At 53.9% G+C, this 62715-nt stretch overlaps 22 protein-coding genes across 22 annotated transcripts in view; 8 read left to right on the forward strand and 14 right to left on the reverse strand.

The window, feature by feature from the left end:
- Window positions 1-188: 188 nt before the first annotated feature.
- BO66DRAFT_474162 (uncharacterized protein) lies at window positions 189-946 on the reverse strand (the record flags this gene model as incomplete). Its single annotated transcript, XM_025653119.1, has 2 exons — window positions 189-233; window positions 308-946. The coding sequence occupies 2 exons, from the start codon at window positions 944-946 to the stop codon at window positions 189-191; spliced, it is 684 nt and encodes a 227-aa protein (XP_025500248.1).
- Window positions 947-1328: 382 nt separating this feature from the next.
- Window positions 1329-3761, reverse strand: BO66DRAFT_381207 (succinate dehydrogenase [ubiquinone] flavoprotein subunit). The gene is made up of 6 exons (XM_025645944.1): window positions 3709-3761; window positions 3549-3603; window positions 3413-3486; window positions 3195-3358; window positions 1753-3141; window positions 1329-1701 (listed from the first exon to the last, which is right to left on the reverse strand). The coding sequence occupies exons 1-6, from the start codon at window positions 3748-3750 to the stop codon at window positions 1482-1484; spliced, it is 1944 nt and encodes a 647-aa protein (XP_025500249.1). The 5' UTR covers window positions 3751-3761; the 3' UTR covers window positions 1329-1481.
- Window positions 3762-4345: 584 nt separating this feature from the next.
- rpt1 (proteasome regulatory particle base subunit RPT1) lies at window positions 4346-6045 on the reverse strand. Its single transcript, XM_025653120.1, has 4 exons — window positions 5792-6045; window positions 5615-5729; window positions 5334-5563; window positions 4346-5281 (listed from the first exon to the last, which is right to left on the reverse strand). The coding sequence occupies exons 1-4, from the start codon at window positions 5884-5886 to the stop codon at window positions 4402-4404; spliced, it is 1320 nt and encodes a 439-aa protein (XP_025500250.1). The 5' UTR covers window positions 5887-6045; the 3' UTR covers window positions 4346-4401.
- A 142-nt stretch (window positions 6046-6187) lies between these two features.
- Window positions 6188-8278, forward strand: BO66DRAFT_381211 (chaperonin-containing T-complex subunit CCT4). The gene is made up of 7 exons (XM_025645945.1): window positions 6188-6315; window positions 6371-6422; window positions 6475-6497; window positions 6552-6581; window positions 6633-6662; window positions 6716-7288; window positions 7343-8278. The coding sequence occupies exons 1-7, from the start codon at window positions 6268-6270 to the stop codon at window positions 8195-8197; spliced, it is 1611 nt and encodes a 536-aa protein (XP_025500251.1). The 5' UTR covers window positions 6188-6267; the 3' UTR covers window positions 8198-8278.
- Window positions 8279-8441: 163 nt separating this feature from the next.
- On the reverse strand, window positions 8442-10052 carry BO66DRAFT_381213 (toxin biosynthesis protein; the record flags this gene model as incomplete). The annotated part of the gene is made up of 4 exons (XM_025645946.1): window positions 8442-9432; window positions 9503-9611; window positions 9668-9806; window positions 9864-10052. The coding sequence occupies 4 exons, from the start codon at window positions 10050-10052 to the stop codon at window positions 8535-8537; spliced, it is 1335 nt and encodes a 444-aa protein (XP_025500252.1). The 3' UTR covers window positions 8442-8534.
- Window positions 10053-11124: 1072 nt separating this feature from the next.
- On the forward strand, window positions 11125-12921 carry BO66DRAFT_331527 (cytochrome P450; the record flags this gene model as incomplete). Its single annotated transcript, XM_025644092.1, has 5 exons — window positions 11125-11269; window positions 11319-11770; window positions 11837-12080; window positions 12185-12595; window positions 12659-12921. Coding segments are annotated over 5 exons (1515 nt in total), but the record flags the coding sequence as incomplete, so codon positions are not given.
- Window positions 12922-13431: 510 nt separating this feature from the next.
- BO66DRAFT_180501 (uncharacterized protein) lies at window positions 13432-15258 on the reverse strand. Its single transcript, XM_025642370.1, has 2 exons — window positions 14896-15258; window positions 13432-14743 (listed from the first exon to the last, which is right to left on the reverse strand). Exons 1-2 carry the CDS (start codon window positions 15050-15052, stop codon window positions 13500-13502), a joined length of 1401 nt encoding a protein of 466 aa, XP_025500254.1. The 5' UTR covers window positions 15053-15258; the 3' UTR covers window positions 13432-13499.
- Window positions 15259-16362: 1104 nt separating this feature from the next.
- On the reverse strand, window positions 16363-18304 carry BO66DRAFT_180514 (putative nucleolin protein Nsr1). Its single transcript, XM_025642371.1, has 4 exons — window positions 18218-18304; window positions 17466-18132; window positions 17124-17410; window positions 16363-17068 (listed from the first exon to the last, which is right to left on the reverse strand). Exons 2-4 carry the CDS (start codon window positions 18123-18125, stop codon window positions 16426-16428), a joined length of 1590 nt encoding a protein of 529 aa, XP_025500255.1. The 5' UTR covers window positions 18126-18132; window positions 18218-18304; the 3' UTR covers window positions 16363-16425.
- Window positions 18305-19152: 848 nt separating this feature from the next.
- BO66DRAFT_422790 (dolichyl-P-Glc:Man(9)GlcNAc(2)-PP-dolichol alpha-1,3-glucosyltransferase ALG6) lies at window positions 19153-21283 on the forward strand. The gene is made up of 3 exons (XM_025650073.1): window positions 19153-19525; window positions 19580-19742; window positions 19794-21283. Exons 1-3 carry the CDS (start codon window positions 19294-19296, stop codon window positions 21163-21165), a joined length of 1767 nt encoding a protein of 588 aa, XP_025500256.1. The 5' UTR covers window positions 19153-19293; the 3' UTR covers window positions 21166-21283.
- Window positions 21284-21387: 104 nt separating this feature from the next.
- On the reverse strand, window positions 21388-22377 carry BO66DRAFT_394568 (copper metallochaperone COX17). The gene is made up of 3 exons (XM_025648017.1): window positions 22172-22377; window positions 21981-22045; window positions 21388-21871 (listed from the first exon to the last, which is right to left on the reverse strand). The coding sequence occupies exons 1-3, from the start codon at window positions 22197-22199 to the stop codon at window positions 21731-21733; spliced, it is 234 nt and encodes a 77-aa protein (XP_025500257.1). The 5' UTR covers window positions 22200-22377; the 3' UTR covers window positions 21388-21730.
- A 212-nt stretch (window positions 22378-22589) lies between these two features.
- Window positions 22590-24531, forward strand: BO66DRAFT_394569 (GTPase-activating protein RNA1). The gene has a single exon (XM_025648018.1). It carries the CDS (start codon window positions 22807-22809, stop codon window positions 24055-24057), a length of 1251 nt encoding a protein of 416 aa, XP_025500258.1. The 5' UTR covers window positions 22590-22806; the 3' UTR covers window positions 24058-24531.
- A 655-nt stretch (window positions 24532-25186) lies between these two features.
- On the forward strand, window positions 25187-26864 carry BO66DRAFT_431247 (SNG1 family protein). Its single transcript, XM_025650571.1, has one exon. It carries the CDS (start codon window positions 25329-25331, stop codon window positions 26799-26801), a length of 1473 nt encoding a protein of 490 aa, XP_025500259.1. The 5' UTR covers window positions 25187-25328; the 3' UTR covers window positions 26802-26864.
- A 1349-nt stretch (window positions 26865-28213) lies between these two features.
- On the reverse strand, window positions 28214-31611 carry BO66DRAFT_394570 (plasma-membrane proton-e). Its single transcript, XM_025648019.1, has 3 exons — window positions 31141-31611; window positions 30847-31070; window positions 28214-30781 (listed from the first exon to the last, which is right to left on the reverse strand). Exons 1-3 carry the CDS (start codon window positions 31535-31537, stop codon window positions 28430-28432), a joined length of 2973 nt encoding a protein of 990 aa, XP_025500260.1. The 5' UTR covers window positions 31538-31611; the 3' UTR covers window positions 28214-28429.
- Window positions 31612-47519: 15908 nt separating this feature from the next.
- BO66DRAFT_381242 (MBL fold metallo-hydrolase) lies at window positions 47520-49232 on the reverse strand. Its single transcript, XM_025645947.1, has 4 exons — window positions 48902-49232; window positions 48685-48832; window positions 48269-48634; window positions 47520-48219 (listed from the first exon to the last, which is right to left on the reverse strand). Exons 1-4 carry the CDS (start codon window positions 49127-49129, stop codon window positions 47927-47929), a joined length of 1035 nt encoding a protein of 344 aa, XP_025500261.1. The 5' UTR covers window positions 49130-49232; the 3' UTR covers window positions 47520-47926.
- Window positions 49233-49931: 699 nt separating this feature from the next.
- Window positions 49932-51574, forward strand: BO66DRAFT_180971 (putative pectin methylesterase). The gene is made up of 2 exons (XM_025642372.1): window positions 49932-50864; window positions 50920-51574. The coding sequence occupies exons 1-2, from the start codon at window positions 50232-50234 to the stop codon at window positions 51475-51477; spliced, it is 1191 nt and encodes a 396-aa protein (XP_025500262.1). The 5' UTR covers window positions 49932-50231; the 3' UTR covers window positions 51478-51574.
- Window positions 51575-51680: 106 nt separating this feature from the next.
- On the reverse strand, window positions 51681-52034 carry BO66DRAFT_306676 (uncharacterized protein; the record flags this gene model as incomplete). The annotated part of the gene is made up of 1 exon (XM_025643248.1): window positions 51681-52034. A coding segment is annotated over one exon (354 nt), but the record flags the coding sequence as incomplete, so codon positions are not given.
- Window positions 52035-52165: 131 nt separating this feature from the next.
- Window positions 52166-53994, reverse strand: BO66DRAFT_394575 (transcription elongation factor DST1). Its single transcript, XM_025648020.1, has one exon. It carries the CDS (start codon window positions 53568-53570, stop codon window positions 52665-52667), a length of 906 nt encoding a protein of 301 aa, XP_025500264.1. The 5' UTR covers window positions 53571-53994; the 3' UTR covers window positions 52166-52664.
- Window positions 53995-54492: 498 nt separating this feature from the next.
- On the reverse strand, window positions 54493-55443 carry BO66DRAFT_331488 (alpha/beta hydrolase; the record flags this gene model as incomplete). Its single annotated transcript, XM_025644090.1, has 1 exon — window positions 54493-55443. One exon carries the CDS (start codon window positions 55441-55443, stop codon window positions 54493-54495), a length of 951 nt encoding a protein of 316 aa, XP_025500265.1.
- A 228-nt stretch (window positions 55444-55671) lies between these two features.
- BO66DRAFT_442015 (putative endosome-associated ubiquitin isopeptidase (AmsH)) lies at window positions 55672-57395 on the reverse strand (the record flags this gene model as incomplete). The annotated part of the gene is made up of 2 exons (XM_025651383.1): window positions 55672-57177; window positions 57246-57395. The coding sequence occupies 2 exons, from the start codon at window positions 57393-57395 to the stop codon at window positions 55672-55674; spliced, it is 1656 nt and encodes a 551-aa protein (XP_025500266.1).
- Window positions 57396-57836: 441 nt separating this feature from the next.
- BO66DRAFT_331419 (uncharacterized protein) lies at window positions 57837-59828 on the forward strand (the record flags this gene model as incomplete). Its single annotated transcript, XM_025644088.1, has 2 exons — window positions 57837-57996; window positions 58060-59828. 2 exons carry the CDS (start codon window positions 57837-57839, stop codon window positions 59826-59828), a joined length of 1929 nt encoding a protein of 642 aa, XP_025500267.1.
- Window positions 59829-59997: 169 nt separating this feature from the next.
- On the forward strand, window positions 59998-60895 carry BO66DRAFT_181006 (uncharacterized protein). The gene has a single exon (XM_025642373.1). It carries the CDS (start codon window positions 60167-60169, stop codon window positions 60662-60664), a length of 498 nt encoding a protein of 165 aa, XP_025500268.1. The 5' UTR covers window positions 59998-60166; the 3' UTR covers window positions 60665-60895.
- Window positions 60896-62715, reverse strand: part of BO66DRAFT_181007 (protein kinase domain-containing protein) — a 1824-nt gene continuing 4 nt past the window's right edge. Inside the window, exon 1 of the mRNA XM_025642374.1 lies at window positions 60896-62715. This exon is cut by the window's right edge and continues 4 nt beyond it. Coding sequence (XP_025500269.1) covers window positions 61126-62364 — 1239 coding nt within the window. The 5' untranslated portion in view covers window positions 62365-62715 and the 3' untranslated portion in view covers window positions 60896-61125.

Below are 62715 nucleotides of genomic sequence, written 5' to 3' on the forward strand. Positions count from 1 at the left end.
GGAAGGGGAAGGTAGGATGGGGGCTTTTTGGCGGGGTGGGGTGGTATAAGGGTTTATTTGTGGTGGTGGTGGTGGTGGAGGAGCTGGGGTTGGATTTTGGGATCGGGATCGGGTTGGGGTTGGGGCCTTTAGGGTTGTTGGTAGTGCTGGTGGTGCTGATGCTACTGATGCTACTGCTGCTGGCACTGTTATCGTAATCCGAGGCGGCTGCGCTTGCGCCTGTAGGTGCGAGTCTGTGCTGCGTTAGCTACTTCATCATCATCCGAGCCCTAACTCATTATAAGCAGGGGCGAGGCGACGGGACTACCTTACCGTTCGTCTCGACCATCTCCGTCCCACCCTCCTCCTCACCGAACAACCGGTCCTCCTTCGACGGCGACCCAGACCCCAAAGTCCCAGGGTGGCGCCAGTGCAGGAGCCGGAACTGGCCCCGCCGGCGTTTTCGGGCCCGGTAGATCGAGTACAGCACCAGGGCGGCGAGGATGAGGAGGGCGAGGATGCCGCCCACGACGCCGGCGATGAGGGCTTGGTTGATTCTGTTGGGTTGGTGGTGTGTGGGTGTGGTTGTTGTTGTGGGTGTGGTTGTTGGGTGGATGGTGGTTTGGTCTGGGGTTGGGGTTGTTGTATTGGCAGTGGTAGTCGCGGGGTGCGTGGCCGCTGGGATTGTGGTGGTCGATATGGTCGAGCTGGATGTCGATGTTGAGGTGGTCTTGGTCTTGACTTCGACAGCAGTGCTCTTCGAGGTTGAGGATGTCTTGCTGGTTGTGGTATCACTGCGACCACTGCTGCTACTGCTGCTACTGCTGCCACTACTATCATCTGCACAAACCCCCACAGTGCATGGATCGACCGAGCAACATCCACTATACCCCCCCTTCGCACAGACATACCACTGGGTATTCTCCGGACAGGAATCACTCGCAGCTCGGACGGCGAGGGCGGCCATGGCGATGATTCCCTGTACTGCGCTATACTTCGTCTCAAAGAGCGGCTGGCGAACACAAGAACAAGAAAGAACAAGCGAGTGAATCGCAGTCCGGCTGGCAGTTGAACGAGTGTTAGCCCAAGAGCAGCAAAGAGTAGAATCACCGGACAGCAAAGAATGAGCGAGGTTGAATCTCCAGGGAAGTCAGCATGAAAAGAGGTCTACCATCTCCTAAAAAGTGGCAGTGTGCAGCCGTCTTTCTTTGTTTCATGGGATGACTGGTAGGACGGCACCAGCCAAACACCCCGAATCAAATCGCGGGTTGACGGTGGTTGAGGTTACTCGGCAGGAATAACACAAAGAAAACTCCATTGTATGGCAAAGTCAACGGCTATAAAAGACAACACACGTGAGTACACCAAACTCATCGCCTGGAAAAACCCTTGGATATACACATATAAACACACGGAAATAGACACGGTCGAATTTTCGCCTCGCTCTTTTCGTTCACTACCCTCTTCTCACCACCCCCTAACCCCCCTGGCCTCAGATACGCTTAGTACACACGCTTGAAGGGAGGCACAGGCTTGCACTCGTTCTCGTCCAGGGTCTTGTGCTCAACGGCACGGTAACCCAGCTGGACGTCACCGTGGGGCTTCTTCTGCCAGGTGAGAGTGTGCTTCATCCAGTTCTCGTCGTCACGATCGGGGTAGTCCTCACGGGCGTGGGCACCACGGGACTCCTTGCGGTTAGCAGCAGCAATGGCGGTTTGAGTACTATTCCAGAGTTAGCCATGATCATACCAAACAAATCCCAGAAATACGTACGCGCAGGTCAACAGGTTACGGAGCTCAAGAGTCTCAACAAGGTCGGAGTTCCAGATCATGCTGCGATCCTTGGTGCCAACCTGGTCGTACAGCTTGTCGACAGCATTGATCTTCTCAACACCCTCATCCAAACTCTCCTGGGTACGGAAAACGCTGACATCAGTCTGCATAGTCTTCTGCATAGCGTTGCGGATCTCGAAAGTAGACTTGGGACCGTCGGCGTTGCGGGCAAAGTCGAGGTCCTTGATGGACTCGGCACCGGCATCGGAGGCCAGCTCACGGTGGGCCTTGCCAGGGGTGGCGATGTCGCGGACACGGTGGGAGACGGCACGACCGAAGACGACCAGGTCGAGAAGAGAGTTGGCACCCAGACGGTTGGCACCGTGGACGGACACACAGGCGGCCTCACCGCAAGCATACAGACCAGGGACAACCTTGTCCTGGCCGTTCTCGTCAACGGTCAGAACCTCACCGGTGTACTTGGTGGGAATACCACCCATGTTGTAGTGGACGGTGGGCAGGACGGGGATGGGCTGCTTGGTGACATCGACACCGGCGAAGATAGAGGCGGTCTCGGAGATACCGGGCAGACGCTCGTGAAGGAGCTCGGCGGGCAAGTGGCTGAGCTGGAGGTAGATGTGGTCCTTCTCGGGACCGACACCACGGCCCTCACGGATCTCGAGGGTCATGGAACGAGAGACGACGTCACGGGAGGCCAGATCCTTGGCAGTGGGAGCGTAACGCTCCATGAAACGCTCACCCTCGGAGTTGAGCAGGTAACCACCCTCACCACGGGAACCCTCAGTGATCAGACATCCGGCACCGTAGATACCAGTGGGGTGGAACTGGACGAACTCCAGATCCTGGTTGGGGAGACCGGCACGGGCAACCATGGCCATACCGTCACCGGTACAGGTGTGGGCAGAAGTGCAGCTGAAGTAGGCACGTCCGTAACCACCGGTGGCCAGGACGGTGTGGTGAGCCTTGAAGCGGTGGAGGGTACCGTCCTCCTGGTTGTAGGCGATGATACCACGGCACTCACCATCCTCCATCAGAAGGTCGAGGGCGAAGTATTCAATGAAGTAGTTGGTGTTGTGGCGGAGAGACTGTCCGTAGAGAGTGTGGAGAAGGGCGTGGCCGGTACGGTCAGCGGCGGCACAGCAACGGTAGGCCTGGCCACCCTTGCCGAACTCCTTGGACTGACCACCGAAAGCACGCTGGTAGATACGACCATCCTCGGTACGGGAGAAGGGGCAACCGTAGCCCTCCAACTCACGAACACTAGCAGGAGCCTCTCTGGTCATGTAGTGAATGGCATCCTGGTCACCAAGCCAGTCGGAACCCTTGACGGTGTCGTACATGTGCCACCTCCAGTCATCCTCGTGCATGCTACAGGCCGAAGGTTAGCCGGGTTGCGAACCTGAGAAACCTCCATAACATACTTTCCAAGAGCAGCGTTGATACCACCCTGAGCGGCGACAGTGTGACTTCTCGTAGGGAAGAGCTTGGAGACACAGGCAGTGTTGAAGCCAGCTTCGGCAAGACCGAAAGCGGCACGGAGACCAGCGCCACCGGCACCGACGACGACAGCATCGTACTCGTGGTCCTGCAACAACGATTAGAACCACAATCCTCACGTATAACCATAGATTATCCTTACAATGACAGGGTACTTGTCGGAGATGTAGCCATTGGCCTCCTTGGCGCGCAGGGGTCCGCTGCCAAAGATCCGGGCTAGCGGAGATGAGAAGTTAGCGAGAGGCGGAAAGGGATGGCGATGCGACTCCAATGCGTACCAGCAGGGCGGGAGGAGGAGAAGAGACGTCTCTGATCCCTCAAGGCGCGGGAAATCTGCGCAAAGATATGTGTCAGTAAAATCCTGGAGAGAGGGTGGCGTCCTAACGCGCGCTCCAAATCTGGAGTCGAGTCGGACAGACATCGGGATAGGGAACAGACCTTAGATGCGGGAGCCAGGCTCCGCCAGCTCAAGGAGCTCATGATGACGGATTAGAAGAAAAGAGACACTTCTCTGGCAAATCCGGGAAAGGAGGGGAGATGGGGAAGGGATCCAACAGCACAAGTACTGGGGGAGAGAAAGTCGGGGTTCAAGGCTGGTGGTTTGCATGCGAGCTGCACTTTTGGATCGTCGGTTCTGCTGGAAGAGCGAGGAAGGCCCGGCTGACATAAGCATTTTGCACTTGCCGACGGGGAGGACCGGGGCCGAACAAGCCAATCAACATCTGTGGAGTGGTAATCACCTCGGGCAGTCAGTCTGCGTTCATTGGCCGAAATCTGCTGGGCACGTGGTCCGGCCCTCTTCTCACCCGGCAAAGCGCGAGACTTTCCGGAGCAAGACGGCCGATTCCTGCCAGTTGACAGCCTGATTCCCTACTGTACTTTCGGCATGAGCCTGAGGCAGTGAGCTGGAGCATGAGCCGAGCCTGGCTCCAGGCTTGAGTTTCTCCTCACTGCAATGAGACCGGAAACTAATCAAGCCTAGCAATTTACCTAGCTTGTAACCCTTGCTGATTGCCGCCGCTCCGGCAGGATCACCCAGAACTTGACATTGACATCATACAACAGACTACCGAGTAAATGATCATACACATCCATTGCGTTTGTAATGTAATCCAAATACCTAAGAGTCGTCTAATTATACTGCATGTACGTCGCCGTCGAGTTGAACTTCAGGTTGCCCTTGATCACCTTGTCCACCGCAGCCAAGAAGTCCTTCTCAGTTGCCACCTTCCGACGCGCCCGAATGGCGAACATGCCCGCCTCTGTTGCGACACTCCGAAGCTCAGCACCCGTGGCGTTCGGGCATAGACGAGAGATCAACTCCCACCGGATGTCACGCTCGACCGACATGCTCTTGGCGTGAATGCGCAGAATGTTGGCGCGGCCCTCAACATCCGGAAGGGAGAACTCGATCTTACGATCGATACGTCCCGGACGCATCAGAGCAGGATCCAGAGTTGACGGCCGGTTGGTCGCGAACATGACCTTGATGTTACCACGGGCATCGAATCCGTCCAGTTGTGTAATCAGTTCCAGCATAGTACGCTGAACCTCGTTATCACCACCAGCTCCGTCGTCGAAACGAGCACCACCGACCGCGTCGATTTCATCGAAGAAGATAATGCATGCTTTCTTAGTCCGCGCCATCTCAAACAGCTCTCGAACCATCCGTGCACCCTCACCAACGTACTTCTGTACCAACTCACTACCGATGACACGGATGAATGTCGCGTCCGTCCGGTTGGCCACGGCTCGAGCGCAAAGCGTCTTACCCGTACCGGGAGGTCCGTAGAGCAGAGCACCCTTAGGAGGGTCGATACCGAGGTTGACAAAGCGCTCCGGCGAAAGTAGGGGCATTTCGACGACTTCCCGCAGCTTCTCAATCTGTTCTTTGCATCCACCAACATCACCGTACGTCACATCGGGCTTGTCTTCGACTGTCATCATCGTCACACTCGGGTCGATCTTAGGGGGAAGAGGCAGCATAATCTGGTACTTGTTGCGGTCGACACTGTATCACGGTTAGATCTGAACGGGGCGGCAAAAAGACCACGGCAACATACCCAACTCTCATGCCCTCCTCAATATCTGTCGGACTCACGCGCTCTCCCAAGTTGACGACGAATTTAGCGATCTGTTTAACGTTGATGACGTATTTACTCTTGTCTGAATCCTTCTCATCCTGAATGATCTTCGTGCACCGAGCTACCTGCAATGGCTGCTCCTCCGCCATACGTTGTCGGTCTGCAGCAACATCCCAGAGATGTGGAGGCGCAAGGCCGGTATCGGATTCCTATGCAGGTCAGCAAGGACAACTCCAGTGAAAGGCCGAACCAAATTATACCTTAACACCAATCTTCTCGTTCACACTTGCTTGTCTCTCCTTGATCTGTTTCTCGAGCTTCTTCAATGCGTTGGCGTAGGGAGCAGCGCCGTAGGTCTTTAGTACTTGGATATCCCTAGTTCCAGTTAGCCATCGAGACGGGAAAGTCGGCAAAGTTGTAGCATCCGGTCCACCTACTCATCTGTGAGAGGAGTGATCTTCTTCTCCGGCTCTTCGTCATCGGCGAAGTTCTTCTGGTACTTCTCCCAGTTCTGGCCCGTAGCGCTAGGCATGCTGATGATGTGAGCCGGTGGCGAGGCGACAGGACAGCGTGGAGGGGTGTGAGCGGTTAAATCGGAGGTCTAATTTTGCGTACAGGAGCACAGGATAGTAGCGGATGTTGACGGAGTTGAAAAAAGGGATGTAATGAGGAGGATGGAGCTTGAACGGGGGATGGTAAGAGTGATGTGGTGGTCGAGCTCAGCTTGAATGCGGTTCGAGCTGTTGACGCTAGTGGCCCGCCAAGCCCAGCAGCAACACCGCCCAAAACCGCAACACCGCAGAATTTCCCAGTGCCGCCTCCAGGTTCTGGAACTCCCTCGCCTCGCTCCACCCTCCTCTTACTTGACTCTATCTCTTTTCTCTACGGTGCTTATATCGTAGTTATCTTCATCATGGCGACGACAGCCTCCCAGGGTGCCCCTGGCAACACGACTTTCAAGGTGCGTCTTCTTGCGGAGAGAAATACCTGTGGACCGTTCTCTAATCGCCGAACAGGACAAGGAGAAGCCTATGGCCGTTCGCACAGCCAACATTTTGGCTGCTAGAGGTATGCATCTCTGGTCGGTACCACCTGAACGCAATTGCTGACGGAAGAATAGCTGTCTCCGATGCCATCAGAACTGTACGCTTTGTCTTGACCGGAATTTAACAGATGAGGGGCTAACACGATATGCAGTCTCTGGGTCCCAGGGGTATGGATAAGATGGTAAGAAGGATGGAATTAATTCACAACGACCAAAAGCTAATGTAGCTTCAGATCCAAACGCCCAAAGGAAACACCATTATCGTACGAAGACTACCTCGAATACTCCCAGATCACCCCCACTAACCCCTCCTTAGACCAACGACGGAAACACAATGCTGAGGGACATGAGCGTCATGCACCCCGCCGCCAGAATGCTGGTCGACCTCAGTGCCGCTCAGGATGTCGAAGCCGGTGATGGAACTACATCGGTTGTTGTCATTGCAGGAAGCTTGCTCGGTGCTGCGGAGCGCCTGCTGGCTAAGGGTATCCATCCCACCGTCATCTCGGAGTCCTTCCAAAGAGCCGCCGCCGCCGCCGTCGAGATCCTCCACAACATGTCCCGGCCCATCAACCTCACAGACCGCTCAACTCTCCTCCAGGCGGCTTCCACCTCTCTCTCCTCCAAGATTGTGTCTCAGCACTCCGGCCTCCTCGGCCCCATGGCCGTCGATTCCGTTCTGAAGGTCGTCGACCCCAAGACGGCAGAGAACGTCGATCTCCGGAACATTCGCATAGTGAAAAAGGTTGGCGGAACAATTGAGGACAGTGAGATGGTTGACGGTCTGGTCCTGAACCAGCAAGTCATCAAGAGCAGCGGTGGTCCCACCAGAATTGAGAAGGCCCGGATAGGTCTTATTCAGTTCCAGCTCAGCCCCCCCAAGCCTGACGTACGTGACCCCTTACACCTGCCCTAATGGGGAGTGCTGACAGCTATCTCGCAGATGGAGAACCAGATTGTCGTGAACGACTACCGCCAGATGGACAAGATCCTCAAGGAAGAGCGCCAATACCTTCTCAACATGGTTAAGAAGATCCAGAAGACGAAGTGCAATGTTCTTTTGATCCAGAAGTCAATCCTCCGTGACGCCGTCAACGACCTCTCCCTTCACTTCCTTTCCCGCCTCAAAATTTTGGCCATCAAGGATATCGAGCGTGATGAGGTTGAGTTCTTGTGCAAGACTTTGGGTTGCAAGCCCGTCGCCAACGTTGACTCTTTCACTGAGGACAAGCTCGGTACTGCTGATCTTGTCGAGGAGGTTCAGCAGTCTGGTGCTCGGTACGTGAAGATTACTGGCATCAAGGCCCCTGCTACCGCCGCCAACCAGACCGTCTCCATCGTGGCTCGTGGCGCCAACAACCTCATCCTGGATGAGGCGGAGCGCTCTCTGCACGATGCCCTCTGTGTCATCCGCTGTCTGGTGAAGAAGCGTGCTCTCATTGCCGGTGGTGGTGCCCCTGAGATCGAAGTGGCCCACTCTCTGGCCATGCGTGCCCGTGAGCTCACTGGCACCGAGGCTATCTGCTGGAAGGCTTTCGCCGAAGCCATGGAGGTTATCCCCACCACCCTGGCCGAGAATGCCGGTCTGAACTCGATCAAGGTGGTCACCGACCTGCGTCATCGCCACGCTCAAGGCCAGCACAATGCCGGAGTCAGCATTCGCAGCGGTGGTGTCAAGGACGATATCACCGAGGAGAACATTCTTCAGCCCCTCTTGGTAAGCACCAGCGCAATTGAGCTGGCTGCCGAGACGGTGAAGATGATCATGCGTATTGATGACATTGCCTTGTCGCGGTAAACGAGGACAGGCAGTAGTAGAAATGGAAATAATATAGGTCCAAAGTGGTGTATTATGACGAGTAATCCAACAAAAATCTACGATGTTCATATTTTCAAATTTGCATGCTTCGAAACTGACGATGCCATGTTATGTATGTCGGCGTAGCCGGTAATGCGGCCACTCAAGCCAGTCACATGTAGATAACTAGCTATCGACAAACAACAACCACCAGAAATCTAAGGAATCGCTCCATATTGCCCATATTGCCCATATTGCCCATCTTGCCCATCTTAAGCTTCATCAAATCGCTACAATATACGTGGAGGTGCTGCCATGTGACCCGGCCAGGTAGTAATCACAACTTGGACCGTGTCTCGATGATTCGGTTGGCCGCCGAACCGATCATCTCCTTCCACTCGTTGGAATACATTGACTTCTCTCTTGCAGGCAATTCGTCCCACCCCTGTGCGATGCGCTGCTCATCCTCCTTCCACCGCCGTATCTCCTGCTGAATCCACGGCCCAAGAGCATCTGCCGTAGCCGTCACTTTCTCCAAAGGCAGAGTATGTGCCGCCTTCGGAACTAAGTGATGCCTCACTCGACCATACTCCATGCCACCACTCCCTCCGAACCCAGTCCCCACCTTCTTGGCAATCCGCTCATGAATCCCCAGCTTGCACAGTGGACTCTCAGCTCCACTCAAGAAAAGGACCGATGGTCGTAGGTGCGGTACCAACCTCCCCGCCAGTACCGGCTCCGGCCGGTAGGAGTTCTGCTCCGGCACCAGCGCCCCCAGCACGTCGGGGAAGAGTAGCGGGTCGTGCGGCGGACTAGGCTCTTCGTGCTCATGTTTCTGATTCAATTCATCGGGCAAGCCCAGCTCTCTGTACCGACGAGGGTTGGCCCGCGTGTACATCAGCGCCTCTTGGTACTTGGTCGTTGCCAAGGTCACGGCCGGCCCTGCATCTGACGACGACGATGATGATTGTGCTGCATCTTCCTGTGGGTATACAGCTGACGGAAGTTCGCGGTATGCGAACCGAGCCCAGCGATCCAGCACCCGCGGGTCCCAGGATCGAAGGGCCTTGCGTGACTTGTCTACGGCGACGGCACGGGAAGGCCAGACATCTCGCTTGTTGATGGTCAGACGGAGGAGAAGAGGGCCGCTCCCTTGAAGCGTGCGCTCGACGAAATATGGCTCGACGAGCATGAGGGATGAGAACAGTCGGGGATGGATCAGTGATAGAAATATCCTGAAGACAGTCAGTGACTTCACTCGCTCACTGGCTCGCGCTCATCGACGAGGGAGTGAGGGTAACCGACATTTGAGCTGCACCCACACTGTGCCCGAGACCCATGATGGGTCGGGGCATCTGGTCGCGAAACTGGTTGATCATCAAGAGAAGATCGCGGCTGTGATCAAGCCATGATGCTGTTGCTGTTAGCTTTGAATCTTCCAGAAGGGGGGCGTCGTGAGCTGGGGCTTACGGTCATTGCCCAAGTGATTCTCATTGAGGATACCGCTGGCACCCTGGTTGGCGCTATCAGCGATCCAGATCGCGCGAATTCGGAATCCCTCTTTCTTGCTTCTGGCGTGGAGATCTTCCCAGAGCGGCTCGTATAGTTCCTGGGCGATGATGAGTGCGAGGCTTGAGGCTGGCTGGCTATGGCTCTTTCCACCTACCTTTGCGAACGCCGTGCCATGTGCAGCAACGATGGTGACATCGCCCGGCTCGGGATGGGGGTTATCGATGGGCGTATACTTCTTCACGCAAAGCTTCAGAGGGGCATCCTGCGTGGTCGTGGCCCTGGGATACCCTCGGATGTATTGACTATCGATAACATGTTCCGTCACGGCATAGGGGAACGCCATCTTGAGATGCTGGACTACTAAGTCACAGGGAGAACTCCAATATCGTGCGTTTATAGCGAGACTCTATCACCTGGGAATCTTGCTTCCTACAGACTTTTGTTGTGGAAAGTGCAGGCGCATTGCGTGGCATAGCCTACAACACGGCTCATGACCGGTCCACCGTGGCGATTATCAGCATCGAGAGTGGAAGAAATGATCTCACAAAAAGACACACATCAGGAGCAAACAATTGCTTAAAGCAGTAATTGCGTCGCGCCGATCATCTCGTGGATCCAATTGATCTCATTGCCAGAGATCTGTCCCCGCCGATCATCTTGGCGATCGAGTCAGTTTCCACCGCACTTGATTTGATACACTACACCCATCTTGCAGCACTGACAAGCTGGCAACAATTCGATGAGAGGGAATTCTCTTCCGAGAAAGAGGTGGTAAGTGCAGGATAATTGCATATAAGCAGTGACTATTACTCATTCACAATAGCTTTTTTGGCTGCCATCGAGAGATGTGACGCAAAGGAAACACTTGCTACCCCGTCACGGACAATGGCCGCTGGTGATCCATCGACTCTACAGCGCATGACGAAGGGTCTTTTCGATCCGACTTTGAACAAATGAGGGGTGTATATACCTTATCATCAAATAGAGAAAGAACCGGATCTTGTGCGTGGGGCTCTTCGGCGGATCTCGAACCTCCCTTCCACGCAGATCATTGCAGCGATGGAAGACAAGGGACTTCCACATTGACTCGATAAATCTGGCCGAACCCACATACACGGGTCACCAAACGCCATGACAACTGCATCATGTCCTGCACCGTCATTGGGTCAGTGCGAGGGGATAAATCAGTTCTCTTCTCGTGGAGTGCCGCTGTTGTAGAATAATAGTTTGTCCGCACCGCCATCGACCCCAGGATTGAACAAACCAGGACATCCATCAGCCAAGAGAACAAGAGAGACAGATTCAGGATGGGCTTACCTCTATTTGCAGCTGCGACTGTGACATGTCTTGTCTACGTGCGTCACTTTCAAGCCCGCCGCAGCTCAACAAACACAAGCTAACCAGCTCAGGGTTGTGCTTTGGCATTATATCGGCTCTTCCTCCATCCTCTATCCAGATACCCCGGTCCCCGACTAGCTATCTTGACCGACTGGTATGTGATTTATTATGCCTGGCGAGGCGACCTACACAAACAAGTACAACAATGGCATGCAAGATATGGTGAGCCTGTTTGCCTGACGTGTCTGGCCAAAAGCTGACTTTTTCACAGGGAAGGTCGTCCGCTATGGACCGTCAACCCTCAGCTTCAACTCGGCCACGGCTATGACTGAGATCTATGGCGTCCGGGCCAACGTTCGCAAGACAGACGGATATGCTGCGCTGGGCCTCAGTCGTCGCTGTCCGAATAGCTTAGTTGCCCTAGACAAGGGGTTGCACGGCTTCAAGCGACGGATCATGGCCCAGGTATTTTCCGAGCAGAACCTGAAGCAGATGGAGGAGCGCATCCTGGACAACGTCACGGACTTTGTTTCGCTGCTGGGTTCGGATTCCGAGGCCTCGCGGGGATGGGGTCCGCCCAAGGATGTCGCGCAGGCGTGCACCTGGATGACCTTCGACATCATTGCTGACCTCTGCTACGGGGAGGATCTCAACCTGCTGCAGGTGGAAGACATGCGATGGTTTCCCTCTGTATTCCGCAAGATCAGCCAACGAGGCATGATGGTGAGTAGCAGCAACGACAAACAAGCAACGAAGAAGCAATACTAATCGCCCTTCGCAAAAAAAAAGAGCCTCATCCAGCCCAGATTCATCCAACTAAAGCTCGACCACTTCCTCCTCGCCTCTCAGTACAAAGCCATCCTCCGTGCGGGCAGCTGGATCCGCGAACGCGGCGAAGCCCGCGCCAAACTGGGCAACAAGAACATCGAGAAGGACATCTTCAGCACGATGATGAACGCCACGGACCCGAAGACCGGCCGGAACTTCACTCAGAAAGACCTCTGGGTTGAATCCATGCTGTTACTGGTAGCAGGTACAGCAACACCCTCCTCCCAAAGCCCTAAATCCTCATCATCCCCCCCCCCCCGAAACCCCCCATAACCCCAGAAACCAACCCAATCTGACCCGAACCCAAAGGCTCCGACACGACCGCCAACGCCCTCAGCGCAACAATCCACTACCTCCTCCACCACCCCACCAGTCTAAAACATCTGACCACGGAACTCCGCTCGACCTTCCCCACCGAGACCAGCATCCGCTTCGACTCCGCCTCCCCGACCACCAGCCCGTACCTGCACGCCTGCGTCAACGAGGCCATGCGCCTCGCCCCGTCCGTGCCCAACGCGCCCCCGCGCGCCGTCTGCCCCGGCGGCATCTACATCGACGGCGACTTCATCCCCGCCGGCACCGTCGTCGGCGCCCCGATCTACACCCTCCACCGCAACGAGGCCTACTTCGACCGTCCGGATGATTTCCGGCCGGAGCGGTGGTTGGATCCCTCCTACAGCAGCAGCAACAACAACAACAACAAGTCCCCGGGGGTTTCTGGTCCTTCAACCGCGGAGCAACACCAGCAGCAGGGAACATCCGCCGCGACGACCACCAAACAAGCCCAGGCTTATCAGGCCTTCTGCCCCTTCAGCTACGGGGCCCGCTCCTGCGTCGGCTGGCGTCTGGCCTACACGGAACTCCATCTCGCCGTGGCGCGGTTGCTCTGGCGGTATGATGTTCGGTTAGCGGCGGCTGCTGCGCCGGCTTCGACTTCCTCGCCGATTCACGGTAAGACGGATTCCGAGTATGAGATGATGGGGTGGGTGGTGGCGGCCGTGGAAGGGCCGGTGGCGCAGTTTCGGAGGCGGGAGGATCTCTTTTGACCGGAGTCGATACATAGACTAGAGTGTATATCATGGTTTTTATCGGTTTTTCAACCAGCTTGGGTGTTCGGAGGGTCGATTTGGAGTTCTGTGTCCGTGTTCTTATATATTTTCAATCGTCTTTCTGGCTGTATAGTTGTCAAGAACGGTGAAGCTTTAGCGTGGCTGGATATGGAATTAGTCTTTCTTACTCTTATCGATGGCCGGATGGCTGGGTTATCTTCTTCCATCCAGCATCTTTTCGTCCTTCCTCTTTTATCTTTGTTTAATAGTTCATTCATATGATAAGTCATGTTATTATCCAAGAGAGGGAATTTGCGGGGGGTATAAACAGTAGAAAGATATCCGATAACACCCAAACTCCTCAAGTCATCACAACATCCACACCTGAATATCAACTTGGGGCAACTTTTTCTCTCGTACCCGTACATTCCGACATATAGACCGTGATGAGATGAGAACCAAACCCAAGGGAGACAGAAAAAGAAAAGTGTGCATTCCGCCGTGTATTAACCAAATATTACCACAGCCCGTCGTCGTGAAGCATATATTCAGATTTGCCAATATGCACGTGGAGATTATGCAATGATGCCTGAGGCGGAGGTTCCTGTTCCCCAGCGGAGTCGTTTCAGACTGCCCCGCACTGCTTCTTGACCGCAGCCGGTGGCTACTCTACCTCCTGATCCGTCGCCCATTGCTCCAATTCCAGTGGTAGCTTCCAGTCGGCCAACTTCGCGGCCCAGTACGTAACCCGCTGAGAAGCTGATGGCGGAGAACAGCACGACAACTCCCGCGCTGATCACCCACGTCATGACCGTCGGGCTAGCTGTGGGAACGGTTTCCACGGTGCTACCTCGCCGAGTCTTCTTGGCTGAATGACTTCGCTCCTTGGATGGACTTGACCGTCTTTTGGCTCGTGGGGGTGCTTGCGGAACGCTCCGCGGAGAGTATGGCGGAGGGGATAGTCCTGAGCGAGGGGACCGGGCTGCTGCTGCTGCGGTGGGATTCGCCCCTGCCATTTCTTCCTCGCAAATATCCCCCATCGCAACCGATTCCGATACCAGGCGGAAAGATGACGGCGCCGGCGCTCGCGAGGGACCTGGCTGGACTGGCTGCGCATCTGACTTGGGGAGGCCTCGAGCTGCCGCAGCGCAGGAAAGTAATGTGGAAAGACTGGCCCGGAGCGCAGCATCGTGATCGGCGTGGTGGGATGGAGAGATCATGTTGTATGGACTGTGCTGGTAGGATGACCTGCGCACAGAGCGGATGCTGGCTTGTGAGTTCCGCCGGGCCCTGATGGCCGTCCGTCGACTGGAATTCGACACCTCACTGGGTTCCGCCTGGTGCCGCCTTTCCATAGGCCTGGTCCATGACGGGTCCTGGGATGCCGGCGGATGAGAAAAGACATTTGGTTGAGGAACAAATGGAGATGAGCTGATGCGCATGCCTAGCGCGGTGGAGTTATCGTCGTCATCTTCGTCTGTAGGGACATCGGACGGCAGCGGGGATGGGCCTGTGGATACCAGAAATGGGTGCGGTCTCTCGGGTGGACGAGTCATATCTTCAGAGCTGCTGAGCACTTGATCGGATTCACTCTCGCTTTCCTCATATTCATCTTGACTGCTACTGTGTTCGCGGGATGAGTAGTCTACTTGAGCTGTGGTGATGGCTGCAAGTTGTTGTAGCCGTCGTCGTCGACTTCGATGATACCGACCGGGATCTTGCTGCTGGACACGGAGACCGGTTGTGATGATATCGTCGTTGGTGCCTGCGGAGGAGAGGGATGAGGATGACGGCTGAGACGAGACCTCGATCCAGGAATCTATATAGTAACGAAGTGAGTACATGATAATGATAATACTGAATATACATCTAAGTGGCGCAAACTGAAGTTGAACATAGGGATATCAAGGTCTTTGCCGAGCATGCAGGGGCAGAGTAGATATCTGGGGAGGCCGTGAGGCGATGACGTACCTTCTGATCTCGTGGGGTCGCGGGCAGCGGGAGAACGTGACTGATGAGGAAGTAGATGATCGCGCGCCGACTGATGAAGGTCTCGCGTCAGTCGACCGGTTAATCGAGGGTCTTCATGTTGCACCTGACCCAGCAAGTCATAGTGATTTGGTTGCATGATGGAAGATGTAATAGGGAGAAAAGGAGGGGCAGTAGCGAGGAACCAGACAAGGTCCAGACCGGCTGCCAGAGGCAAGTTGAATGAGGATATATGGAGGAAGAAAAAAGAAAAGGAGGAAGGAGGGTAGATGTGAGAAATAAGGAAAGGGAAAAGGAAGAGAGAGAAAGAGTGAGAGGTTGAGAAGAAGAAATAAGGAGATGATGATTTAACAGGAGAGAAGAGGAGAAAGAGGAGAGGGATGATGGGATGGGATGGAGGGATGGATTATTGACTGGAAGCGAGATCCACGGGTGATCCTCAGGCCACAGGGACGGCAGGCGGACCGACCAGTGATGGACAGCGATGAGAGGGAGCGGTCAGTCCCAAAGCGCGGGGTTAATGCAGTACCGTATGAGTAAGTAGTGGATGGATGGAATGGATGGATGGAGGGAGGGAGGGAGGGAGTGATGGAGCGGGTGGAGTGGTCGATATAGAGTTGATCTTATCAAATGTGGGACTAGACACTCCAACGATCACCCGTGACATAGGTTGCAAGGAATCAAAAAGACAAGAAATAAGAATGACGGGAAGAAACACACGACTTGCACAAGTCTGTGAAGGAAGAGGAACGAGGAGAGGTATTGCAAACAAGAATGGGAAGGGAAAGGAAGGGAAGGAGAGTGAGTAAAGAGAAGGAGGGAGGGAGGAGGAGGAGGAGGAGGAGGAGGAGGAAAACAGCCAAACAGTCAAGTCAACCCATTCAATCAACGTCGCAAACAGTCAGTCAGCATCAGCACTACAACTGGAAGTACTGGAATATGGAGAATGTAGAATGGAGCCTGGAGGGGAGGGGAGGGGAACACGAGGCAGGCCGCAGACTGTGATTGATCATCCGACCGCGCACCGTGACTGGCCCACTTTGATAGGCCCATCATTGCAGCAGATCTGCCTGATCCACGATGCAGCCCAGCCAGCCAGAAGAGTTGGCAGCAACCAGTTTGCAGTGGACAGTTCAAGGTCGCGCGACGGAGACAAAGCCGACCTCGGAGGGGTTCCCTCCCTGCCGCCTACCAGCTCTCTATCAGACAAAGACCTCCTTCATGCGCAACCACGGTACAACCCGGCAAAGTGGACTTCGTAGCAAACAAACAACAGCTGGAAGATTTGAGCAATGGAGCAACAAGGATTCATTTTGGTCATGGCCATTCATTAAATTGTTCTATCCTAGATATCACACAAACTATGTTACCGAGGGGGTTATCCTGAAAAACTAAGGAAATGCAGCAAGAACTTTTAAAACATCCTCCGTGAAAAGCAAAAGGGAAAAAAAAAAAAAAAGAGCCCAGACAATACCCGGTCAAGGCTTGACAAAGATACACCTACGCAAGCACTTAGAAGGTAACCTTAGTTCCCTTGTACTCGGGGATAGAGCCCTTGCCCTTGTTGAAGCCACCGGCACCACCGCCGCGACCGCCGAAGCCGCCACGGCCACCGCGACCACCACCACGGCCACCGCCGCCACGGCCACCGAAGCCACCACCGCCGCCGCGGCCACCGAAACCGCCACGACCACCACCACGGCCACCGCCGTTGTTGTTCTGACGGGGAGTGCTGAAGTCCAGACGGACGGGACGACCCTCAAGCTCGGCTCCGTTGAGCTCGTTGTAGGCCGCGCGAGCCTCGTCAACGGAAGAGAACTGAACGTAACCGAAGCCCTTGGGCCGGCCAGACTCGGCGTCGGTGGGCAGACGGATGCCGACAATGGTACCCGAAGCGCCGAAGAGCTCACCAACGGAGTCCTCGCTGGCACTGAAGGGAAGGTTACCGATGAACAGGGTGTCGCTCTCGGGGCTGGCCTGGTCGCCGAAGTTGCGGGCACGGTTCTCGGCACGGTCGCGGGGAGCACCCTGGTTGTTGGCGGGACGGCCGGTGGCATAGTCGAGGTTGATGGTACGGCCATCGATCTCAGCGCCCTTCTTGGCCTCGTAGGCCTTAGCAGCATCAGCAGCGTTGGTGAACTCAACGTAACCGAAACTAGGATACATGGTTAGCGACGACCCAAATACCAGAGGTGGAATGGAATGCTTACCCGCGAGAGCGGCCAGTCTCACGCTCAGTCATGATGCGGCAGCCAGAGAGCTCACCGAAGCCCTCGAACTCGCGCTGGAGCCACTCCTCATCGACGTTCCAGGACAGGTTGCCGACGAAGAGGTTGGCAGAGGCACCCTCAGCGGGCTCCTCGACCTTGGTCTTCTTGGGGGTAGCGGCGCTCTCGTCCTCGGCCTTGCGCTTCTTGGACTCCTTGGGAGACTCGTCGCTCTCCTCAGACTCAGAGTCGGAGGAGTCGGAGTCGGAAGAGTCAGAGTCGGAAGATTCCTACGTAATATTAGCATGAGATGATTGTCAAGATCGATTGGTGGGTGATGCGAACCTTCTCAGCCTTCTTCTCGTCCTCAGACTCGGAGTCAGAGTCGCTGTCGCTGTCGCTGGACTCCTTGGTGGCCTTCTTGGGGGCCTCGTCCTCAGAGGAGGAAGAGTCAGAGTCGGACTCGGACTCGGACTCAACCTTCTTCTCAGCCTTCTTAGGGGCCTCCTTCTCGGACTCGGACTCAGAGTCAGAATCCTCAGACTCGGAAGACTCAGAGTCGCTGGACTCCTCCTTCTGGGCAACCTTCTTGGTCTCCTTCTTGGCAGGCTTCTCATCCTCGCTCTCGCTCTCACTCTCGCTGCTGGAGGCATCCTTCATGTCCTCATCGCTGTCAGAGTCAGAGTCGGACTCGGACTCGACCTTCTTAGCAACCTTCTTGGTCTCCTTCTTAGCGGGCTTCTCATCCTCACTCTCGCTGCTAGAGCTAGAGTCGGAGTCCATCTCCTCATCGCTGTCGGACTCGGAGTCGGAGGACTCAGAGGGAGTAGGCTCCTTCTTCTTCTTGGAAGACTTCTTCTCCTTGGTCACAACAGCCTTGGCAATCTGCTTGCTCTTGGACTTGGGGGACTGAGCAGCCTTGCTCACACCGGCATCCTTGACCTTGCTCAAGGCCTTGTCAACGGGCTTCTCACCCTTCTTGGAAACGGACTTGGTCTTAGACATTTTGAATCTGGGGATAGAAAGAATGGTTGGTTAGTGAGAAGAGGTGAGGAAGGCGGATGGGTCGATATATGAGAACCCAGGTGGAGACATACCAGATAAAATTGATCACAAAGAAACTTCTTGTGCGGCAAAAATTTTCTTGAGTCCCACAAATCACCCGATTTGATATAAGAACAGCCCACTGATTGCTTTCGCAAATACCCACAGGTAACCCACAACTGACAGTGTTCAAGCCCACACGAGTAAGACAGGAGAAACGCTACTGTCTATGATATGAAACCCACGGAAGTATCCAACAGATCCCACAGAATAGAACGTAGTATGTTACAACCCACAGCCCTCAAGGTAAAAAGCCCACAGGATGTCTGTTACGGTGTACCTAGTAAGATACAGCTGAGTCAGTCAAGAAGTAGATGGAGGAGAGTCAAACGGTTGTTTGAGTCTCAAAAGAGGAATGAAGAAGATGATAAAAGGGATGAAGAGAAGTGAGAGGATGAAGAGTGAAGGGGGGAGGAGAAGAAAAAGAAGAAAATTTCTACTGCTGGGAGCTCCGATAAGGCGGCCGGGGGGATAAAAAAAAATTCGACTAGTCGCAAAACTGGAGACAGGCAGAAAAAATCAACAGGGGCTACCGCCTGCGCTCCTGGTCTTAGTCGAGGTACTCGGCCCCACCAGCCACACCGCATGCATCGCTGACTAAGCGCGCCTTGCTCCGGTGCCTGTTGGCCTCGGCCCTCGACAGACACAGACAACAAAGGGATACAAGATAATTGGTGATTTGGGGATCCCTTGCAATAGTACGAAAAGAGCTCAATTAGTCTGCTCAGCTTCATGGAACTTGACAGCCTCTGGTAGTTTGAATTAAGAAAATGCCACTTTCCTACTGTCTCTGTAAAATTGCCAAGGTAGCGAGCTACAGTACCTACTGAGTACGGAGGTAATTCCTAGATCCGCCCACCGCCCTCATGGAAGCAACAGAGTGTCATTCCCCGGAGCTGGTCCACTCCCGTCTGTACCACGTACCATCCCGACTACTGCAGTTCTACCTACTCCTGACCTTGCTCTTCCCTCTCTGCGTGCACCGTTATTGCACTTGCACTCCAACACAGACGGATCGCATCGGATCAATGGTCTACTTCTAGACTCACTCTCATCTAAGATTGCGGCAATGGCTCCTCCATCCTCTTATCGCCCGCGGAAGAAGAGAAAGTTCCCCTCGTCATACACGGGCTCCAACAACTCTCTCATTGCCGAGTCAGGCGGCAAGTCGTCTCCCGCCTTTCCTCTGGTTTCATTCCTGTGGTCCGCTCGGGCAGGTGTTTCTCAATGGCTTGTTCTCCCTCTTGTTCTGATGGCTGTCGGCCTATTCCGTTGGGCAGTTAGTCTATGGGGGTATTCTGGTACGTCGCATGAGCGTCTCAAACACATCAATCCCCAAGACTAATGGCGACAAGGCTTCCAGGTACCCCCGATGCACGGTGACTTCGAGGCGCAGCGACACTGGATGGAAATTACCACTCATTTGCCCATGGCAAAGTGGTACTTGTATGATCTACAATACTGGGGACTGGACTATCCTCCTCTGACGGCATATCACAGCTGGCTGCTGGGGAAAATGTAAGTGGCTGGAGGGTCAAAATCACCTTCTCTGTGACTAACTTTATATAGTGGAACTGCCATTGACCCGACCTGGTTCGCTCTTGATAAGTCTCGCGGGCTTGAAGATCCTCTGTTGAAGGTCTTCATGCGCGGTACGGTAGTGGCTTCCGAGTATCTTGTCTTCATCCCGGCCGTGGTCAACTTCCTGCGCCGCTACACTCGGATGCAAAATGTGCCTGTCTGGTCTGCTTCGATTGCGCTTGTCGCAATTCTACTTCAACCCGCGACTATTCTCATCGACCATGGTCATTTCCAGTACAACACGGTGATGCTGGGGCTCGTCGTTGCGAGCTTGGATGCCATCCTGGCGGGACGCATGCTCTGGGCTTGCATCTTCTTCGTGGGCGCCCTCGGCTTCAAGCAGATGGCCCTGTATTATGCCCCCGTCTTGTTCGCCTTCCTCTTGGGCGTGTGCATTTTCCCGAAAATCCGAATCCTCCGCCTTCTTTGCATTGCGCTTGTGACACTCGTGGCATTCGCGGTTCTCTTCGGCCCCTTGATGATCGGCGCGATCGGTGAAAAGGCACGAGAGATCCTGGCTTCGGCTCCGCAGCCTCCTCTTCTGCAGCAGCTTCCGATCGATCTCGATAAGCATTCCGTGCTCTACGCAGTCGCTTTCCAATTGACGCAGATCATTCATCGTGTGTTCCCGTTTGCCCGGGGTCTGTTCGAGGACAAGGTCGCAAATGCTTGGTGCGCTGTCCATACGTTCTACAAGCTTCATCGTTTTGAAGCCAGTCTTCTTCAGCGCATGTCCCTTGGCGCCACCTTGGGTTCGATCTTGATCCCCTGCATCCTTATCTTCCGCCATCCGCGCGCATCACTTCTCCTCCCCGCACTCTCAAGTGTTGCTTGGGGCTTCTTCTTGTTCTCCTTCCAGGTGCACGAGAAGAGCGTGCTGCTTCCCTTGCTCCCGATGACACTGCTCCTGGCTGGAGACGGGGGTCTCAGCAAGGAAACGCGGGCGTGGGTTGGATGGGCCAACATTCTCGGCACGTGGACCATGTACCCTCTGCTCAAGCGCGACGAACTCCGGGTGCCGTATTTCGTCATGACCCTGCTCTGGGCCTACCTGATGGGTCTGCCGCCAACCTCGCTCGAGGCCTATCGTAGCCGGGATTCGTCCGAGGACAGTGCGGAACCTCATGTGCTGACCAAACTAGTGCACATCTGCTTCTACCTTGCCATGATCGCATGGCATGTCGTGGAGGCTTTCGTGCCTCCTCCCTCGGACAAGCCCGACCTGTGGGTGGTATTGAACGTGCTCATCGGAGCCGGCGGGTTTGGCCTGGCCTATCTATGGTGTGTGTGGAAGTTGATCCAGCAGTGCCGGAAGATTGACCAGAAGGTAGCGGAGGAGACTCAGAAGAAGAATCAGTGATCTAAGGTCAACCCATAGAGGCGGTGCCTTCCATATACCATTTGTCATTCTATAGTGATACCCCAATTTCATTTCCGTGGGCTTGCCATGTGCATGGCTCTGTGAGACTAAACATCACCCATACCAGTTGTTGTATAAAAACCAAACAAAGAGCAATGATTTGATTTTACTTGCTACTCTTTCAAGGCAGACACTACGACCTTCACAAATCACTTCCACAACCACAACAAGACATGTACTGCATAAGGGGAGATGATAATAGAACAATCGCCCAAGGAAGAACATTCGAGCAAAGAAAACAAGATCGATCTAATATACAAGACCACAGCAAATCAAAAAACCCCTCGGAGAAAACAAAGCCTCCCACAACCCAAACTCCAGGATATGTTGCATGCGCTCTTTCTCCTTCTATGTAGTGTACTGTACTGTACTGTATCCCCCAAAAAACAAACAATCAAAACAACCCATATGTTATACAATAATCGCAGAGTCGAGGAAGTTCTCCCCACCCCAGAAACATGCCAGCAGAACCCACTCCCTGAACAACAGCCACGGCGGCGGGGTTCTAGACCTTGAACCCATACCCGGCCATGCAGGCCTTGTACTGATCAATCATCGACTTGCATTCCTGGGTGGGATCGTCGGTCTTGGAGAAGAGCATGCAGTCGTCGCGGGCGGTCTTTTCGGTCTTGCAGACGCAGCAGGGCTGTTTGTGTGGGGGTCGGGTTAGCTTTCTCGGTCTTTGGGTCTGCATTTCGAGGAGAAAGGTGCGGTGGTTTTTCGATGGGAGGGAGCGGACGGGTGGTGCGACTGACCTTGGGCTTCTCGGCCGGGGCGGATTCGGTTGGAGCTGCGGCGGCGGCGGCGGGCGCGCTCTCAGCTGTGTTTGCGCAAACGGAGGGATTGGTTAGTTCCAATTGTGTGTTGGGTATGGGGTGAGGAGCTGTGGGAAAGGGAAGATTGATTGAAGAAGAAGGACTGCGGATAGTCGCGGGAATTGACTTACGCTTGGAGGAACCGAACAACCAGGACATACTGAAGAATGAAGGTTCGGGATATATGGGCGCAGAATGAGCGGCTGGATTGAGGAGGGAGTGAAAGAATGCAACGGAGCAAAGAGTGAGTGAGTGAGTGAGTGGGTAGTGGGACAATTGGCAACGATGAGGTTGACTAGCTCATTAACTTAAGCAGACCGAGAACTGCTGATTAATGTGATAGTTGAAGATGATGCGATGGGTTCGGAATGGCGTTGTTGGTCGGTAGGACTTGCCGGAGCGGCGATCGGGGAAAATTTGCGGGCAACTAGCCGGTTGTCAGGGAAGCAGGGGGGAAAAAAGGCGGCGGCGGGCGGGCGGGCGCATCATCACACTGCACTCACTCACTGCATTCTGCATTCTTTTGTTCTTTCCCCTTCTTCCCCTTCAATTTCATTATCTTCCCACACCACACACACACCACAACAACTCCCATCACATTCATTCCTCCCTTTCTTTTCTTTTAAACTTTTTTTACTTACTGGCTTGGACAGTGATCTTGCGCTTCCTTACGTCTGTCTTTCTGACGATCCTTTCCATCTGTACTTCTTGACTGTTGACCTTTTTCAACCCCCTCCCCCTCCCCTGAAATTTAATTTACCCCGCCATGGCCCCTCCTAAGGTCTTTTCGCTTGAGGGCAAAGGTCTCAAGCTGGACACCGCTGAGGACATTGAGACCCATATCAAGCCCTTGTTGGAGAGCACCGACTACACTGAGATTCGCTTTGGTGGAAACACTCTGGGGGTCCCCGCCTGCGAGCGCCTCGCCGCCGTGCTGTCCACCCAAAAGAGCCTCGAGGTCGCCGAGCTGGCCGACATCTTCACCTCGCGTCTGCTGAGCGAGATCCCCGACGCTCTGACCTTTCTCCTGAACGCCCTTCTCGAGATCTCCACTCTCCACACCGTTAACCTGTCCGACAATGCCTTCGGTGCCAACACTCAGAAGCCCCTCGTCGACTTCCTCGCCCGCCACGTGCCCCTCCGCCACCTGATCCTGAACAACAACGGTATGGGCCCCGAGGCCGGCTCCAACATCGCCAAGGCCCTCACCGAACTCGCTGAGCGCAAGGAGGAGGCTCGCAAGGCTGGCAAGGAAGTGTCTCTCCTGGAGAGCATTGTCTGCGGTCGGAACCGCCTGGAGAACGGCAGTATGGCTGCCTGGGCACGTGCCTACGAGGTGCACGCTGCCGGCATGCGCTCCGTGAAGATGACCCAGAACGGCATCCGCCAGGAAGGTATCTCTTTGCTGCTGAAGGAGGGCCTTAGCCACTGTAAGGCTCTGGAGGTCGTCGATCTCCAGGACAACACTTTCACCGTTATGGGTTCGACCGCTCTGGCCGGTGTTCTGGGCAACTGGGCCTCTCTTCGCGAGCTGGGTGTCAGCGACTGCTTGCTCTCGGGCCGTGGCGGTGTCAAGGTTGCCCAGGCCCTGGCTGAGGGTAAGAACGAGAAGGTGCAGACGCTGCGTCTTCAGTACAACGAAATCACGGCCGAGGGTGTCAAGCAGTTTCTCTTCGCGACCAAGTCTGGTCTCCCCGCCCTGCGCCGTATCGAGCTGAACGGTAACATCTTCATGGAGGATGATGACAACGTAACTGAGCTGCGCGAGATCCTCGAGGCTCGCAAGGAAGAGCACGGCTCCGATGAGGACCCTGAGGAGATGTGGGGCGTTGACGAGCTGGACGAGCTTGAGGAGGAGGAGAGCGAGGAGGAAGAAGAGGAGGAGGAGGAAGAAGAAGAGGAGAAGGCCGAGAAGCTTCTCAAGGACACCGATCTCGCTGAGAATGAGAAGGTCGCCCAAAAGGAAGACAAGGATGTCGACCAGCTGGCCAGCCTTCTGGGCAAGACTGGTCTTTAAAGTCGGACAGTTGTTCAGCCTTCCACCTACCCTTCTCGCCCCCCCTACTGACACACTATACACACATCCTCCGTTTTTGTCGCATATCCAACCCATACCAGTCAGTGAATCGGCAGTGACTTTTCCGGTGCCGGGAACCCGACGCATGGCCGTCCCGACTATGACACGGTGCAAATCAGCATCGCCTCGTCATATCCAGCAGGAACTTAGCATGGAGGATCTTATCCTCGACATACCCATCTAGTCGACACGCCTGTTGGAGGTTGCCCGAGCAATCCTCAACCGTGAGGCCTGCCACAGATCACCTGACGCACATCTTGGATAGCATATTGCCCCAACCTTTTCTTGCTTTGATGTTGCCATCACACAGCTTATACCCGTTGGAGAGCATTAGACCTAGACAAGAATTTTAGCACCAGCTAAAAGATTCCACGCGTTATTGCCCTTATGATGTATATAAGAGTTTGATGAATAAGAAGATTATCTGATGCGATCATGTGTTCCACAACGCCAGTATAGATATTGCTTAACCTTCCATCATCCGGACCTGTTCCCCGTTCGGATGTTTCCTTATTCTCCTGATTTCGGCGTATTAGTGCCCCGACTTGTGAGTGCTCCATTTGACTTCTCTGGGGCTGTTCCTCGCTGTTCCTCAGGAAATCCGACACCGGCGTTGCGAGGTCTCAGCTCGAGTATTTCGCCGCTCAAAGCGAACAAACCGCTACCGCCAAGCGTTCTACGATTTGCGTGTTAGAAGGATCAGTAACCGTTTGGTCTCTTTTGAGGCTCCTTCCGAAGCACTCGAAGCAGAAAGCGGTGAGACCTGCCTGGTAGCTGGGTTATTCTGCCACCGCTCCGCATTGACTGAACAGTGCCAAAACACTCCTGTAGATAGGGGTCCACGATCTATTTCCGGAGTATAGCTCATCAAATAGAACTTGAACTAGACCCGGGTACAGGCTGCCCGCTCCTTGGGACTTTCCTTCCAATCACAGGCTGATCTGCATCTATAAACAGGTTAAGGTTGAGGCTCTGACAGGTTTGCCTGCTCGGTCTCTGCATCGGCCTTTCCGCTTAGTCATCGGATGCTCTCTGGTCTCCGCCTTCCGGAACCGAACTATAGCCATCAACGTCGCCCCCCTAACGAGCTTGGCTGAAATGGAATAAATAGTGCCCATGATCTCTCAGGATGAAGAGCTCCCGTGCTTTTAACCTAGCAAGGAACAGCTTGGTGCTGGGGGTTGGACAGCCTGCAACCTGCAGATACGAACATGAGCACTCCGCCGGCGCGGTCCCCTCACCAGGATGACTGGAGACAGCACTGGAAGAGCTTCCTTGGAGCAGTGGGGATGAGCTTTCTGCTCCTACAGCTTCTCTTCCTGGGCAACATGTCCTATCTGTACGGGACGCAGTATCGAGACAGCGAACGAATCCATCAATTGAAGCTCCTGTACGTCGATTTCGACGGCGACATCATCGGCCAATCCGTCCTCGACGCATACGGAGCCTTGCAAGGCGCGACCTTCCCTACTTTGCACCAGGCATCCACCGAGGAATTTTCATCTAGTCAGGATGTGCGCAACGCCGTCTGCCACGGGGACTACTGGGGAGCTATCTACGTCAACGCGGGGGCCACCGCGCGGTTGGTAGCATCACTGTCTGGAGACGCAGACAGCGGCAGCAGCAGCAGCAACACCAACGCAACCACCGCGCTGACCTACATCTGGAACGGAGCACGGTACCCCGCGTTCGCGCAAAGCGCCGTCTACTCCAACCTCCTCACGCTGATCGAAGCGACGCGGTCGACGTACTACGCGCGCAACGCGTCGAACGTCCTCGAAACCCTCCTCGCCTCCTCAGCATCAGCATCAACATCAACCGCACTAACCGCCTTCCTCGACCCCATCACCGCGACGGAACACAACATCAAAGCCACCGCGCAAGGCGGGCGGGTCCTGTACAACACCGTCTCGATCGTCATGCCGATCATCCAGCAGTTCTTCTTCATGATGGCGCTGAACGGGCTGTCGGCGCAGTTCCAGCTGTTCACGCGGCTGACGCCGCGCGCCAACGGCCTGCTGCGGCTGTGCATCTCGGGGTGCTACACCTTCGTGGGCGCCCTGTGCATGGTGGGCTACATCTGGGCCTTCCGCGAGTCGTGGGCCGTCTCGGCCGGCCAGTTCGTGCTCTGCTGGATGGCCGTCTGGCTGTACATGCACATCAACTTCCAGATCGTGGACGTGCTGACCACCTACGTGCCCATGCAGTTCATGCCCTTCTGCATCCTGACCTGGGCGATCCTCAACGTCGCCAGCACGGTCAGCCCCTTCGAGATGCAGCCGGGCTTCTTCCGGTGGGCGTACGCCCTCCCCGCGCACGAGCTGTACCAGGTGCTCGTGCAGATCTGGAGCGACGGGTGCGAGAATCAGTTGCGCACCGCCTTGCCCGTCTTGTTCTCATGGTGGGTCGTCGGGGCGGGGACGGCCATCGTCGCGACGCATCGGAGGTGTCGGGTTGCTGCTGCTGCTGCTGCTGCCGCCGCCGCAGTTGGACGTGAGAAGAGTCTCGAGGGTAGAATGGCGGATGGAAAGGCGGAGTCTGTGCGGACAGGGTCGAGCACGCAGGGGATCTTGCCCAGTCGTGAGACGGAGAGACGGAATACCATTGAGATGGAGCGGTTGGAGAGTGCGGCGTATGGGCCGCGGTATCCCACTCCGATGGTGAATGGGGATGGAGACAGGTAGATATTGGGGGTGTTTCTAGTCTTGAATTGATTTGCGTTAAGTTTGTAGTATCTATCCCTCAACTGACGTGCTTCGAGCTTGCCGAATTGATTGCACATATCGATCCGCATATCCAGCGAGTTTAGCTGAATCGAAAGACAATCGAAGCTATCCCAGCCTCCTGCGGGCACCAAGCGGAGGAATCACATCCTTCAGCGCGAGGGATGCTAACTTAGGTAGTCCTAAATCCTCTACCCAGTCATGATGGTGCACGCACCGCTCTTGAAGTCCTGTCCCTCTTACCCACTCCAATACCGGATATCATCGACACACTGCACACAAGCAAACACCAGGACCTGTGGTCATTCGTCAGTAGCAATCGTTATTCGCATAGGCTGTACGCCGATCCTGAATCCGTCTTGAGGGACCCTGCACCGTTACGTTGCATAGATCTCCTCAGTCGAAGGAGAGTGATCGACTGGTCAAAGCCAGACAGACCGAATGGACAGCGGAGAAAGGCATCGATCACATGATATCCTTCATACATGGAGCTCCAACAACCAACGACCTACCTTGCAGCAAACCACTGTTTCAAAACAGCACTCCCACTGGACCGGCCGGGGGATCTGATCATCTGTCAAGAGCAGAACCCTACACTATACGTAGAGCCATATCCCAAACCTCCCCCTCCTTCAACGCTTCCTTGCTCGACAGAAGCTTCATACAGGCTTCGGCCATTCACGAAGACCACGCGAGCTGCAAAGCTACTAGGTAATCCACATCCAGCCCAAGAACTAAACCCATCAGGATAACTAGGGGGGTGGGGTTTCCAACTTCAGAATGTAGGATACCTCTCCTACCACAACATTAAAAGATCAGTCTACGTACAGTAAGAACCCGTTGCCTGGATCTAGCCATTCATACCACATTCAGAGCCATAGTGTTTTGGTTTCGGGGGCGTTCTTTTGCTGCCACCTTTCATGGGATAAATACTCAAGGTTTGCATGTTTTGTAATGTAGGAAGTTCACACACATTCACACACAGCAGGTATAAGGAAAGAAAGAGAAGAGACGGGCTTGCAGAATGGGCTGAAACTTGGACTCGACCCGAGTAACCGTGACCCCGTACTGAAGCAGCTTGACCACAATAGCTGTGGAATTTGCCCCTGGTGGAAATTGCTCCACCGGGCCGAGAGGACGCTTCTTGGCTGGAACAATTAAGCGCAACCGGTCAAGCTCCGAGTTAACGGCCGGGTAGAAGTGGGCAGACGAAAAAAGAGCTCTTGGCTCGGTTGAGACGATCGGCAATCCGGTCGGAAAAGGTTTTTCTTCGAAGGTTGTTGTGCGGAGAGACGGGAGAGTGGAAGAATTTGTGGAAGAATTTACAAAATTCTACGCGACCAAAGAAAGAGGAAACGAAGTAATGAATAGGTGACCCTTGATTGACTAAATTTACCACTATTAATGACATACATACATGTAAAATAGAAGAGAAATTGGCTCTAGTAAAAGAGACAACAGGTAATAAGAAAAAAAGTCTATAATACGGGGTAAAATGAGCAAGCCGGAGGAGTAGGGTTCCAGCTCATGCATGTATGCGTAGCAAGTGTGAGCCAGCGGGGATGGTATTATGGAGCGCAATCAAGCGTTTACTCCTCCTCCTCAACCTCGGCGCGAGCGCCCAGGACAAAGCGGGACTTGCCGTGCGAGTCCTGCTCGTGCTCAATGGCGAGCTTGGACAGGTGGCCAAGCAGGTTCTCAATCTGGGTGTCGGCGCGGGAGCGGTTCTTGCGGCCAAGGTTGTCCAACCAGGGGACAATGGTAAGGAGGTAGTAGACGACGGCAATGATGACGGTAACACCAATGGAGTAGGCCCAGATGACAACGACGGTAACAATGTCGACGTCGCCGTTGACGGAGAAGTCGGCGCTGTCGTGGGGGTGGGTCTGCTCGAAATCGCCGGAGAGCCAGCCGAAGACACAGAAGAGGGTGGCGAGCACATCGACAACGAAGATGGCACCAACCAGCTGCCACGAGGGCCAGGTCTTACCACCACGAGTGACGAAGATAAGCCAGTTCTCGGTAAGGGCAACCTCAAGGAAGAGGATCTCCTGGGGAGAACCGAAGTTCTGGATGATACCACCGTTGTCAAGGAAGAGGGAGGCACGGATGATCCAGGTGGCGGCAGCAAGCAAGATACCAAGAACAACGGAGATAACCCAGATCTTGGGCAACTGCCACTCGACGGGGCGCTGCTCGAAGTGAGCGTTGTCGTAGGCGACGGCGATGGTAGCCAAATCAGCGAACAGGGCAATGAAGACGATAAGATCAGCACGGATGGTCTCCTCGATGATGATCATGGACGTAACGAGGTAGATCTCAAGGTGGAGACAGAGAGCGATACGGTACTGGATGTAAGCCTTCATACGCTGGAAGATCTGACGGGCAAGCTTGATAGCATCGACAATGGTGCTGAGACCGGGGGCAAGGAAAACGATATCGGCAGCAGCCTGGGCAGCTTCGGTGGAACCCTCGACAGCGATACCACAGTCAGCCTTCTTGAGGGAAGGAGCATCGTTAACACCGTCACCAGTCATGGCAGTCAAGTGACCACGCTGCTGGAGCATCTCGACGACCTGGTACTTGTGCTCGGGGAAGACCTCAGCGAATCCATCAGCCTTCTCGACCAGGTCGTGCTGAGCAGAGCCAGCAAGACCACCGTGGATCAGCTTCTCGGAATCGTAGACCTTGGTGCTCAGGGCAAGCATCTTGCAGGTTTCCTTGGCGATAGCAAGAGCATCACCAGTCAACATCTTAACGGACAGACCAAGGTGCTGGGCCTCAGCAATGGTGTGGGCAGTATCCTCACGAGGGGGGTCGAACATGGGGTACATGCCGAGCAATTGCCAGGGCTCACCCTCCTTCTGGACGGCAACACCAAGGGAACGGAAACCACGGCGAGCGAACTCAGCAGCCTTCTCACGGAACTTATCAGCCTCATCCTCGGAGCACTGAGACATGGCAAGAATGGCCTTAGGAGCACCCTTGGCACAGACGTAGCGGACACCGTCGCAGGTACAGATGGTGGTAATGCGCTTGGAGACGGGGTCGAAGGGAGTGTACTTCTCAGTAACCCAGTTGCGGGCGAGAATCTCACGAGCCTTGGGGTAACGGCGGAGGGTCAGGATGGTGACCTTGTCAATGGGATCCAAGTTCTTGATGTTGTGGTTGGAGGCGATAGCAGCGACAGCCATCATCCAGTTAACATCAACACCCTCATTGACGTAGGGCTCGCGGATGGAAAGCTGGTTGGCGGTAAGGGTACCAGTCTTGTCAGAGCAAAGGATGTCGACACCAGCAAGGGACTCGATGGCAGTGAGCTTCTGGACGATAGCCTTCTGCTCGGCCAGGTAGGCAGCACCGACAGCGAGGGTAGTGGTAGTGACGACGGGGAGACCGACGGGAACACCGATGATCAAGAGAATCAGGGTGTAGTGGAGAAGGTTGTTGTCAGAGTTCTCGGGAGTAGCGATCTTGAGGTGACGGTAGAAACCACCGATCCAGGCAGCGAGAATCCAGAACATGACGAGAACCAGGAGGGAGGTACCGATGTTGTCCATGACAGCCTTGAAGTGACCCTGGTCCTGAGCACCCTGGACGAGAGCAGCAGTCTTACCGACGAAAGACTGCTTGGCGGTAGCGGTGACGATGGCGTAGGCCTTTCCACGCTTGCAACCAGTGGTGTAGTAGCAGGTGTCGGCCATGTACTTGTCGACGGCCAGAGACTCACCAGTGATGGCGGACTGGTCAACGGCGATGAGGGAGACACCGGCACGAGCCTCGATGCCACCATCCTCGTCATCCTCGTCCTCCTTCTCCTTGAGAGTGTCATCGCCAACGGTGGCGAGGTACTCCTTGTAGGTCTCGAAGTTCTCGGGCTTGGAGTAGTCGCAGATAAGACGGATATCAGCAGGGACGATAGTACCCTCCTCAACGACGACCTATAGATTCGAACCAGATTAGTTTGCAGCTCGCAAAATGATTGGAGACTGAGGGGGGACCGTACAATATCACCAGCAACCAGTTCACGGGCAAGGATTTCCTGCTCCTGTCCATCACGGATAACAACAGCCTTCATAGCAATATCACCCTTGAGCGAAGCGACGACATCGGCAGCCTGCTTCTCCTGGTACCAACCGACAACAGCGTTGAGCATAAGAATACCAATAATGACACCAAGATCGATCCAGTCACGAAGACCGGCAGCGAGCAAGACAGCAAGTTCCATAACTATGACGCAGACGCGGATTAGTTTTGAGGCCGTTGAGACGTCAGCGAACGGAATCGATGGACGACTCACCGTAAAGAATAGGACCACGGAAGTAACCAATGAACTGGACGAAGAAGTTGGTCTTCTCAGTGGTCAACTCGTTCCAACCAGTTCTCTTGCGACGGGCATCGATGTCGCTGGAGCGCAGACCGGAGCGCATGTCGGTCTCGAGCCACTCATCGGGGCAGACGAAGCCATCCTCAGCACCATCGGTCTTCTTCTTGAAGAGAGAGAAGCCCTTCTTCTTCTCCTTCTTGCCGGTGCTGAGAGCACCAGCGCTGGAAGTCGAACCACGGCGCTTGCCCTGGGCAGTCGAGATGTAACGGTTCAAAGCAGCATATTCCTCAAGACCTTCACCACCTTCGTTGTTGCGAGAATGGTCACCATTCTCCACGTCGGGAGCATAGGAGATTCTCCGCTCCGCCATTGTTGCTTCTCGGCTCACACAGCCTAGGGACCCAACGATATGAGCAGATGCAAACGAGGAATGACAGGGATGGCAAGAGTCGGATGATCCTATAGAAAAGAAAGAGAAGAGAGGGGGATGGAAGGGAGGGAGAATGTACTCTTTAATATTCTGGGGGAGGGTGGGCTTGCGATTGCACGGGACCAGGACAAACACGTCTTGTTCTCTAAGCTCCAACGGGCGGGCGACCTTCCCTGTGCGTAAGCCCACTTTTTTTTTTTTTTTTTTTTTTGGGTCGAATTTTGCCTTTGCCTTCCTAGATTTTTCTAAATTTTGTCGATTATTTTCCCGGTTCCGTTTTTGTACTAAGTAATTTTATTTTTTCTTGCTTATTTTATTTTTTTTTTCCCTCTCACTTTCGCCTTTCATTTCAATTTTTCTTTACCCTTTTGAATTTAGCCTTCTTGGTTCTAGTTCTTGGCCGGGAACAGCAGCCACTAAGACTACCACTGAGTTGATCGAAAGTTCGCTGTCCCTGGTAAGGTAAGGTTTTTCCCAACTGGGTCTTCTCTCCAATTTCGCCTCACACTCACTCACTTTCCACGCTTAACGGCACGCATCGGTAGGAAGTTGAATGCCGACCGAGGTCATTTCTTCGACAAATTAGCCTACCCAGTCAGTACCAATACCCAGTACCAGTGCCAGTACCAGTACCAGTAGTGCCCTTCTCTTCCATTGCCCTCTCTAGCCTTCTTCTTCTTCTTCTTCACTTCCTTCCCCAGTACCACCAATTGTCAGTACCAGTGGGGAATCAAGTTTGCCCCTTCGAGTCTAGTCCTGGGCGATAGAAACAAAAACTCTGACCTTTACGCCCGTCGTCTATTATCTCTCACGCACGCACTCTATCTCTCTCTTCCCCCCGTGACCGGCAGACCTGTGCCGAGTTTGCCTCCACCCTCCTCCCACTGTTCTGTTCCTATCGCTTCATCCCAGCTTACGTGAAGTCCGAGGGGATAGGTGAATAGTAAACTCTTCTCGGGCTTACCGTCCCAATACCATCCGAGAGTCTCACTTTCCCGCGCTCGCCATACATTTGGCTGGGGTCATCTGGTATGCATATGGTAATAATACTGCCGTATTGAACGGCTCTGCGGGCCAAGGTCGGCCTCGCAGGTACAGACGCGGGCGTAGTAGTAGGATGTGCTTCCCATTGGGCTAGGGTGCGTGGACAGAACAACGCACACACTCAACACACACACAAGAAAAAGGAAATTCCGTACGGGTACGGGCTGTACCGACAGGAACCACCCTCAGCGCAGCCAGCTGAGCCAGCCCTTCTTGCCGCGTGCGGGTTGTTCGTTCTGTACAGTACATACATAGTGTAGTCGTAGTAGTACTACTACTCCAGTGTGGCCCTCGTTAATTTTCCCTCTCTTCCTTGTTGGCTTGTCTTGTCTTTGCTGTTCCCATCTCTACTACTGTCTCTGCGTATGTTTCTCTTTTACTATGCGCGATTTTCTCTCTCTCGTCTCTCTCTAGTCCTCCTCAGTCCGTCACCAGTAAAGGACTAGAGGGGAAACCGCACACGTTTGATGATGGTAATAATTATCATCTCATCGAAATGCTATCTCCTAGGAGCTTACTACTCGCTAGACTACGGTGTATAGCATCAACCGAAATCAGCGTTATGATTGGCATTCACCCTTGAATGTAATAATTAGACCTCTCTCCCTATGCTCTTTTGTGCAGGCCCATGACATCGGGACAAGAAGGGCTCCATAGTCCTGTCGTTCCCTTGCAGCGGGGGATGAAAGTGAAGGACAGAGACATACAGAGAGAGTGTGTGTGTACGGAGCCGTAGAGAGAGACAGGAACACGAAACATACAAAACAAACAACCCGAGTCAGCCAGAACAGCTACAGAAAATGCCCCGGGGGGCGTTTCTTACTACGTATACACCCAAACTACGGAGTACTCATACTACTGTAACAACCACGCTACAGCTGGAAATACCTCCTCCTCCCTCTTCCATTTCTGGGTGGCACTCTAAATACCACGGCACCATACACTGCAGTGACTGCACTCGCTCAGGGCCGTCCTACCCGATCTTGGGAGACCACGAGCTGAAGCCAAACGGGGAACGCAAGGGGGGGCGGTTCCAAGAACTCAGACGATACCAATTCCGGCCATGCAGGGCCAAAACAGCCAAAACAGCCCAAACAATTTACGGTCCGTGAGCTCTAAGTTACCTTCGATGATGATGATGCTCATCTCCCACTTATCATGCCCCCCCCCCTCCGATGAAATTAGATTGACATCATCATGGACAAGTTTGATGAACAATGGTCCCATACCAATGATCCCGCCTGTCTGGCACTCATTCTTCATCATCTTCTTTTCCTTCTGACATCGTCGTTCGTGATGTTTCCGGGGGAGAAGAAAGGGGGGGGTTGTCCAGGTTTGATGATGAAGGCGGAATTGAGTGTCAGGGACAACCACGATTCGAATAATGCACACCCACCGACAACACATGGAGACGGGATTGCATCTCATGTCGACCAACCCATCTCGTTATGTCATCGGGATTATTTAGTTAACTAAGTTATTATGTCTGGCCCATCATTCGTTATCAATGGCTATTACAAGTTCGAATCACCTCGCGTTATCTTCCGACTACGCACCAGTCGGACTTGTCCCCACGCCCCCCCCTCCCTTCCTTCTCCAGGGCTAGCTAGTCTATTGAGTCCACCATCCCACAATCGGCTTTTCCGCTTCCTTCAAGAACGGAGAAGATGCGTACAGCAGCAGGTTTTCTCGTCTCGGTTCCCATCTACTCACACCCTACTGTAGACACTCAGAGAACCAGAAGGCGATCGGCCACCAATCTGCCTGCCTTTCCCTCATCCAACCTAATGATTATGGGAGCGTGTGACGATTGGGGCGTTTTGCTCTCGCTCTCCACTTCATCTCTAAATTGGCATTAACCTCGAACTGCCAATCGTATCCTGCCCGCCCTGATTGAGTTTCATGCAATTCCTTCTTGGTCGTGGGGATGGGGGGGGAAGGGGAACTCGGGGCCCGACCCCATCGTCATCTTGACATGCTAATGGCTGAGATGGTCGGGATACGACTCCGCCCGACCTAATCTAATTATGAGTGTGAGCACTAGAGTATCGATGTAGCTTTGTAGCTCTGGATTCAGCTATGTAGCTATTAATATGTACTTACCACTGTAATCACTACCATTGAGACACCACCGTCGTCATCATCACAGTCTTCTACGATGCTCTCAAGATTATGAGGTACGTAGCAATCTAGTGGCGGAGAGATGATGCCGCCGTCGACCTCACGATCTGACTTAGGTAGTACGGAGACGAGAACCCGAATCTCTTTCCAATCCTTCTGGCAAATAATCTGCTAACTACCATTGGTAGTTAGCACTGGTCAATTGGTAGACTACGAAACAGTGAAACTAAGTCATTGTCCATTATCATCGTAGCAATCGTCATTTTTTGGTCACCCGGTGACTACATCATTGTTGTCGCGTGCGTTGAGTACATCCTGTACACGCACTGGACTACAGGACTACATACACAGGTGTGGGTGCAGGTTGTGGATTACCTATCTGATAGACCTCATTCCAGATTACTGATCGAACACTGGCAAGCTGCCGCCCCTCGGCGCAAAGGTACATACCTAGTGTGTTGTGTATCTCATTTGCCGGTCCGCTATTTCTCTTTTGGGACTTTTGTCCTGATCTCGTACGACGCCCACCTGGTTGACAGGTTGTCTCTCGATTGGAGTACAGAACAGAACATGCATGCATGCATGACCACGACTTGCCTTTTATCGTCTAGATAGTGTAGTTGATATGTGATGGATGTTGAGTGATTGGGTCCAGCCAGCCCAAAAACCCCCGGTCTTGGCCCAGCAGTATACCTACCCTGCCACAACAACAAAATATATACATCCTACATATAACACATCGCAAAGGTCTACACAACAAAGAACGGTTAACAAGGTCAATGGACTACATCAGTCAGCCGGAACGGGTATGTAGAACGAGTAAAAAGCAAATCTCCCCTAGACAACATCATCTACCCAAGATAACCGAAAAGACCGACCGCCATCAGCGACCACAGCAGTGAAGTTTAACCAACCCCCCGACATTTTCCAATTGGAGAGTTGAGATGGGATCCCGTCTGATCGCCTCTTTGCCTTCCTGCATGCATGGCATACTACGGAGAACCGAGACGACATCAACAGCACCACCACCACCACCATCACCACGTAGCCGCCCGCACGGGATGCTTCTCCGCCTCTCATCCCTCGCCCTCGCCCTCGCCCTCGTCCTCCCCCAGATCGTGATGATCGAGGAAACTCTCCAGTTTTTCCAGCGTTGTTCTTTCTTATCGACCGACTGACCGACCAACCAATCGACCGCTTCTCGTGATGTCTAGACCACGGGTCACCAACCGAGTCAATCCCAGTCAAGCAAGGGTGACCCTTTTGGTCCACCGAATGAAAAGCCCATTACATCCATCTAGACCGACCATGAAGATCCCTAACTATGGCTACCGACCTGCCTGACTTGGTCGGAGGCAAGCTTCCCTTCCCCTCGCGCATAAGGCTTGTCTTAGAGTGTTGTGTTGTGGTCCACGGTTTGAGTACTGTACAGTACTGCACATAGTCTTCATGCCAAGCCTCACCCACACTCCCCTACAAGATCAAACCTACTGAGGATAGCTCACGAGATGACTTACTAACAAAGTACCTCTCTTGGCACAACAACCACAATAACCCATCATGGTGATATCAATGCTTGGCTGTTCATCCATCATCGTCTCGCAACACTAACGAAAAACGTACAGCAGTGGCACGGGGAGTAATCGAACGGAGGGATGATCCGGTGCGGCGGTAGATGATCAACTCTGGCGGGGCGCCTCGCCTCACTCACTCACTCAACCTCCCAGAGAGAAACCATCTCTACTCCGCGTCTCTCCCTCGGGGATCGGTGGACGTTGGATCTCGTACATGCACCATAATCGCGCTCGTACGGATTCACTTGGCCTAAATTTCTACCCCGAATCTCTGACTTGCCCCCCCCCTCCCGCAGCGAACTGGAGAATCACCTTATGAAGGTACGGTGGTTGGTCGCTCGCACAGTAAGTTACCTGCCCAGTGGTATACCTAACAAGCTCCATTGGTGAGCTGGAGCTGGATATCACCCGTACCTAGTAACTCCGTACCTTACGGTTCGGTCTTCCCTCCCCGGGCTGAGAGCCCAATACCGTGGAGGTGTGGACACTACCCGGCCTCAGACAGTCTCCGACTCCGTGTGACTCCAACTTAACTCCGTACTTTCTACGGAGTAAGGTAATAATATCCATCATGATTCCCACGAACCCCGGCCCCAGACTGCCGACTCGCCCGAGAGGATGGAACATACCCTACTTCGTAGACTACTAACCTACGTACTGAGTGGAAGGAAAAACCTTGAAGCTACCAGGCTGGAGGTGGGAGGACCCGGACTGCGGAGGACGGCACGCATCACGCATATCAGGGATTGACCAATGAAGGTCCGGAAGATTCACCCCGGTCCGTGATCGGTCGGGGATATATACATCTACCCAAGTTTTACTACCTACACGGTAACTTAAGTGAACGTTAGGTATAGAGTTTACACACATCGTGAGAACAAGACACAACTAAAAACCTCAATGCCTTCATCAATAGCCTCGAATGATAATACTAAGCAAACACGAGGGTCATCCATCCCTTCCGCCTCAGCCGGAAAACCACAGCCGGGCGCAGGTGCCGGTTCAGCTCTCATGGGAAGGGAAAAAAAAAAACAAGAAACACCCAGTAAGCAGCCACGATCACCTACAAAGTGACTCGGTCTTACTGATGATCGCTTCAAGGATCAAGTGTCTCCTCTCCGTCTTTGCTCTTGCTCTGTCGTTCATGGCCAGGCGGGCTGAATTTATCCGAAGGGATCCATGCTCAAAACATAAAACACTTGTACGGAGGACTCAGTAAGGTATACAGCTACAGTTCAAAAGTCCAAAGGTGAATTCCAGAAATTCAACACCATAGGGTTCCTCTGTCCGAACGAGCTCCGCGCTATTGACGTTTCCGCCTGCAATAATTATCATCACCGGATTGAGCGGCATTCCACGGATGCCAGGTGTCTTGAGCTATCATGACCGTCAACATCGTCATCGTCATCTTCAGCGCAACCGGGGAGGTCCCAGACCCCCCGCCAACAATGAGTAATACGTAGTAAAGTCAGTTAACCAACAGGGACAATGGAGCCTCTTCCCTGAACAAAGAATTCCAGAACGTCTGCGTAAAGAAAATATGGGGAATACAGTAGGAAGGAGGGAAGGAAGGGGGAAAAGGTTCCTGGATCAGTCAAAAACATGGAAGGGAAGCATGCATGCTCCTCTTGAAGTTCAAGGTTCCCCTCCAACCCGCATACTGTTTCCGTCTCCGTTCTCATAACTTTGCGGGTGGATGTATACCTCCCAGTAAGTTAATACCTCTTTTTTGTTCACGTTCATGATGATGGGGATGGAGGTGCAGTTCCAGCCACTCCCGCCCATAAACTACCATCTGTGCACGTCCCCCTTTTTCACTTCTCTCCTCCTAATCACCGATTTCATCAACCCGAATGATGTTGCGATCATCGAGCAAGCAAGCAAGAATCAAGGATGAAAAAGACATTGTTTATCGTCTCATCTTACCGTTGCCCGGCGCGGTCGCATCCAGCACCAGCACCATTACCGGGGAAGGGTTAAAGTCGGTTTACAAGGATAGATGATGGGACGTGGACGGTGGACGGGGAGGGAAACAAAGGCATGTAACCAACGTCAGCCAAGACAAGCTTCTCCCGCCCTCTCTTCTCGTTCTTCCCAGCCATTTGATTCTTGCTCTCCCCGGGGGAAAAGGAAGGAAGCGGCACCGACCATACGGAGTAGGATTCCTGGGGGAAAGAGGTCACGGGTGTGTGTATGGCCCGGCTGAGTTGAGGGAGTTTCATTTACCGGAGAAGACCCTCTTTTGCCTCGATGTCTTAGGAAAGTCTGGAGAAAGACAGTCTGGAGCATTGGATGGGTTAAGGCGGATCGGCGCCGGTCAGCTGAGATAGCATAGCTCGGAGCCAGCTACTTACCTACTTACCTAACCTGGAGAGTCAATCATCACAATCATACTGTCTTGGTAGCTACGAAGCTCATTATGGAGTCATTGGGAAGGTGGACTGGATTGAGGTGGAGAGAGGGAGGCCGAGAGCTACATTCCCCATCTGGGTAGGAAGCTATCCGTACCTACACTTAGTACCTAGTAGCTAGCTTGGTAGCTCCAAATTAGCTCCAGTGAAGGTACTTACTCGAAAGGTACAAGGTACACCTGCAGTGCAGCGCAGTCATGATGGAGTCGGGTCTCGGTCTCACTATGACTAGGGTGATGCTGGCGGCTACTGGACCTAGCCCCAATTCTGGGTCTTGTTCTAGCAAGTGGCCGGGCAACATCATGTCGTAGTACGTGAGTCCGAGGGTGATTCAAGTTACCTTAATCAAGTACAGTAGCTTTCACCAATTCGAGTAGTGGAGTTTGGGACGCGGTGTGTGCGCATTGCGTGTGTTAGACGGGGTGTGGAATTAGCAATGCTGGCCGTCGCCAGTAATGCTAGCGGTATCGACCCGATACATCGGGTTACGGGCAACACAAAGTGTACCTGGTACCTGTTACTGCTTCCCACCTAGGAAAAGGTACCTGGGCCTAGTGTAATCTAGTGGCTGCGGTAAATTTTACCTAACCCAAAGGAAGCTCCCCACAGCCAACCGTGGAACGAGCGGTTTCGGTCGGGATGTCAGGTCGACCCTGAACCAGCGGGTGGGATGCGAGGAAGGTTTTCTCTTCATTGTTGTTCTTTGAATCCAGCCAGCCCAGCTTGTCAATCGAGTGAAATGAATTGGTTAGGTATGTCTGAGCGTCTGATACTAAATGCGCCAGACTTCTGCCAGCAGCACGTGAGATATCTGAATGCCGGCAGTTTGGTGGTTGAAACAAGTCTCTGACAGATGTAAGGACGCTTCCATGGATGTTCTATGCCTCCGGGGTATTTGAGCCTGAGGCTCTGAACAAAGGGAAGGTCTGCGAGATCGTGGAGCAGACAACGTACATAGCAGTTAGTAGGTACTGAGTCGTACAGGAGCCAAACACGTGAGGAATGGGTTTGATGATCCCACAGCAGATCAACAGACACACACCGCAAGAATGCTTCCTCTTCCATACATACTATGTAGTCATGGGAGATACATTAAGTGACTCCCACCCCAGAGATCCAGACGCATATACGGCACAGTAGTAGATCGCGCGCCTTGTCGGCGCCGTTTCAGCGCGATCGCGCCGAGTGACGACGCGGTCACTCCATAACGGGCGACATTATATCCCGCATGGAGCCATAAGTGAGGCTATTCCACGGTGACTGAGAGTGGTGCGAGAGTCCGGAGTAGGCTAAACCCAAAGTCGGAGTAAGTCCTTAGCGGCCGACTAAGGACCCGGCTAACGCCCAAAGCATCGTTAGTAATGACTCTTATCTCGCTCGTTTGCCCACCGGGAGACTTCCCCCATCCTCTGGAGACTGGGCAGTGGGCATTTTCTCCATCTGAGAAAAAGGCCGGGGGCCACGCCTTACTCACTCGGGCAATCCGGTCGCCACCAGAGGCACCGATGGCATGGCACAAGTGAGGGGCAGGCGGGCAGGCGGGCAGGTTGCTTTCCTGACCGCAGATTTGCCGTTCTCGACGTTTTCTAGAATCCTTCTTCTACTGGGTCCTGGGCTCTGCTAGCTGCATTCCAGTCGAATCAGCGTGGGTTGTTGCCGCCCGGGTTCGGGGAGATGGGAGTCTTGTGGGTTGGTGAGGAGAAAAAAACAGGGGGATGGAGGGGGGGAGGCAAATCCGAGGGTGAGTTGGCGAGGGTCGGAAATCGGCAGGTGGCATTATTCGTTGGAGGGGTTTGGAGACTTTGAGAGGCAACCGCCCACGACGTCATAACTTGCCCGATTGTCCGATAAGAGATCCTATCGGGTAAGAGAAATCAATCCCGGCCTCTTTCCTGGCACTGGCACTGACTACACAGCGCAAAGGCAAAGAAGGCTGAAGGGGGGATGAATGGGGGAAGAGGGGGGGGCCAGTTGGTCTGTGTGGGATGGCCGACCGATTGTCATTGACTATTGATTTGATTTGGGGAGATGGTCTTGGTGCAATTTGCCAATAATTAATGCGAGTTTGGTAGCTCTCGCCTTCTCTTCTCGGGAAATTTTCCCTCTCACTCACCCTCTGCCTCTGTTTAATTATAGTGTGTTGAGTGTGTGTCCGTTCACCAACCCATCTCCGAGGAAATGGAATAGTCGCGCAAATCTCCGTTCAAGACAGGGCTAGGTGTATTGCACCATGCCTGATCAGGAAATTATGTATCTATTGGGTAATACGATACAGTCGATCCCACAAGATGCTCTGCACCAGTGCATATCAGTCCTGTATGGCATTGTCATCGAGTTCGGCCCTATGAACCTTCGACAATATCAAATGGAGCGATACAAGTTGGACACAATTGCCATCGTCCAATGGCCCTCAGGGCCTCCCTCGGTAGAGCTGGGCTGCCACCTGTGCCTAATTTGCCCTCTCACGAATACGATCGCGACCGTGGAGCGAGACGGAGAGCGGCGGCCAGCCCACAGTAGATTCACTCTTGGCTTTCTGGTACCTACAGTAGTGACTGAGGCTAGGGTACTAGCGAGTAGCGACCTATCCCCAATTCCCCATAGAACTGGGACTAAATCACACCGACCAGGAACGGGACAGGTTGTGCTCCCATCTTCACCGGCGTTAATTGGGGAACAGCTTGTTAGCGCCCCCAAATTGAATGGTGATTGAGGACTAGTGGTTAGTGCCCTTTGCCCACTGCGGCACTACGGCACTACTTCGCTTTTCGCTCAAATCTCTCCCCACCGGGCGATCGCCCGCGCCAAGCTGTCTCATCGAGGAATATCTGGGTGAGGGATTTTTTGTCGAGTCAAGTTGTCTGTCGTCGTCGTGTTGTTGTCGTTGTCGCTGTTGTTGTCGTCTGGCAGCGTCGCGCTTTCACCCGAGGTTTCTCACCTTTGATAGTAGCAACGAGGACAACCCAGATGTTCCCGTTTAATGGTTTGGCATGTCGCGTAACACGAGCACATCTGCTCCTAATTTTTCCGCCGCGCCGCATCACAGCGTGCAGATTTTCCAAGCCTTCCTATTTGTCCAGACTCTGCACAAGGGCATTTGTGCAGCTTGCCATGAGGCAAATATGTCATCCCAGTCGTTCTTCCCCGTGCTTTGCCCCCATGGATCTCGAGCGAGAGGGTGAGACACACGAGAGGCAGGCTTCACGTTCTAAAGACTACTAACATACAGTAGGACTCAGTAACTAACACCTGGACTCCATAAACTGCCCCCACGGACGGGAGCTCCTACTGTTCATCGGGAGCTCCATCCCACACTCAATAATTAACGGGCCAGCCGTCCCCAGTTTGAGCAGCAGCCAGCCAATGCCAACCTTGGAGAAACCGAGCAAACGAGCGACGACGCTGGAGGGATTTTAACCGCAGCGGCTAACTACTCGATTCCTTAGAATAGATAGCTGCCAGACCACTAGCCTAGTCTGACAAGCTACCTACTTACGCGACATCTCCCCCAGCTTCCTCCATCTAATCCAACCTGACGGAAAATCTACGGACGGAATCTCGGAACTGCTGCAGCGTCTGGCGGGTAATCATCCTGCTTCGAGAGAGGATGATGACTATTTCTGGCAGTTCAATCTACTGTGATTCTCCTTCATCTCTCCGAAGTGAATGAGCAGTCGGAGTACATTGCCGCCATGCGTGCGTGATTTTCTGTTGTCTTGCTCCTTATCCCGCCTCATTCTGCACGTCTCCATTCTCCATTCTCCAGTCTCCAGTCTCCGCGACAAGGTGGACTGGTGTTAGTCAAGGAACAGGGGACCTGCCACGGTGGCAGCCCACCGGGACGATAGTTAGGACGCCAATAGTCGGCTGCAGCATGCAGATGGACGAGACGCACCAACCAACACACTTGTCTGATAAGGGTAGATGCTCTCTACCGACGGCAAGAATAATTTTCCGTGGGTGCGTATGCCTTCGTCGGTCCTAAGTCGCTCGGGGCGGGGAATTAAAGAGATTGGATCGGGCTTAGTCCGAGGCCGAATTCGGGGAATTATGGGCCGTGCCTGGCAGTTCTGACTACGGCTCCTCTGGTCTGTGGAGATTTCGCCTGAGATTGCAATCTTGGGGAGGGTAGCAGAGTTGGTGCTGTGCGCCTCGCATCGGAAAAAAGGCGCAAGACAGCGAATGAAGCCTGAATCATAACCACAATTCTCGAGCGATGCTCTTCTACAAAGGAGCAACTTTTTTTTCCCCGGCTGAGATCTCGAATTGACCTTCTTTCCTCAATGCGATCGTTGTGTTGTTCTAGTCCCTTGTCTCTGGTTCTCTGCAGTCGAAGCCGGTCGGGAAATGGATAAATCGGCAGAAGGGTACGGAGTATGTACAGTACATCATACGTAGACGGCTTGTCTTATCGCGTGTGGTTGTTCCCAAAGCGGGAGCCGACTGGGGATTCAAGGTTGACAATGCATTGAATTGATTAGTAGTATCGTTATTATTATTGATTGATTGCGTCGGTGGGAGGGAAATTCGCTCATCATTCGATAGTCTGTGTGGCAGCTCGGCGTTTTTTTCCCTCGGCACAATTCAGGGTCGCAGACTCGCAGACTCGCAGCACAGCATCGGACAACCCGACCCTCACGGGATTCGGCACCGTCTCCCGTTCACAGTCCGTCAGTCAGTCAGGTAAGGTAAGGAAAACTGGATACTTTCAGATCCCGTTCAATGAGATTTGCTCTTTCGCCCCCTCCACGTATCTTTCCTCCTGCATGATGATAATCCATGGTTAACCACACACACGACGTGCTTTTCGCCGTCCACGAGCCATGGTTCGCCAACACTAAACTCTGCTTCGAAGGGTCGGTTGTGTTTGTGTTTGGTTTCGAAGAATTTTCCCGAACTAGCACGGCGGTTGCAGCGTCGGGCTTCATGTCATCCATGCCTACTAGTAGTTGTAAGGCTGAAGGAGGGTGCGCGATTTTACTGACTCCGCATATCACTCGGGATCAAGGGTAGGGAAGAAGTCAGGTCTATACGGAAACACACCGTTAGCAGCATGGCGACTACCGTACAATCAAGAATTCCTGGAATTGATCATCTCTATCAATGTTCATACAAAGTACTGACTAGCACACATCTCCACGACTACATGTACTATACTCCTGGTCAACCCGGAAGACACCGATGCCAAGGGATCTTCTGCATGGATGGGAACTGTTTCCCTCTTCTCCCCGCAAAATCCTAATCTGCACGGAGGCAAGTCTCATCCAGACACGACCCGGTCGAATACCACCAAGGAGAAACAGGGACAAGAATCAGGTGCAGGCTGCAGCAAGATTTTCTGATCGAATCGGGGTTTCCTGCAAACTGCAAGTAAGCAAAGCAAAGTCAAGTCAGTCAACCGCATCAGACAGGTCTCCCCTCGTTTCACTCGGTTTCAGCGTCCGTATCCCTGCGGTATCATATCCGGCTATATTCTACCCCCGTGCATATCGCCGCATTGGGCGGTGATGGTGGCTCCGTCTGCCCTTCTCCTTTCCCCTTAGATGTTGCATGATCCAAGAGGTAGGTTCGTCGTCTCGAGCGAAGTATACGGGAACGCTTATTCTCCATCCCACGGGAAAAAAAAGGGGGGAGCCTCGTCCATTCCTGGGGCAGTCGCGGGTCGATCGCTATGAGCGTATGATGTCAATCGGTCTGGGCAGATGAGGCTGCTAGAGGCTGTTCTCGTCTTCTTAGTCTGCTTTCGTCGATGATCCGCTCTAGGTGGTTTGTTTTTGTTTACCTCGCTTAGTGAGACATTGGACTGGAGTAAGTATATCGACCGACTGATGGGGGTTGTACTACTACGGAGCACTCGGGTCACCACCATCATACGGTTGGTACCGTACCTGGGCTACGGTACTTAGACTACTAGGTATCCATGTAGATAGTATAGTATGATATCAACAAATGAGATGGATCGCCCGCACATCAGGGGTACTGCGTCATTCGCCAAGGCCGATTAAGGCAGCATGGCATCGCATGAGTTGCAGCTGTCTATCTGATCCTGGCTTGAGGACACTCACTCACCTTTGTGAATCTTACCTTGTCCTCGCTTTCTTTTCCCCTCTGCTTCCCTCATCCGGATCAAATCGATTTCACCTCGAGGTCGTACAAGCGCCCCCTCATCCCTCCCTCCCTTCGACTCCGGAATCACACGACCATCACCTCCGGCCAGTCGTTTCTATTCTTTCCCCAAGCCAATAGTTACGTCGGTCAGTGGCTGCCAAGCATGGCGATGTGCAGAGGGGAACCAGCAAGGCTTCTCTTGGCGGGGATTCTCATCCCTTCCTACGGCGCTGTCCCGAATTTTGAAATCAACACAGTTTTGAATGGAATTGTGTTCGGATAGGTCGAAAACCCCGATCCAATTGCATGGACCCTGACACTAAATTTAGGGACCGACTGAATCTTGGGATAGATTGATCAAGTGTCAATCGAAAGGGGAATTCTCTCGTCGCTCAACTTACCAATTCTGCGGTTCCGAAGTCAATCCCACTTTGACAGAGACGATGAAGATGAAGATGAGGAGGACTAACAGCTTGGCATATAACACTTGTCCGTTTTTCCCAGTCTCTGACTGTGCATGTCATGCTGATAAGAAACAAGGGGTGAGCAGGGCGAAGACTCTAGAATTTGTCATTCGCAGTGGTCGTTATCGTCAAGACGTTCTATACACTTTCTTGGCACCACTAACTGGACTATCACCAGACAGAGTTACCAGCACACACACACACACACATCCTACTGTTGCAGTATCGATAACACCACCCAAAGTCCGACCCCATGGAGAAGAGGAGCATCATACCCACTCCTCCCCCCGTCCTCTGTTTCCCCCGTCCAACCCCCTTTTTCCTCCGCACGATCACCGCCAAGACCTGCCGTGCATTCCTCCCTCGATTATTGTCTTGGCGCAGCGAAGGGGGTATGAGAGATGCTGGCTGCTGGCTGCTGGCTGCTGGCTGCTGCGCCATCTTCCTGGCTGTCAATCTGGCAGATTTGGGGCCTTGTGTAACCCATTTCCCAAAATCCTAACCGAGTAACTGCACTGAAGCCATGAGATCCTCCCGAGATTCCCACGGCGGGCGGTCGATCATTCTATGGATTGTTTCATGCAGGAGGTTAAAGTTATATGATTAGACTTTGCCGACTTTGAGTGTAGCAGTCCCACAAAGGAACAACGAGTTAAAGAGATTGTTGGGTCCAGATTCATCCACTAGAACACCTCCCATGATCGGAAGTAACCATTGACCATTGACGATGGCCATTGTAGACCACATCTCCCAGAGGAAAACACAATTCAACAACAACAATCACCCCCTTGTCCGTGTAGATATCCCCGACCTATCAGACCACAACACACACACACACACACACACACATACATTCATCATGCATGAGCAAATCCAAGCATAAGCATGATACACCGACATTCAATCCCCCCCACCGGCAACGAATCACCCACAAAGCCATCAGCCATCCCCTGATGCATCCATCACCCGCCAACATCAACACAGAAACATACGTATGCTTACCTAGCGTATAGCATAGTATAGCATAGTATGTTCCAACCAAGCCACCACCACCGACCCCCGCCCAAGACAAGCACCCCCCAAATAGAGTATATCCCAAGAAAACCCAAAACAACCCTAGCACACCCACACGGAAGCTTATGCATCTGGTATGTAGGCGATTTTTTCTTTCATCCGAAGAAAAAGGACATCCTTAGTTTGTGAAGTGGGATTGGAAGTGTAAAGAGCGAGGGGAGTGGGGGTGCTGCTCTTTCGAACTTTCTACGCAGTGTAGGACTTCATTGTGCCGGAGTTCATTTGAATGGGTTGTTTTTTGTGTAGGTGCTGAATTGTACAAGGGACGGTGCGGTAGTTCTAGATGTATACACTGACACTGCGGTGGAGGACTTTGTGCAACATTATGGAAGCAATTCCTGATCGAGGGATTGCTCTTGTTATGTGTGGGTTGTGGAAAGAAGGGGAAGGATGAGGGGGGTTGGTTAGTTGGTTTAGTTAGTGCTGTAGGTGTGATTGTTTCGAAGTGGGATTGTCGCTATCATGGTTCGGGGTATATTGCCTGCCTTTCTCTTTAGGTGGTCAAGCGACTATGGATCTGAGGGGGAGTTATGGTTGTGCGTATGAGCGGAGATGCATTAGCAAGAGGCGTGAATATCAATCCACCATGTACATACAGCTCTAACTATCCTCATCATGGCTTGCTGCGGAGGCAATCGACATCAAAAATGCCAGACGACGGACGCTATGGCTTGGTATGTAGGCTTGAGGCGCAGTTCCCGTGTTACCTATAGCCAAAGAAAGAGAAATCCAGGTCGCGTTGACGTCTGGGCCTAGAATCCGGGCTGTGTCAAATGCTTGCCTTGTTGTTGTGGGGCGTGGATGATGTTATCTGGAATGTTGAATGCGAGTGCCATGTCTTGGTTATAGCTGGGGTTGGGATTGGTATGGAGGGTGTGGTTGTGGAGCTTGGCTGGTTGTCAGTGGGGATCTGTGTGGTATATTGGGCTGCTTGGGTAGCGAAGTCGACTTTTCCTTGGTACTCGGGACTGATGGTATCCATAGGTGTGTTGGTGGTCTGTGGTATAGTTAGGGGAGTAGGTGTGTATGCGCGGTGGAGAATCATGCGGGTTGAAGTATGTAGTTTTGTTTAATATATTTAGCTGAGCATGGCTAGGGGTGTAGAACAAGCGGCATGGGTCATTTTATATGAGTTTTGTGTGGGATTTGGCAGATGCATGTGCTTCGATGGACTTGGTACTTATATATACACGGCCGTGGACGGCAACACGCGCTCTAATTCCAGTGGCTGACCGTACTTGGATTATCATTGAGAAGAACAATATGGGCGAGTCTCTCTGTCTAGCTCATGCCGAACTTTTAGCTCGTCAACGAGAATAGACCAATTTCTATGATTCGTGTTTCGCATCTGCACTGGCTAGATACTGGTACACAGCAGCGCCGGCTTGACCTAGTGAAATGGTATATATTGACAGCTTGACCTGGGTCTGCGTCTTGATGTGGATCCACATATCACAGCTATGGCAACATCCTCAACCTAAGGATAAAAGCACGAACAGGGCATGCATGAGACTGAGGTCTTGTAGGTATATGTCAGAACGAGATTCTCATCCCGACAGAACACGGAACCAGCGTGCCAGGCATATGTCTCTCAATCGCAAATTTGGCCCTCCATCCCGAGCAATGTCCAGGCAGCACAACGGCTGGATCGAGTCTCTTCAGATCCTTGACGGTACTCTCTGTCTGTGTTGCCTCGCTAGTCGCGAGATGGAAACCCCCGATAACCGCATGGAGAGGCACGGAGCCGCCGAGGGTGTCCACCGCATGTCGTGCACAGTTTACGACCCCCGCGTGGCTGCACGCGGTGAACATGACGATTCCTCTCCCTGGTTCAGTGAGCATACGAGTTCCCAAGCATGAGAAAAGGACACTCACCCTTGAGGTTACACATCAAGAACCGTTCGTCAGCGATGACCTCATCGGAGAACCAGTCGTTCTCCTCAGCACTGAACCGCATACCGCCTCTCAAGCCCGTCTCGTAGGAGGTCCGCCGGGGTATCTCCCCTGAGATGAAGAAGTAATCATCGAGGACTGTATGTCCTTCAGCCCGCTTGTCGATGGTCCCGCCCGCTGCTTGCAGTTCCTCAAACGTCGGATCAGCCTGAAGGGAGATGATGTCGTCCCCTATGGCCATGCCTCGGTAATCTGGACGATCTGGATGCAGGTCGACTATCAGTTCGCCTGCAGTACCATGTGCTTGTCGAGCCTCTGTGATCATCTGGATAGCTCGAGTCAGGCCCCCTGATACCGTTAGCAGCTCTGCGCTAGACTATTGGAGAGACTTTAAACACCTGAGTGATCCCGATGCCAGTGCGATAACTGGACCAACTCCACGGAAGACAAGTCTTGTCGTAGTCTCTTGACGTTGCGCTCCCATACACTACCTTCGGGTCCCGCGTCAAACAGCAGGGTATGGCTTTTGCCGTCCTTAGTAGCTGTCTGTTGTGCGGTCAGTCATTATCTCTTCTCTGTGGATCTAGGTTAATATTAAAGAGACGTCAGGCATACCACAAGAATGGACAGACCATGCGCAGCACAGCAAATGTCTTCCATCTGGAGCTCCTTGTGTGCATCCCCGCGATCCGAGATCTCGTGCGGGGATTGCGTGGCTAGCGTACGCATAAGGCCTGAGACCTGGACTGTATCGGGTGCAATGGTCGACATCGGGTCGAGGTCATTGTCGACCAGGAGGACAGCCTCGAGGGAGTCGACTTCTACGAGGTTTGGATGCACCATCTTGACGTGTTGTTTCAAGATCGTCACTTCGTCCGGGATCGAGCCTGCACTTGTGTTCAAATGAGGGGAATGGTAGAGATCTGAAGTGTCTTGAAACAATGCGATTGCGCTGACGAGAGATTTTGAGGCTTTTGGCTGGCAGTCACATTACCACCACCTGACGTTCTGGGTGCCTTAGGCTGAAATTGATTGTTTTGACTTCATCGAGTCCCCATTGCTTAACTTTACAACACCACACACACTTTCTGCTTCCAGCTTGGATAGGCCTTACCTCCATAGCACGATTCTTCATGAATTTTGACTTGGGTTAGGCTCACAAACCAATGTCAGCAATACACCTACCTGCTCGACATATACGGTATTGGGTGTCCTCCTGTGGTACAACGCCTGTCTTGTGCGCACTCGAAAACCAGTGGCCACTTTCCACTGCCATTGTTGGTCTTATTGAGTGTGACTGCGACTGCATTCGCAGTCTATCATGAGAACCTGGTATAATAGACATTGACTATGGGTTGATGCATTTCTGGTGAGCGTGAGCTGTCGACCGAGAGCTACTCACAAGTGAGGGTCTTCGAGACTCAGAAGCATAGCAATGAGACGACCGCCACAAATCCCCCGATCTTGTCATTGAACTGAAAGGGGCAATTCTCCACGATGTATCAACTTGATTGCGACTGCTCCTGGGCAATTGACCATTGCCAGATGAGGCGATAACCCCGCAATGTATAGGCCGTGTTTCCCCTCACTCTTAAGGATTCTCCCGCAAAGGCCGATGTCCGATATTGACTTGGTGCACGCATGAGCTCATTTTCACTTGACTTAATCTTGTTGTTCTGCACGCTACTCGGCCAACTACCTCATCCACCAACCGCAATGCTCGACTCGCCTGCCGCCATCGCCAGGTCATCCTCACAGGCGGAATCCAATTCTCCGTCCCCAGACTGATTTCTCCGGTTTCCCCAGCCGTGCTCTGGGGTAGAGCCGGCGCCGAAGCTTGACAGCGCCCGTTCTTCTATAACCCCGGATTTGCGCCTCCGCATATAAGACGCGGTGAAGAGGACTGCCGAGGTCAGCGAACCCAGGGATAGCACCCACAGTCACGATGCTTCTCTATCGTGGTCTTCTGCTTCTTTTGCACGTTCTGCTTGTGCACTCGGCTGCTCTCCAGCCGCGTCTCTCGACAGCTACTCGGGAGACATGCCAGACGAGTCTGAAATGCCCTGAGGGCACGATCATCGTGTCCAACTCGTCGCACCCCGCCGCTCAATTCAAGTCTATCCAGGCTGCGTTTGCCTCCCTCCCCAACGACAACTCCTCCCACACAATTCTGGTGCTTGCAGGAACCTACCATGAGCAACTCAACCTGACGCGCCCGGGCCCTGTCACTTTGCTCGGCCAGCAACCCGATCGCAGCGCTCTCACCGATCCCACTCGCAACCGCGTCACCATCACCTGGGCTGCTGCCAACCAGGACAATACCGGCCAGTCGGTGGACAACGTCTACTCCAGCGTGTTGATCGTCTCGCCTACCTTGGACGCCAGTCTGACTGGGTCGGGTACCACGGGGTTTGCTGTTCCCGCGGACACACCGTTTGGCAACACCGACTTCCGAGTGTACAACATCGACTTCCGCAACCTGTGGGCAGAGTACAGCGATGGGCCCGCCCATGCGATCAGTTTCAGCCGTGCCAACGGAGGTTTCTACTACTCTGGATTCTACTCCTACCAGGACACCGTACGTTCATACCCTCATCTTCACATTTAGATCACCCACTAACGATGCCTGTCAGGTCTACATTGGCAAACTCGGCAATGCCTACTTCCACAAATCCATCATTGCCGGCCAAACCGATTTCCTGTATGGCTTTGGGACCGCCTGGATCCAATCATCCTCCATTCTCCTGAGATCGTGCGGCGGCGGCATCACGGCCTGGAAGGGCACCAACACGACGTTCGAGAACAACTACGGCGTGTACATCGTCGACTCGACGGTCAACGCAGCCAACTCGTCCCTGGTGTCGGAGATCAAGGGCAAATGTGCGCTTGGACGGCCCTGGAACTCGCTGCACCGGTCCATCTTCGTGAACAGCTACGAAGACGGCAGCATCGAGCCGTCTGGCTACATCAACTGGGAGGACCGGTGGGCGGCCAACCAGACGCTGATGGCTGAGTACCGCGCCTACGGACCGGGCTTCAATGCCACCGGCCGGAAGGAGGGCGGGGTGGCCGTCCTGTTGAATGCACAGGAGTACAAGCGGTACGATTCGCTGGAGAAGGTGTTCTTGACACCGGAGGGTGAGGCGGGCAACATCGCCTGGATTGATTGGGACATCGCTGGCAAAGACTGATAGGTAGTAGCTGTGTTAGTAGCTGTGCCGCACTCAATCCATAAACTCGCCCTTCGATAATCTGCATCGAACCTCCAGACCCCCAAATCTTCAAATCATACACACACACAACCCCCCCCGGCTCCCTCCACCATAGGAACAATCCCTCCTCCTCCCCAACCCAACCCTAAACCCTTGTAAGAACCCATCAAGAATCAAGCAGTCAACTCCCCCCTCAAAGCCAAATACGCCGCCCCGGTATCCGCCCAGACAAAATACTCCTTCACCTTCACCTCCGCATCCCCATTACCTCCAGAATCCCCAGAATCCAACCGCAACCGATAAACAAACCCCTCCCCCCACGCCTGCCCCGTCCGCTTCGCCACAAACCGCGCCCATCCGCGCACCACCACCACCCCCCGCGCACCATCCACCACCCACTCCGCCTCATCCTCGAACCGCATCCCCTCGTACCGGAGGTGGGCGCCCAGGCACTCGAAGTACTGTCGCGCGGCGTCGAGGCCGACGTAGTCTCTTCCCAGGAAGGGGGCGAGGGAGGGGAGCCCGTGCTCGTGGATCTTGATGTCCTCGGCGAAATTGGAGAGGAGGGTGGGCGTCAGCGGGGCTTGGGTGGTGAGGTGCGTGAGGAAGGTGTGGGTTCTGCGGAGGAGGGCTTCGGTTCTTTTGGGGGAGGGGGAGGGCATTTTGGGGTGGGTTGGGTTGGGTTGATTGGGTATAGAGGGGGGGGGTTATAGGTTTGGATTTTTGGTGTAGGTGTGTTTTTGGAGGTTGCTGTATGGATGGTTGATGATGAGGTGAGGTTGTATAGCGTTCAACTAGGTAGGTAGGTGTGGAATGGAAGGGTCAATTGGATGCTAGGCTGGCTGGGTAGCTTGTTCAAGTTGTGGAAGATGATGAGAAGGATGTTTGATTTGATTTTCGGGCTAACGCGCAGAAGGAATTCAACTCACTACTTGTTCCAGCTCAATGATGAAAGGTGAATGACGTTGATTGCGATTGCCAGTGCAGTCTATGCAGTCAAGTTATGAACGATGACATAAGCAGTCGCCGAATGTCAATAACGACAGGAAAAACATCCGTGTTTTTGATCAGCCCAAGGTAAAATAACTCCACGCCGCCGCCCCCCTGTCGCAGATAAGATATAGAACAAAATGTAATATCAGAATGAAAAAAAATACAGAAAGGAGTCACTGCCGCCATGATTTTCCACAATTCATACAAGTACAGAACAGCGTCATCGGTTCATCGGCACTGCGCGTCTGCGCCTCGGTATAGGTCACCTTGCGCTGCCCACACTTTCCACACTGCAGACTGGTACTGATGCTGCGCTCCGCCTGCGCCACCATCGCCTTGTCCATGTTCTCCTTCTGGATCTTGCGGTCGCGCTCCTGCTGCTCCGCCGACCGCAGCTCGTCGTGCGTCATCTTGACAAAGTGCTCCGCCGTGACCTCCCCGCTCAGGACCCGCACGCGCAGCATCGGGTTCGACTTGTTCTTCAGGTTCTGGTACAGACTGCGGATCTTGGTGCGGTACTGCTCCTTGGTCTCCGGCCCGAAGGCGCTGAACGCCGCCGCCTCCACGTTCGAGGCCTTGGCCAGCACCGTCCGCGGCGCCTCCGTCGCGTTGAAGCACAGCCCGTCGTACATCAGGCCGATGCAGCTGTCGCGGATCCGGTTGGAGGTCTGGTTCACGTCCACCCCGTCGGCCTTCCACGTGCGCTTGTCCGGCGGCACGGACAGCTTCGAGGCCTTATCCGAGGGCGTCGAGGCCGCGGTGCCGTTCGGGGTCGGCCGCGGCGAGCTGCTCGAGCGCTGGCTGGGACCCGGCGATGCGCCCGCCTTCTGCTTGTTGACCTCGTTGCGCCACTTCGATACGATCTCGCTCGACAGGCGCGCCACCTCGGGCGCCTTGTGCTGCTTGAACTTGTTGACGATGATCCCCACGCGCGTCGAGCGCAGCAGATCCTCCGTAGCTCGGACGCCTTGTTGTAGTTCCTTGAGCAGGGCGACGATGTTGGCGGGCGGCTCGTTCTGGGTGGCCGCCTTGGTCAGAGCCTTGGCCTTGAGTTCGATCTCCTTCGCGTCCATCGGCATGGTGGGCGGTAGGTATAACGGAGGGTAGTAGTTATGGGAAGGTGCCTTTAGACTTCTGTTCCTGGTCAGTGACACGTCTTCATAGCTCTGTGAAAGGCGACCCGAGCTCGCTGCTCCTCGATGCAGCATCCAGTTCACATCGTACAGACGACATTATGACATGGCAACCTCGGTCTCCAGACACCGTCCACTTCGACAAATAGAGCACGTGCAGGGGAAGCGGGGGCACCGGTTGTGACCACCGTACAGTCTTGACGCCAGCTGTCGACCGAAAGCAAAGATTGAAGCCGCCCAGGTTCATACACGTAGGAGGAATCGAGGTGTAGAAACAGGGGACGAACTCACTCAGGCGGTCGCACGAAGCGGGACTCGTCTAGCTGCAAGGAAGCGACAAGCGACTTGAGCGATGCGGGCAGGCGAGTTCTTAGAAGAAAAGCGCAAAATTATAGCAGCCCGACGAAGAGCGGAGGGGTTTTGGAGATGCTAAGTCTCAAGGCTCAGCCAGGATAGTAATGTCGGATGGAGAGAGGGAGAAAAGGACGAGTATTGAAGAAGATAAGTGAAGAAGAGAGAAGATGAGAAGATGAAATGCGACAAGCAATGCCAAGCCTGGGGATGCCAGATCAGGAATAGTGTATTTTGACTATTCCACGCGGCAAGCACCGGACGAAGTATGAAGCATCTGATAATGATCCTGCTCAAGTTGCAGCTGGATCTGAGTGGCAAGAAGTTGATGTATGAAGGGAACTATTTTCAAGCGAAGGCGAGACAGCTGGCTGACTGTCAAACCTCTGTCAGATCCGATTGTCTTGATCAACATGACATACTTTCACCATCACCACCACCATCACCACCACCACCATCACCATCACCTCATCAGTCACTCACCACCAGCATTACGCGCAATATTACCAGATGAAACTTAAAGTCGCCAATTCTGCTCTCCTATGATCATACCTAGCACCCATCCTACTTCGTCAGCGACCACTTCCGGTCGCAACAAATGGACATGATGCCCACAGTCTTCCAAATACACCAGGCGGCTTCGACTCGACAAGTGCAGCTGGTCCTCTTGCATCGCTTGATCCAATCCATCCCAGCGCTCCAGCAGGCGCTCAAATGCTTTCTGCTGTGCTTCACTACCATTGCCCGCAGCCACACCCGCTTCGTAGACCTTTCGGTAGTCCAGCGACCCACGACACCGAATCACCGACAGCGGCTTCTCCCCTAATGCTTGGTGTCGATACTGCTCTTTCGCCCCCAGAGTCTGACAGAGCTCTACTAAAGCATTGGCCTCGGCTGCCCAGGTGTGCTGCCCGCGAGCAATATCCTTTGCCCGCGTCCGCCACTCCTCCCGCGACAACTGCGCGTTGACCCGCAGACCAGTTACCTGTGCGAAATTCAATCCGCCCTGCACCGCAGAAATATCAAGGTCGGGATCTTGCAAGAGCTCAGGCTGCCGTTCTGTCGAGCCATCCGCAAGGACCATACCAGCCACTGCTCGAGGATTGAGATGAAGGAATTCGCGTGCGATGATCGCGCCATAGGAATGTCCGACAACAAGATAGGGAGGTGACAGCTGCGCCTGATCAAGTAGTGTGTGCAGTTCTTGGGCGGCCGTAGTGGCGCGATGAAGCACTGAATCTGGACCATTTTCGCTGCGGCCTAATCCACCCCGGTCGTATAACAGGAGCGTCGCAAAGGTGCCGACTCGGCGTGCGACGGCGCAGTAGGACGAAGCCACATCCCCCGCGCCAGGGATAAAAATCACGAGCGGGTGCCCAGCAATCCGAGAAATGCCGCTCAGCGTGGCGAAAAGGTGGTGAGTCCCGACCGAGACAAAACCGCCGTTGCGTAAATCCGACGCTGGCATCGTGGACACACGTGCTCTTGTGTAAGAGCCCATGGAGGATGAGTTCGATGACAACAAGTCGGCTGGGCCCGGGCTACCACTGCCACTGCAAGACACTAAACTGGCCAATCTGGGTTGGGTCTCAATCTTACAGGCCGACGATCGGCACCCAACCACAACACTCCTAAACAATGTATCTTTGAAAGCTCAAACTTCTTCAATATAGGCTTATTCGCTAGATGATGCATCTTAAAAGTTCGACCCATTGGGACGCAGATCGACGGTCTCGAACTCCAAGCCCTTGGCTTCAAACACGTGCCCGGGGCGAAGAGCGTCAGTATAGATATTGGCCTCCCCATGAGGATGGAACAAGCCCGGCTGCGTGCAATTGAGCACTGTCTTCAATCCCGGGGGGTCGGTCAATCGGAAAACACCCCAGTCTGGCATCTTACTCGGCGCGCATACGATCGCTATGCTCTCCGGAAGCATTACCTGGTATCCACAATGGGTGTGTAGATCGCGTGAGCTCATGAAACATGTCTGGGTTGGGTGTGTGTGAATCCAGCCCAGCACCATTAGATCCTCCGAGTCACAATAGTCGAAGATGGCTGTCTCGTTCACTGTCTCACACGTATCTGACGTGGCGGTCTGCTCTGGGATCAAAAGCCGCGACACGAATAAGGCATTCGAGATCAATGTACCGCACAATATCCCACATGTCTCCAGGTTGCGTTGTGTATTCGGTGCGGCCAGGGACAGGAAGTGTGTCCGTAGCTCGGGCGGGAGGAACAAAGTCCGCAATGGCGTGCCATTTTCCAGGTAGGCAGACGGCTTGAAAGTGAAGCTGGACGGATCTAGGTCGGTGCGCGTCTCACTATCCGACTTTGGCCGTACCTTGGCAGGAACTGCCGGTGCCAATGCCGGTGTGGAAATTGGAGAGCGCTTATCCGGACGAGGCGGAGGCGCTGACCTTTCGTCCAGTCCATGGTCCTGGGGCAGTTCTTTAGGTGGCAGTGCGGGGACCCCTGGAGCAGGCGGAAAGAGACCATGCAGCTCTTTTTGAACGGAGGTGGAGGCAATATCAGCAGGCCGTTGACGGGGAACACTCGGATATTTGTAGGTCGCGCTGCTGCCTGGTGCAGCTGGACGGGACGACGTTGTATGTTTATTATTACCCGGCGCAGAAAGCTCCGCCTGCGGACCACCCTCCATCCTCAGTCGCACATTGTGAATGCGTTGGCTCAAGTCATCGTCAGCATCCTTGCGTAAAGCATGTTCCCAATCACCCCAGACCCCGGCTGCACGACGAGTCTGCTCCTCCTCCGGAGAGATACCAGCCTGGCGTATGGCCTTGCGAACCGTGGCTCTGCGACTGATCTCCGTGCGGGCCAGCTTCACGGCCAGGTCACGATTCTCTCCAGCCTCCAAGGGTTTTGCAACACCGGCTAGCGCAGGATCTTGGGGCAGTTGTCGCCGAATGTCTGGAGATGCAGGGACGGCTGTGACCGAGGCGCGGTGTTGCCGTTCGCGCATCAACTGGAGGTAACGTTCGTAGCGTTTGGTTATGCGAGGCTTCAGGGTCTCGAGAACCTTCAGGTTTCGTTTGACCTGTTTCTCCGCCTCCACCAAGGCTTTGCGATTACTCTCATCCTTGGCCTCCGGATGCTCAGCTAGATGAACCAGCACGAGCTGAGCATGTCTAAACAGTAGAAGGTACGCTTGTTCCTCATGTTGTTCTCGTTCGTAGATGCGAGCCTGCCAACAACGGGGGGAGGTTGTGTTAGTATTAGTTCGGCGCTAGCATAGTCAAAAGAATACCGTACCTCTCTAATGAGTGTCGAGGCTGTCCGTAGCCAGTACCGTAAGGGAATGGAAGGGTTGTATTCGTAATCCTGAGCCAAGCGAGTGATCGACTCGACGCTCTGTGGAGGTGAAACCCCCGCACCGGCTGTTGGGGGCAGATGGGCGGTCATCTTGACCGAGCGTCTGTCCTTGGTAGTACAATAAACGAGGGTCAACGAGTGGCTGAGCTTTTATGAAATGATCTGGATTGTGGTTCATACTCCTTCCGGCTCGGTTGCCACAGGAGGATGTTTGGAGGGATGGATAGAGGAGGAGGAGAGGCGGAAGAGGCAGCGGCGTGAACGCCGGAGGAGATTAAGTTAGTGGGTGAGGAGCTTAAAGCTGCGGCGAGCGGAACCTCCGCCGCACTTCTACAAATCACGCCCGCGCTCTTCACTCTTCACTCTTCACTCTTCACTCTTTTTGTCCCTGCTCTGCATAACCTCCCTCCACTTTCACAACCAGCATCAATACGCCCATTCTGGCGATGAGCACTCGGCTTAGGCAGTTGTGCTACTATCGCCTTAACACCTTCGAAAATGGCGACAAAATTCCCGGTCGAGTCGGTGGCAATGCGTGCAAGACGAACTGCGAAAATTTCGTCGGTGAGAGGAGAGCGATGGATTCCTGACTCTAACTTTCCCATGGCTACTGCTATTTCCGATCATCTCCATAAGAATCGATTGAAACGCCAAGTGATGAGGCCGGAGATAGTCAGTGAAGAGCTTGGTGGTTAGTTGCGCCTTCACTCGACTCGTAAGGTACCAGTCGACGCTAATCATGGAGTGTTTCTAGTCCACGTTATGCAGCGCCTCGCACCTTTCCTTCGCCGCAATGCACCCACGGATATTCTCGACTTATGGCCAGGTTGCGGACTCTTCTCATCGAAAGTCAACGAGTTCCTTCGTCCGCGTCGACATGTTATGTTGGAGCCGGACTTAAAACTCTGGCAAAAGTTCCTGGAGCCTCTAACCGAGGCGGGAGAGGGCTACAAATTGCTTGACACAAACCCTCGTTCCTTCTCCGCCTGGGATGAGCTTTTGAAAGAACATTTCCCTGAGCAGGGTCCTGAGAATGCCGATACCAGCGGGGCACTACCTTGCAATTCCAACTTGCTGGTGGTCGCCAACTTGACGCGCCCGCCCTCGCCGAAAGACCACATGACTACAACCCGATGGATTTCTTCCTTCATGGAAGCCTGTCTATGGCAACAAGGCTTGCACTCATACGGTGCCGTCCGCCTGTTGGCTGTACTGCCTCAGGATGATTCTAGCGGCGTAATCCCCCACGAGCCCGGCGACCGCAAACGCGCCGCGATTTTGACTGAGAACGTCGCTTTGCACAACATCACGGTTGCCACACACGACGAGCTTTGCTTCTGGGCCAACGTAAAGGGTGTCAAGTACGCTGAAGAGGAACGCATCCGTGTCACAGAACAGGCATCGGCCAACGGTTTCCTACCTATTCCGGGCCGTGAGCCATCCCCTATAACCCCCACGCCAGACCTCTCCCATCTTGCTCGTGACCCCGAAAAGCATCGCTACGAGCCCCGCATTCGGAGCGAGCTCCATTCGCAGCTGCTGGAGGATATGGAAAGGTTTGACAAGATGTCGCCGAGTTCGCCGGATTACAAAGCAGCCAGAAAGGTCCGCGGTCGCGCAATCACTCGGATCAATTCAGAACACCGAGCGAACGGCCTCAACAGACTCATTGCCGAGAAAGTGATGCAGCTGGATGAGCTGTACAAGAGCGTGGCCCGCTTGGCCGCGCGTCCGACAACCACGCGCGCCGACTTCGAGCCGCTCCTTTCTGAAATCGCCTCCTTGAAGCAAGTCATCGACGCCGATTACAAAAAAGTCCAGACCAAATGGCGGCCCTCGCTACGATATACGCTAGACGACATGCGCTCCCGGGCTTCCGACGACAGGGCGGCCCTACTGCACTGGGACCGCCGGCCCTTTGAGCCGCTACGCATGCAGGACAACGAGACGTACCCGCGGGACGAAAAGCGCAGCATCCTCTACTTCGAACCGGACCCCAACTCGCCCGTGGCGCGCAAACTCTTCTCCCTCGACCCCGCGACGCGCGCCGCCGCCGCAGACCTCTTCGAAATCCTCACCCTCTCCCTGTATCGCGGCCGCACCGATCTCACCCTCGGCGAGATGCTACCATTGGTGTTTCCCGGCCGATCGATCAACGACTGCGTGCGCGCGATCCCCGGCCTGGTGCAGCACACCGTCCGCACCCCGAAGCCGGATTTCGACGCCCTGCCCAAGACCCTCATTGCCGAACCCAGTGCCGGCGGCGCCGCCGCCGCCGACAACAACGGCGCCGCGGCGCAGCAGCAGCTGGACCCCGCCATGTGCTTCCAGGAGAACCTTGACTACGACGTCAGCGACGTGCGCGTGCACATCATCCCTTGCCCGGTGCTGTGGGACATCTGCATCGAGTACTCGCACTACGAACACCGTCAGTCGGTCCGGTCGCTCGCTCGCGCCCTCGGCGCCACATTGACGGGTTCCCGACTGGGGGCTCATCTTACCAAGGGCAAGAGGCTCAACTGAGTTCGCTCTTGCAGCGTCTGGGAACTAGAAAAGCACCAACGAAGATCAACCAACAAAAATAAAGAAAAAGAGAGTGCGCGAGCAAGAGGTATTGCGACTATTGCGGACCCTCACACATCGATCCCGTGTATACTATACTGTACAAATATCTTCTCGACCCGTCACCACACCATCCCCGAACCTGGTCGACCGATTGGCCCGCGGCATACCTTTTGTGGATATACTTGACATGGGATCTCTTCATTCTTACGAGAAAAGATCATTCTCCCCTCATCGACACTCTCTCGCCTTTCTCGAAACATATTCCAACCCACAATCGACTCGAGAGCAAAACCTGAATGCTCTCGGAACTCTGCGGGCTTTCGCTCCGCACGCACAAACCAAGAACTTGCCGTAGAACTCGAAATTTCAAGATTAGGGATAACGGCCGAAAAGCCTTCTCCGGCTTGTGTCCGGAGGACGCAGGCAGACTCGAGTTGCCCCTCACCCGGCCTCAGGCGGGCTGGCTGGGGAGCAGCACCTTGCAGAGACTAGGCGGCTCACCACACCCGCTAGGTTTCTCTATACATGGTTTCCTATTTACCGGTGATATATCGGCCCAGTGGATCTACGCATCTATATACTGTTGTGGCTACGGTCTAGAAATGCTGTCGCGGTCCGCACTGCACAGCAGCCTCCAACGGGAGCGATTGGCATGGAAGAACGGGCTTTTGTACAAAATGACTTGGCATCGCCACCTCATAGAATTAGACTACAATATTAATAGAGAAAAGGAATCAAAAAAGCGACCCCTCGGCGAGGGAAAGTATATTCTAATAGACATGATGGAATCATGAATAGTACATATTAGCGAATGATGGGAACAGGGTACCCGAAGAACCAAGAGCTGCCAAAAAATATGTGAAGGTAATATGAAAAAAGAGAACCAAAAGAAGTTGGCGCGAAGATCGGAATGTATCGTCGACCTTGCAAATCTAGAATCTAAAACAGGGTATCTTTTATAGTTTGTATGGTCGAATAGAAAGTGGAAAGAGATTAGAACGATCGTAGGCGCTGGTGAAAATGCCGCGAAGGGAAGAAGTGGGGGAAAGTGTTGAGGAAGGAAGTATGGCAGAAGAAGAGAAGTGAAGAAGGTTATCTGGCCAAGTCAACAAGTCAAAGGAAGAAGAAAGAGAAGAGTGAAAATGAAAGGGAAAAAGTAAGAATGGCCGAAGAGAATCAAGAAATGACCGGCGGTCCATTGAAAAAGACCGATGAGAATGACGGTTGTCCGATGGAGGATGTGACCGAGGCATCATCAGTGAGCGGATTCAGCGAGGTGCAGCCAGTCATCCGGGTGGATGCGCTGACTCGGATCCTTGGCGATGGCAGGCTTAATAATCTGCTCGACAACTCCCGCGCGAGGAACGCGCGAACCATTAGGGCCCGAGCGGGCGAAGTCGATCACCCGATGGCCCTCGCGGGCCATGGCCAGGCGCTGTAAATTGCTGGCACCTGGGTAGAGAAGAAGATCGCCAGTGGCTGCGGCGAGAAGACTGACGGCAAGGGAAAAGACATCAGATTCGGGAGTGGGCGCGACGTCCGGTGACGTCAAGGAGGAGACACAGAGTAATTCCGGGGCCGCGAATGGCGGCGTGAGCGCGGTTAGGGCTGTGCCCATGCTGCACTGTTCGGGTGAGGAGGGGCTGGCAATCGGGTGCGCAGACGAAAAATCGGCAAAGAGCGGCTCGTATGGGAATGAGTCCGACTCCAAGTCGAGATCCTGGCCACTGGGTGAATGTGATCGCAGCAGGATATTGTGGGGTTTGATATCACCATGCACCATCTGCGGACCACTGTGCAGCCAGGCCAAGCCAGCAATGAGCTTTTCGGCCAAGACGTGCCAATGGGCCATGCCTTGAACCGGGTCGAACATGGTCTGCGTGGATCGGGTCTTCTGTGCGATGGCGGCCTTGTCCTGAATGTAGGTCGATAGCGCCAGCGGCACGGCGGACATGACAATGGAATGCGACTCGGAGATGTACCCACGGAAGGGCACGACATGGTTCTCCGCGCCTGCTACGCGGCTGATCCGGGTCAGTGCGCGGGCTTCAGCATCAAGGACAGAATGCGCATCCCGCCTCACAGGCGACTTGACAGCCACCACCCGGCCTTTGACGGCTGGGGAACTCGGAGGGGTCAAAAGACCCGATTTGACGGCGGGAGAAGAGGACGCTTTGTACACAACGCTCCAGACGCCACGGCCAAATTCGACCGCGCGTCCCTTCGGGTCGTAGTGGTACTCGAGATCGTCGGTAAAGTGCTTGGTATCGGAAATTTCCTCGTCAAGTTTCTCCGGTTTGGCATCCACCGGGGAGAGAAAGGGGCTGGAGGTATTGGAATGCACGGTAACCTCGCTGCCGGAGAGACTGTCATCGTCGATGGTGGGCGTTACCGGGGGAGTAAGTCCACGCAGCACGGTCGAGTGTGGAGTATGTTCACACTCATGTTGAGTAGTACGCACGGAAAGCCGAACAGGCATGTGCGTGATCGCCATGACGAAATAATCTTTAGTGAGCCTTTCTTCTGTGGTCGCAGTTGAAGAGGCAGAGATCCGAATGCGACGGATCCGGCAAAAGCGGCGGCTCGGATGGATCACTATCTGAACCCGCCAGATGGGGGAAACTTGAGGAAATGTTAAGTGTATATATAGCTTCGGTGTAGAATCAGAAGAGAGTCGGTGGTAGATAGATAAGAGGAAGACCCTCTTCTTGTATAGTTCTGCAGATACTGCAGAGATGGGACTGATGGAGCAGTTATAGGCTGCAGTGCTATAGATTTGGCGAAAGATGACTGGTGGCGATCTCGTCGAGATGACGTCGGGGGTCCAAGGAAAGTCAAATGAAGA

Source organism: Aspergillus aculeatinus (assembly GCF_003184765.1).
Source record: "Aspergillus aculeatinus CBS 121060 unplaced genomic scaffold BO66scaffold_50, whole genome shotgun sequence".
NCBI lineage: Eukaryota > Fungi > Ascomycota > Eurotiomycetes > Eurotiales > Aspergillaceae > Aspergillus > Aspergillus aculeatinus.

Coding starts and splice junctions, on each gene's coding strand:
- BO66DRAFT_180501 (XM_025642370.1), bottom strand. CDS start 15,052: ATGCAACCAAATCACTATGACTTGCTGGGTCAGGTGCAACATGAAGAC. Junction 14,744..14,895: donor CGACCCCACGAGATCAGAAG/GTACGTCATCGC, acceptor GTTACTATATAG/ATTCCTGGATCGAGGTCTCG.
- BO66DRAFT_394569 (XM_025648018.1), top strand. CDS start 22,807: ATGGCCCCTCCTAAGGTCTTTTCGCTTGAGGGCAAAGGTCTCAAGCTG.
- BO66DRAFT_180971 (XM_025642372.1), top strand. CDS start 50,232: ATGCTTCTCTATCGTGGTCTTCTGCTTCTTTTGCACGTTCTGCTTGTG. Junction 50,865..50,919: donor TCTACTCCTACCAGGACACC/GTACGTTCATAC, acceptor GATGCCTGTCAG/GTCTACATTGGCAAACTCGG.
- BO66DRAFT_381242 (XM_025645947.1), bottom strand. CDS start 49,129: ATGGTGCATCCAAACCTCGTAGAAGTCGACTCCCTCGAGGCTGTCCTC. Junction 48,833..48,901: donor ATGGTCTGTCCATTCTTGTG/GTATGCCTGACG, acceptor ACCGCACAACAG/ACAGCTACTAAGGACGGCAA. Junction 48,220..48,268: donor CTTGATGTGTAACCTCAAGG/GTGAGTGTCCTT, acceptor TCACTGAACCAG/GGAGAGGAATCGTCATGTTC.
- BO66DRAFT_181006 (XM_025642373.1), top strand. CDS start 60,167: ATGCTCTCGGAACTCTGCGGGCTTTCGCTCCGCACGCACAAACCAAGA.
- BO66DRAFT_381207 (XM_025645944.1), bottom strand. CDS start 3,750: ATGAGCTCCTTGAGCTGGCGGAGCCTGGCTCCCGCATCTAAG. Junction 3,487..3,548: donor CTCCTCCTCCCGCCCTGCTG/GTACGCATTGGA, acceptor CATCTCCGCTAG/CCCGGATCTTTGGCAGCGGA. Junction 1,702..1,752: donor CGTAACCTGTTGACCTGCGC/GTACGTATTTCT, acceptor ACTCTGGAATAG/TACTCAAACCGCCATTGCTG.
- BO66DRAFT_431247 (XM_025650571.1), top strand. CDS start 25,329: ATGAGCACTCCGCCGGCGCGGTCCCCTCACCAGGATGACTGGAGACAG.
- BO66DRAFT_180514 (XM_025642371.1), bottom strand. CDS start 18,125: ATGTCTAAGACCAAGTCCGTTTCCAAGAAGGGTGAGAAGCCCGTTGAC. Junction 17,411..17,465: donor ACGAGAAGAAGGCTGAGAAG/GTTCGCATCACC, acceptor AATATTACGTAG/GAATCTTCCGACTCTGACTC. Junction 17,069..17,123: donor GAGACTGGCCGCTCTCGCGG/GTAAGCATTCCA, acceptor CATGTATCCTAG/TTTCGGTTACGTTGAGTTCA.
- BO66DRAFT_422790 (XM_025650073.1), top strand. CDS start 19,294: ATGGCTCCTCCATCCTCTTATCGCCCGCGGAAGAAGAGAAAGTTCCCC. Junction 19,526..19,579: donor TAGTCTATGGGGGTATTCTG/GTACGTCGCATG, acceptor AATGGCGACAAG/GCTTCCAGGTACCCCCGATG. Junction 19,743..19,793: donor AGCTGGCTGCTGGGGAAAAT/GTAAGTGGCTGG, acceptor AACTTTATATAG/TGGAACTGCCATTGACCCGA.
- BO66DRAFT_394568 (XM_025648017.1), bottom strand. CDS start 22,199: ATGTCCTGGTTGTTCGGTTCCTCCAAGC. Junction 22,046..22,171: donor GTTGTTCGGTTCCTCCAAGC/GTAAGTCAATTC, acceptor GCGCAAACACAG/CTGAGAGCGCGCCCGCCGCC. Junction 21,872..21,980: donor CCCCGGCCGAGAAGCCCAAG/GTCAGTCGCACC, acceptor CCACACAAACAG/CCCTGCTGCGTCTGCAAGAC.
- BO66DRAFT_394575 (XM_025648020.1), bottom strand. CDS start 53,570: ATGCCGATGGACGCGAAGGAGATCGAACTCAAGGCCAAGGCTCTGACC.
- rpt1 (XM_025653120.1), bottom strand. CDS start 5,886: ATGCCTAGCGCTACGGGCCAGAACTGGGAGAAGTACCAGAAGAACTTC. Junction 5,730..5,791: donor ATCACTCCTCTCACAGATGA/GTAGGTGGACCG, acceptor AACTGGAACTAG/GGATATCCAAGTACTAAAGA. Junction 5,564..5,614: donor ACGAGAAGATTGGTGTTAAG/GTATAATTTGGT, acceptor TGACCTGCATAG/GAATCCGATACCGGCCTTGC.
- BO66DRAFT_394570 (XM_025648019.1), bottom strand. CDS start 31,537: ATGGCGGAGCGGAGAATCTCCTATGCTCCCGACGTGGAGAATGGTGAC. Junction 31,071..31,140: donor CCGTGGTCCTATTCTTTACG/GTGAGTCGTCCA, acceptor TCTGCGTCATAG/TTATGGAACTTGCTGTCTTG. Junction 30,782..30,846: donor AACTGGTTGCTGGTGATATT/GTACGGTCCCCC, acceptor TCGAATCTATAG/GTCGTCGTTGAGGAGGGTAC.
- BO66DRAFT_381211 (XM_025645945.1), top strand. CDS start 6,268: ATGGCGACGACAGCCTCCCAGGGTGCCCCTGGCAACACGACTTTCAAG. Junction 6,316..6,370: donor CTGGCAACACGACTTTCAAG/GTGCGTCTTCTT, acceptor ATCGCCGAACAG/GACAAGGAGAAGCCTATGGC. Junction 7,289..7,342: donor TCAGCCCCCCCAAGCCTGAC/GTACGTGACCCC, acceptor GCTATCTCGCAG/ATGGAGAACCAGATTGTCGT.